Source organism: Vombatus ursinus, unplaced genomic scaffold (assembly GCF_900497805.2).
Source record: "Vombatus ursinus unplaced genomic scaffold, bare-nosed wombat genome assembly UNPS02014620.1, whole genome shotgun sequence".
NCBI classification, from domain to species: domain Eukaryota; kingdom Metazoa; phylum Chordata; class Mammalia; order Diprotodontia; family Vombatidae; genus Vombatus; species Vombatus ursinus.
In genome coordinates, this window is record NW_020954398.1 from 1 (window position 1) to 58,380 (window position 58,380).

The 58,380-nt window shown below is 38.9% G+C and overlaps 1 protein-coding gene across 1 annotated transcript; it reads right to left on the bottom strand.

The window, feature by feature from the left end:
- Window positions 1-17,121: 17,121 nt before the first annotated feature.
- Window positions 17,122-53,680, bottom strand: LOC114042596 (cytochrome P450 2C18-like). Its single transcript, XM_027861276.1, has 11 exons — window positions 53,558-53,680; window positions 52,815-52,920; window positions 50,629-50,819; window positions 47,356-47,518; window positions 45,715-45,864; window positions 39,453-39,613; window positions 38,957-39,133; window positions 29,568-29,709; window positions 25,907-26,094; window positions 22,550-22,691; window positions 17,122-18,109 (listed from the first exon to the last, which is right to left on the bottom strand). Exons 1-11 carry the CDS (start codon window positions 53,678-53,680, stop codon window positions 17,925-17,927), a joined length of 1,728 nt encoding a protein of 575 aa, XP_027717077.1. The 3' UTR covers window positions 17,122-17,924.
- Window positions 53,681-58,380: the final 4,700 nt, after the last annotated feature.

Below are 58,380 nucleotides of genomic sequence, written 5' to 3' on the forward strand. Positions count from 1 at the left end.
TTCCTATAAGTGACTTCAAATGAAGGAAAGTTATTTTCTGATGGGATCTGTTAAGGAAAAGTCTTCCTGACTCCAGGACCTGGACTCTATCCACTGTACTATCTAGCTGCCCAAGATAGCTATAAACTCTTGCAGTTCCTATAAGTGACTTCAAATGAAGGAAAGTTATTTTCTGATGGGATCTGTTAAGGAAAGGATGAGGGGCACCAGAACTGATGCTCTTATCTACTGGATTTTTAAGAATTTATAGGTAGTTTTGTTAGATCATGTGCCAATGTGCTTCAGTGAAAAGAGAGCTGGGGCAGCTAGGTGGCACAGTGGATAGAGCACCGGCCCTGGATTCAGAAGGACCTGAGTTCAAATCCGACCTCAAACACATAACACTTACTAGCTGTGTGACCCTGGGCAAGTCACTTAATCCCCATCGCCCAACCCCCCCCAAAAAAAAGAAAAAAAAGAAAAGAGAGCTGTACTTAGAGGAGGTCTGGACTGAAAATCTGGTTATTTACTACTTGTGTGATATTAGGTAGTTTTTCTGGTACTTAGTTCCTCATCTGCGAAGTGAGATTAGAGAAGATGACCACTGTGATCCTTTCCAATCTTAAATCTATAATCATAAAAACCAAACCATCCCTTCTCTGTACTGTACACCATTAAAGGGACCAATATTCATAGAATCATAGATGTTTTATCTAGAAGGGACCTTAAGACTGTGTGGCCCAACCCACTCATATTGCAGATGAGGTAACTGAGATTTAGAGAGGTTAAGTGATTTAAGATCACACAGGTCATAAGTAGCAGAGCCAGGATTTGAACCCTGGTCATTTGATTCCACACCCAATATTTTTCTACTTCATTACATTCCTAAGAAGGCACAGTAGAAACACATTGTTTCTTACTGGGGCAGGAGTAGGGAAGAGGGAAATGATCCATTATTAGAGAATGTCAAAGCTAGAAGGAAGCTTCTAATTACCTCATTGGACAGATGAAGCAACTGAGGCACAGAGATATTAGATGACCTTATACAAGGTTACACAATTCATGGCAGAGCTAGGACTAAAATTCAGGCAGGTCTCTTGATTGTCAGTTGAGTATTCACTGTATACTATCTCACTTTGGTGTTCTCATCAACTCTCATTGATTCACTTATGTCTATACAGATAATTCCTTGATCTATATAACCAGCCAAAGTCTTTCTGGGGAGCTTCAGTCATGCCTCTCTAACTGCCTCTTGGACATCTCTGAGTGGATGTCCCATAAGAATCTCAAACTCAACAGGAGCAAGACAGAATTCATTCTTTCCCCCAGAACTCTCCCCTCTACCAAGCTCACAGATTATTGTTGAGTACACCACCATCCTCTCGGTTACCAAGGTCCACAACCTTGGGATCATTCTCAACTCCTCATTCTCAATTCACATATCCAATCTCTTGCCAAATCTCATTATTTCTACCCTTACAACATCTCTCACATATGTTCTCTTTTCTTTGCTCATACAGCCATAACCTAGTTCAGGCTCTTATCACAACTTTCATGAGCTATTGCAGAAGCCTTCTAATTGGTACCCCTGCCTCAAGTCTCTCTCAATTCCAATCTACCTTCAATTCGGCAGCCAAGGGGATTTTTCTGAAGCATAGATCAGACCATGTCACTGCCCTGTTCATTGAGCTCTGATGGCTCTCTATTACCTCTAGGATCAAATATGAAATTTGTTTGGCATTTAGAGCTCTTCATCACCTGGCCCCTTCCTACCCTCCCATCTCCTTATACTTTGCTCTCTTCCCCTCACTTTATGATCCAAGGAAACTGGCCCACTTGCAGCTCTTCACATATATCAATCTATTTCCTGACCCCATGTCTTCATTGCTCTATCCCCTCATCTCTGCCTTTTAGTTTCCTTGGACTTCTTTAAGATTCACCCCAAATCCCATCTTCTTTGACCTTTCCTGGTCCCTGCAGCTTACAAATATCTTCCTAGATTTCACTGGGGACCAAAGAGAGGGAACTCATTTTTTATATTTTGTGGGTTACCAGATTTGCAGATCAAAGGAATATTTTTCACATACTATTCCTGTATTTTGGTAAATGTCTCATGATATCTTTGGAGGCAATATAAAAGTAGGAGACATAGGTCACATTGTCAGGAGATAAGTTGTTGGTAGACCCAGGGCATACAAGGTGAATATCCAGCTGGAAGAGACTGATCTGGATCCATATCCAATTTTCATTGTGTGAGTGTATTTCATGATTCTGTCCTAGGCCCTCTTCCCTTTTTTTTTCTCTCTCCTTTCTTTATCAATGATCTCCTTAGCTCCAATAAGCTCCATGATCTATGATTTTTATGTGGCTGCTTTCCAAAGCTACGTATCTAGCCCTCAATCTCTCTCCTGAGCTCCTAACCCACACCAACAAATATTTGCTGGACATCTCCATCTAGATGTCCCACAAACATTTCAAACTAAAAATGTTCAAAACAGAATTCAGAATTTTTTACTTCAAACCTACACATCCCTTATTTCCATTGGAGACATCACCGTCCTTCCATGCTATTTTCCCATGTTTACAATCCTGGAGTCAGTCCTTAATTCTTCACTCTCCACTCTTCTGGAAGCTAGGTGGCACTATGGATAGACCACTGGGCCTAGAGTCAAGAAGACAGATCCCAGCCTCAGATACTTAGTAGCTGTGTGATCTTGGTCAGATCACGTAAACTCAATTTGCCTCAGTTTCTTCAACTGTAAAATGAGGATGATAATGTCACTGATCTCTCAAGGTTGTTGTGAAGATGAAAGGAGATAACATTCTTGAAGCATTTTTGTCATAGTGCCTGGCACACAGGTGCCTAATAAAAGCTTGTTTCCTTTCCATTCACCTCCCCCATCTAGCCGCTATCAAGTCTTATCTAGTCTATCCTCACAACATATCTTGCATCTATCTTCCTTTCTCTTACAAAGCCAGCGCTTTAGTGTTTCAGGCCCTCACCACCTCTGGTCTGGAGTATTGCATTAAACTTTTTTTGGTTTTTTTTTTGTTCTTGTTTTTTAAATTAAGCATTAAACTCTTAATTGGCCTCCCTGCAGCCAGACTCTTTTCTGATCCGAACTCCACAGAGCCACCAAAATGACATTCCTAAAACATAGGTCTGACTAGGTCACTCCCCTCCTCCATAAGCTCCAGTGGCTCCCTATTGTCTTTGGGATCAAAATTTCTTCTACTTAGCATTTAAAGCCATTCATTACTTGCTTCCACCCTACTTTTCTAAGCTTACTGAAATTACTTACATTCACATACCCTAAGATCTAAGCAAAGTGGGCTTCTTGTTTCTTAAACATGACTTTCAATCTCTTATCTCCAGGGCTTTGCATAGGCTGCCTTCCGTGTCTAGGATGCTTTCTTTCTTATCAACCACTTCTTAGAACCCTTACATTTCTGTGAGACTTACTCTAAATGTCCCCTCCTGCAAGAAGTCTTCTCTGATTGCCTCAGTAGTTTGTGCTTTCCTCTAAAACCCAACTCTTTTGTATTTATTTTGTATAGGTTTTGTATTTATTTATCTGTATGCATTCTCGTCCCACACTTCCATCCTACATAGTAGAATGCACTTCTTGAAGAGGGCTGGGACTGTTTTATTTTTGGTTTTGTATCTTTTATCCTGGCACAGTGTCTGGCATACAGCAGGCATTTAATAAATAATCATTCAATTGAGCTGATATGTAAATTTTCTCAAATTTCTTATAATGCTACTTTTCTACATCCCTCATTTTATTTGGATTCTCTGCCCTACATCAAAGAGAAACATACCTAACCCCTTGCTAATGGTGTCAGACACTGGGAAACTTCCTCTGCCAGCAAATGTATCTCTGTGACTAATCAGAACTTCCTTAATTGCTTTATATCCATGTCACACAATAGCACACTCAGAACCCAAGCACAGAGTGAATACTGGGCCATAAGTTTTTGCCAGCTGTAAGAGGAAATGTAGAAGGCAATTTGATCAATTTGATAATAAACAGCTTGAACTGACATTGCTAATCTCATTGGAGAAATTTTCAGCTCGTTAATAACTCCATCATGATATCTTTGAGGTTTACATCAAAAAGAGTCCAAGGAAGACATGCACGTTGCCCAGAGTGCAAATGGTCAAAAAGCCTAAAGCTGTGGAGTAGCAACTAGCACAATGGCTGGCAAAGTGTAGTTTATGCCCCTAGAGCAGGGTCTTCACCTTCCTCCTTAACTCTGCCTCTCAGAATATCCAGTTTCCTTTAAAATGCAGCCCATGGGAAGCATTTCCTGATCTCCAAAGTGAGTAGCATTTTCTCCCTCTTTACCAAATTATAATGTATCTACTTAGTTCCTTATATGATACACTCTTTCATTAGAATCTAAGCTCCTTGAAGGCAGGGTAGGTTTTGTGTGTGTGTGTGTGTGTGTGTGTGTGTGTGTGTGTGTGCGTGTGTGCGTGTGTGTGTGTGTTTGCATCTTTATATCTACGGTACCTAGCATAGTACCTGGCATATTGTACGTGATTAATAAATGCTTATTGGATCAAATGGGAGCAACTGTTTTTCCTTGCAATGAAGCCTTGGGAGCATTAAGGTTGGGGAAGCAGACAGGTATTGGGGGAGAAGGCTCAGAGCAAGGCATGTATTACAGTCAGAGGAGTAAGTGAGAGGAGAGAAAGTGACGGCAATGAGGGTACACAACTTTTGCCAGCCGTTTGTCTGGGGAAAAGTTTCATCTATAGCTTGCAACATACCTCTAACACTCTGTCCTGGTCCCTCTTTCTACATTCTTTCTTGGTGAACTCATCAGTTCCCATGGGCTTGATTAGCATCTCTATGCTGATGACTTCCATATCTATATATCTAGACCTAGCCTCTCTCCAGAGCTCCAGTCCTACATCACCAACTAGTTGTCTATTGGATATTACAAAATCTATGTTCCAGAACCAACTGAAACTCAACAATACAGCCACCACCTCCTCATTGCTTCTCACTTGGACCATTGCAATGCCTACTAAGTAATCACTCTATCTTACACTTGGAGACATCAAGATTTATGGTGATGCTCTCTCAAATAGCCTAACTTCCCAATTCCTCAAGCTCCTCTAATACTATGACTTACCCCTCCATTCCACTTCAGCCACACACAGGGATAGTCACACCCTGCATCTCACCATGACCCACAAATTGAAAGCACTAACATTCCTCTAACAATAACCGACTATCATAACATTTTCCCCTTTGTCTTATCCCTACAAAACCTATCTTTTGTATGCACTGGAACACCTAAACCTCATTACTTTCTGAGGCCATTAGTGCTGTTCCAACTCATATCCTGTTGAATAGAACTAGAGGAAGTAGTAAAACTAAATAGACTTGGCAAATCATAAACTTATGTTATCTAACTTCAACTGGGCCTTCACTGTAGTAAGGTAATCCTTTTATTCCTCTTTAATTGATTCTCTACCCAATTCCTCACAGCAGGTAAGCCAAAACCTTCTCTTCTCTCCTCAAGTCTCTTGCATTTCCCTCTATCCATTTTCAGCTAGAGAAAGTAAAGGATCTTGCCTTTTATTTTACCAAGAAAATTGGTAAACATCTCATTTACCATGAGCTACCTCTTCTCCTCTTATTTTCATCTCAAAATTCAAAATGTCATCTCCCACTTTGTCCTCCTTTCTCCCAGTCTCTGAAAATCAGCTGGCTTTTCTTCTTGTCAAGGTCAAGCTCTATGTATGTGTCCTTGACTCCATTACTTTCTGTTTTCTGCAGCAGATTGCAATTTCCATTGGTCTCTCTTAGCCTCAAATCTTTCTTCTCCAATTCACCCTCCTCTCAGTGTCTAAAGAGATTTTTATTGAAGTGTAGGTCTAACCATATTAGCCCTTTACTCAATATACTTCAGTGGCTCACTGTTACCCATGGGATCAAATATGAAGTTATTATTTGACATTTAAAGCTCTTCACAACCTGGCCCCCTTCAACCTTTTGAGCCTTCTTGTACTTACTGCCCTGAAGTCACTCTACAATTCATTTTACACTGGCCTACCTGCCATTCCTCATAGTCCTTTTCCTGACATGATGCATTGACTAACTGTTCCCAGTGGAATGCTCTCCCTCCTTCCCTCTGCCTCCTGGCTTCCCTGGTGTCTTTCAAGACTCATTTCAAATCTCACCTTCTGCAAGAATCCTTTCCCATCCCTAGCCCCTTCTCATCAGCCACTGTTAGTACCTTCCCTCTGAAATTACTTTCCATTGATGATCTATATGTATATATGTACACCTCTCTCTGTCTCTGTCTCTCTGTCTCTCTCTGTCTATCTCTGTCCGTCTGTCTGTCTCTCTTTCTGTCCCTCCCTCCTTCCTTCCTCCTTCTCTTCCCTCCCTCCTTCATTATTTTCCTGTCTTTCCTATTAGATGTGAGCTCTTTGAGCTTAATTGAGGCTTTTGATCAATTGATTGACCTCTCCTCCTCAATAGGTATCCCAGCATCATAGGATCATAGGTTTAAAGCTGAAAGGACCTTAGAAATCATCTAATACAGATTTACTTTTAGATATTTAATTCAAATCAATAAATAGTTTTTAAGTTCATATTATGTACCAAGAGCTGTGCTAGGCACTAGCTCTCTTTAGATAGAGGTCTCTGGAAGGAAACACAGACTCTGGAAAGATGAAGACATGTAGAGGAACTGATACCTTGATCACGTTCTTTCTCAGCTTGCTTCCCAAAAGACTTCAAGGAATTTCCTCTTGGATGAGACTGGGGACTCTCTCACTCAGTTGAGCTGAAATCTCTTGCTCCCAGTGAGAGAACTAATTCACTGTCTATTGTGATGTTCTGGGATATTCTTATCTTATTCTCAAATTTCTGTTTGCTATTGGATTAGATAAATGAGTTGTTTGCTATTCACTCTGTGTGATGGTCTTTGTGTTACTGGTATTTGGTGAAAAGGGAGTCAAGACTTTGGATATAGCTTGGGGCACTCATTCTCTGTCATGGAATATCAGTCAGGAGAACAGCTTGAATCTAAAGTTTCCATAGAATAAAAATAATTAAGCGAGTAGATGGGTATAATTCTACCTCAGAACCTGCTCTCTGAATAGAGTAGAGCAGCTAGCCTTGTGGTACCAATCTGCCTGCCTTGGCAAGAATCAAATTCTCTCTGGGAGAAGGGTAAGTAAGGGTTATTCTAGAAGTATCTATTTATGTCTCCCTGTAAGCCACATTTAAACAAACTATGTGGACACACACAATCTACATACAGATATTTACCAGGCCAAAGGATTTATTGATATTCTTAGTATCTAACTGCAGCACATTTTCAATAATTGGAAGAGGAGTAGGCCCAGGCAGGAACTTTCCTTTCCCATAACCCCATCTCCGTACTGAAGTGAGAAGCAGACAGAGTACCAGGCCAAGAGCAGATGGATCCATGGGAGTTTTTCCTTACTGCTACAACACTGGAGAATTTAAAATCCAAAGCTTATGAGAAATGCACAGGAGCTCAGCAAGCAAACAACTCCTTGTTTTCTTGGGCAATTATGACTTTACTTCCAGTGGACTTTCACCTGCTGGTAAAGATAAAAATGTGAGACTCCTTTAACTTATTTTGAGTTTTTGATGAAGAGTACAGTGAATAACATGGTAACAAACTGTCTCTGAGAAATAGCCATTCATTCCCTCATCATTTTTGAATGATGTTATGAATGAAGTTATTTATTTGCAATAAATTATTGAAGCAGAGTACTAGCTACAGGTGGTAGACAACAGAAAGGTTTTTAAAAAAGAAAAACCTCTATTGATATCTTTTGTTTTTATATCTCACCTTCCTCCCCTCCCTGGAGAGTCATCCCTTAAAACAAAGACTATGAAGGGGGCGGGAGGAGAGTCCATTCAGCAAAACCAACAGTTCTGGCTATATATGCTGTGTTCCATATCTGTAGCCTGAACTCTGCAAAGAAGGGAAGGAAAATTTCTTTTTCCAGATCTAAGCTTGATCTTTATAATTACGCAGTGTTTGGTTTAGGCTTTACAGTTATTGTTCTTTCCCATTTACCCTGTGGTTTCGTTATGCATATTGTTTTTCTGGTTCTGCTTACTTCACTTTGCATCTGTTCAAGTTACCTCATGCTTCTCTGTATTCTTCATAGTTATCATTTCTTAAAGGGTATTGATAGTTTACTTCACCATATATCACAGCTTATTAGCTATTACCCAATTACTGACATCTACTTTGTCTCCATTTCTTTACTATAACAAAAAGTGCTGCTATAAAGATTTTTATGTAGTTGGCATAGAATTCTAATAGAAGAATGAATTCTCAGAACTGTTCCCAATGGCTATGGGCCATTATAAAATGTGACATTTATTTTTTAAATATGTTTTAAAAAGTGGTCTCCTGATCAGCTTCTTTTTAAAATAGATTTTTATTAATATCTTTTGTTTTTATATCACCTAGATTTCCCTCCTCCCAGAGAATAATCCCTTACAATAATAATTTTTAAGAAGGAAAAGAAGGGAAATATCCACAAAACTGATAAATACATGGAAAAAAATCTGAAGTTATATGCAATACTCCATATCCATGGATATTTCCCCAACTCTTGAAAGAAGGGGGCGCAAGGTTGCTCCTTATGATTTTGTAATATTCATCTTCTGATCTGTTTTATATTTGTCCTTTCCATTTACATTAATGATCTCTGTTTAAATGAATACTTCAGCGGGGGTGGGGTGGGGCACTCTGTTTGAGGAATATTGCCCACACTGTTACACCTAGAGAGATGAAATGATTCCAAAAGCAGTCCCACTTTAAACTTCATCTTCATCGAGTTGCCTTTACGTTAGCATTCTCGCATTTTTTTTATGCCATTGAGAAAAGTACTCTATGGCCATAGAAATGTTTTGTTATAAATCTAAGGCTGTTTTCTTCAGAAAGAAACTGGTGATCCGAGATTTGGAGCTATCTAGAAGTAGTATTAGAAGTCATCACTTACCATTTCTTCTTTAATCGGGACTTCGTCTAAGTCACAGAGCTAAGTGGGCAGGGAGAGATGCAGACGAAGGTCCCCTGAATCCAGATCCATAGAGTTTTACTTTATATCAAGGACCAGCCACTCCCTCTTAGCAAAGGGGCAGGGACCCTATGCACTGACCTGTCTACTTCTTTGCCAAGCCCTGCTGTCTGATCACTCTCCCTCAGTGTGGGACTTGCACCAACTTCCCGCTAATTCAGATGCTAAATAGAAGCTAATCCATTCTCCTCTCCAAGAACAGGCTTCACCATCTCTGCTTTTGCACTTTTCGTTTGAGTATCGCAGCTTCCTTCTCACGCATTCCGATTTCTGAACTCCTTCCACATCACGAAATCGCGACCAATAAGATCAATCTTGCCTTTGACCTTAATCCTGGGACTTTAACTGGTCATCTCCCGCAGTCTACCAGCTAGGTAGTAGAAAAAGAACAGGACAGAACGAAACAGCACAGCAAAGGGAGGGGAGAGGGATTAGGAGAGTGAAGGGAGGGGTGGTGTTCATTCGTTCGAGTCACAGTAGCCTCTACACTACATTAAACAAACTAACTTCCCAAACAACTAATGGGATTTTCAGGTGGAGAAACCTTGATCTAGTTCATCGTGGTGTCGTGGAAAGAACTCTGGACTCTAATTCATAAATCCTCAGACTTTGAAGGGACTTCAAAGGCTACTAGTTATGACATCCCTGGCAAGTATTCATCTATCTTCTGCTTGCAATCCCGTGATTATGAAGAGCCCACTACTCCCTTTACTCTTTTTTGGAGAGCTATAGTTATTAGGAAGTGTTGGCTATGCTGTATAGTTTCATGTCACTTTCAAATCTGATAGACATTTTATGCTTTCATCAGTCGCTGAAAAAAAAATTGTTGAACACCGCAGGACCAAGGACAGATCCCTAGGACCCTCTATTAGAGGTCTCCTTTCTAGCTGATATCTTCCTATTAATGATTACTCTTGGAGTATGGTCATTCGAGCAGTTCTGAATCTACTTAACTGTTGTATCACCTAGCCCAAATCTTTCCATCTTGTCTCCAAAGATAACCTAAGGGATTTTGTCAAAAGTGTGTGTGTGTGTGTGTGTGTGTGTGTGTGTGTGTGTGTGTGTGGACAGTATTCCCCCATCATCCTGGAGTAACTATGGAGTCATCTGTTATTCTTTTTCTTTTTTAATTTAGTTTAATTTTTATTCTACACTTAAACACCAAAAACAAATAAGCATTTCCATATACAAAGTAGATCAGGAAAATGTGATTGTATATGGTTACACAAATCTCGATTACATGCGGCTTGCTTTTTAAGATCATAAAATGTCTTACTTTTAAAACTGTACTGCTTTGTCCTCCTGAACTTCCTTTTGTTATCTTGTGTGCATTTTCTGCTAAATGACTCTTCTTTAGAGTAGAGCAACACTATCACTACAGGCCTGTCTCAGAGATATTCACTCTGGTTTAGTTCATGAAAAGTTTCCCAGGCTCCTATGAAATTGACATTTCTTACAAAACAAACATATGACATTATGTACGTATACTATGATTTGTTCAGCCATTCTTCTTGATAGGTACTTCCTTTGTTTCCAGTATTTTGGTAAAACAAAAAAAAAAATGCTATAAATATCTTTGACCTTCATTCTTCTTCATCATTTCATCTCTTTGGGATATTGGTCTGGTAGTAAAAGGATATGCTTAATTTGATAACTTTGGGGGTATAGTTCCAAGTTGCTTTCCAGAATGCAGAGGATCATTTGACAATTCTCCCAACACTGTGTTAGTGTTTACATGATGAGTTTAGAAACCAGATTGCAAAGGATTGAGAGTGAATGAAAAGATAAGGGGAAACAGTAAGGGGAAGTCAGTTCCAAACCACCACAATAAAGCAAACATTGTAATAAAGTGAGCCACACAATATTTTTTGTTTCCCTGTGCATATAAAACTTATGTTTATACAATACTGTAGTCTATTAAGTGTGAAATGATATTATGTCTAAAAACATACATACCTTAGCTTTAAAATACCTTATTGCTAACAACAACAACAAAAAAAAAACAATGTTAACCATCATCTGAGCCTTTAGTGAGTCATAATCATTTTTGCTGGTGGAGGGTCTTGCCTGGGTCTTGGTGGTTGCTGAAGGTTGGTGTGGCTGTAGATATTTCTTAAAATAAGACAACAATGAAGTTTGCCACATCTATGGACTCTTTCTTTCATGAAAGATTTCTCTCTATCATGTGATGCTATTTGATAGCATTTTATCCACAATAGAACTTCTTTCAAAATTGGAGTAAATCTACTGAAAATCTGCCCTTGCTTTATCAACTAAGTTTATGTGATATACTTTAATATTGTTGTGTCTCACAGAACAGGGAGGCCAATGGAAAAGGAGAGTGAGACGAGGGAATGGCCAGTCAGTGAAGAAGTCAGAACAAACACAACATTTATTGACTCAGTTCACTGTCCTATATGGGCACAGTTAGTGGTGCCTTAGAACAATTACAATAGTAACACCAAAGATCACTGACTACAGATTTGCATAACAGATATAATAGTAATGAAAAAATTTGAAATGGTATGATAATTACCAAAATGTGGCACTGAGATGTGATGTGAGCACATGCTGTTGGAAAAATGGTGCTGATAAACTTGTTCAATGCAGGGTTGCCACAAACCTTCAGTTTGTAAGAGAACAATAACAATATAAAGCAAAGTGCAATAAAGCGAGGTATGCCTGTACTGCCTTATCTCCTCAATTCCTTCCCACACCTCACTAAAAGAACAAAATCCTTGCAACTCATAGCATAGTCAAGCAAAATGAATCCACACATTGGCCACGTCCAAAAATGTGTTTCATTTTGCCCCTTGAGGCCACTAACTCTTGTCAAGAGGAAGGTTCATCACTGATCCTTTGGATTTGTGATTGATTATTGAATGGATCAGAATTCTTAGTCATTCAAAATTTCTTTTCTTTACAATCTTGTTACTGTACAATTTTTTTCCTTTAACTATGCTCAAAATGCTATAAAACCGTGCATACCCTTTGACCCAGCAATACCACTTCTAGGTCTGTATCCCAAAGAGATCATAAAAATGGGAAAAGGACCCAGATGTACAAAAATATTTATAGCAGCTGTTGGCCAAGAATTGGAAATTGAAGGGATGCCCATCAATTGGGGAATGACCAAACAAGATGTGGTATATGAATATAATGGAATACTATTGTGCTATAAGGAATGATGAGCAGGCAGACTTCAGAAAAACCTGGAAAGATTTGTATGGACTGATGCTGAATGAATTGAGCAGAACCAGGAGAATATTGAATATAGTAACAGCCACATTGTGCAATAAAGAACTTTCATAGACTTGACTCTTCTCAGCAATACAAGGATCTAAGACAACTCCAAAAGATTCATGATGGAAAATGCTGTCCACATTCAGAGAAAGATCTATGGAGTTTGAATGCAGATCAAAGCATACTATTTGCTCTCTTTTTTGTTATTGTTTTGTTTTGTTTCTTCTTTCTCGTGGTTCCTCCCATTGGTTCTAACTCTTCTTTAAAATATGACTAATGTGAAAATTTGTTTAATATACACATAAGGATTCAATATTTTCCAGTTGTCTAGATATGACTTTATTTGTGTAAAAAAAGTGTTGCAAATGTGTTCACATAGTTCCTGGATTTGTCTTGGCAGGTACACTCCCAAGCATTTTATACTGTCAGCAGTAATTTTTTTTTGATGAGGCAATTGGGGTTAAGTGACTTGCCCAGGGTCACACAGCTAGTAACTGTTACATGTCTGAGGCCAGATTTGAACTCAGGTCCTCCTGACTCCAGGGCCAGTGCTCTATCCATTGCACCACCTAGCTGCCCCATGTCAGCAGTAATTTTAAATGGAATTTCTCTATCTTTTCCTGCTGGACTTTAAGTATACCATAATACCATCTGCAAAGAGCGATAGTTTTGTTTCCTCATTCCCTATAGTAATTGCTTCAATTTATTTTTTCTTCTCTTGTTATAGCTAGCATTTCTAGCACAAAATTGAATAATAATGATGATAATGGGCATCCTTGCTTCACCCCAGATTTTAGATAGATATTACTTTTGATTTTAAGGAAAACTCCACTTATTCCGATGCTCTCTGGTGTTTTTAAGAAGAATGTCAAAAGCTTTTTCTGCACCTATCAAGATAATCATGATTTATGTTGTTTTTGCAATTGATATAGACAATTATGCTAATAGTCTTCCTAATATTGAACTAACTTTGCATTCCTGGTGTAAATCCCACCAGGCTACAGTGCATAATCTTTTTGATATATTGTTTTAATCTCATTAGTATTTTGTTTACAATTTCTGCATCAATATTCTTCAGGGAGCTTTTCTCTGTTTTTTGCTCTTCCTGGTTTAGGTATAAACACCATATTCATATCATAAAAGGAATTTGGTAGGACTCCTTCTATCTTTATTTTTCCGAATAGGTTGTATAGTATTAGGACACCTAGATGGCATAGTGGATAGAGCACCAGGCTTGGAATCAAGAAGACTCATCTTTATGAGTTCAAATCTGGCCTCAGACATTTACTAGCTGTGTGACCCTGGACAAGTCATTTAATCCTGTTTACCTCAGTTTCTCACCTGTAATGTAAGCTGGAGAAGGAAATGATAAACTACTCCACTATATTTGCCAAGAAAACCCCAAAATGGGGTCACAAAGAGTTTGACACAACTGAAAAATATATAATATTGGAATCAATTGTTCTTTAAATGCTTGGCGGAATTCACTTGTGAATCCATCTGGTCCTGGGAATTTTTTCTTAGAGAACTAGTTTATGGCTTTTAAAATTTATTTTTCTATGATATGGTTATTCAATTATTCCTCTACTGTTAATCTAGGCAAATTATATTTTTGTAAATATTCCTCCATTTCATTTAGATTGTTAGACATTGTCCTTTAATTAGGCAAAATAATTCTTAATAATTGCTTAAACTTCATCTTCATTGGAGGTGAATTCATTCTTTTCATTTTTAATATTGGTAATTTGGTTTTCTTCTTTTTTTAAAGTCAAATTAACCAATGGTTTATCTGTTTTATTTTTTCTTCACAAAACCAGCTCCTACTTTTATTTATTTGTTCAATGGTTTTCTCACTTTCAATTTTATTAATTTCTCCTTTGACTTTCAGAATTTCTAAATTTGGGGTTTAATTGGGGATTTTTAATTTTTTTTCTAGTTTTTTTTTTAGTTGCATGACAAATTCATTGATCTGGTCTTTATTTTTTGATAAAAGTGTTCAGAGACGTAAAATTTTCCCAAGTACTGCTTTGGCTATATCCCATAAATTCTGACATGTTCTCTCATTGTTTTCATTCTCTTTAATGAAATTTATTGTTTCCTTGGTTGGTTAATTGACCCACTCATTCTTTAAGATTAGATTATTTAGTTTCCAATTAATTTTTAGTCTGTTTCTATAGTTTTTTATTGCATGTAATTTTTATTGCATTATGATCTGAAAAAGATGCATTTAATATTTCTGCTTTTCTGAAGTTGGTTGTGAGTTTTTATGTCCTAAAACACAGTCAAATTTTGTGTAAATGCCATGAACCATTGAGAAAAGTTATACTTTTTATGCCCATTCAATTTTCTCCAAAAGTCTATCATATCTAACTGCTGATGATCCTCCTTGTCTTGGGACTGTGACCCAGAAGCATGTATGGGCAATATGACAGATGGCTGCTCTCAGTGCCAGAAAGGGGCCTCCTATAAAATCTTGATTAGTTTTCCAACCCTATTACTGCCTGTGGGCTGAGAACTCTGGAAGCTACCACTTCTAAGGCTTACTGCTGGCATATCAGGGCATAAACTGGACTAAACTGCACTCCACTCTCACTCCAGTGAGATAGATCTTTATTGCCAACCTCCTAAATTGTCTTAATCTGGAAAATTGTTCCACCCTGTCCTTCTGTGGATTCTGCAGCTCCAAAATGCACTGTTTTTGAAGCATTATTTTAATGATGTTTGAAAGGAAAATGGGAAGAGATCAGGCAAGTTCCTGCCTTTACTTTGTCAACTTAAGAAGACTTTGTTGATTCCTCCAGTTGATTAATGTTCCCCAACTTGAAGTCCCTTATAATTTAAGACATTGTTTTGTATGTTCATACCTTTCTTCATTTTGTTTCACTCTGTGGAATATAAGCTCCTTGAGAGAAATACTTTTTGGTTTTGGTTTTGTATTCCCAGAGACTAGCAGACTATTGGTACATGGTAGGTGCTTAATGTTTGTGGAATTAAATTGAATAAAAGACAGCCAGATACTCTCTCACTGTCTCTCTACTTACCTTGGGTATAAATTTCCTATTACTCACTTTTGTTCTATTCTTTCATGTCAAAAGATTATTCCCCTTCTCAGAGAAAACAAAATTTAAAAATCCTCTACAACAGCCGTCACTTGAAAACCTTAAGTGAGGAACAATAAACTATCTCAGAAAACTTATTCCAATGGATAGCTCTATTTGTTAACAAGTTTTTCCCTACGTCAAACTCTGTACCTCTCCAGTTGCTTTCCATTGCTACTGGTTCTGCCCTCTGGGGCTAAGCAGAATAAGCTTTAGTCCCTCTTCCAAATGACAACCTTTCAAATAGTTGGAGACCTCCATATTCAGTCTTATTCTTTTCCCCTTCAGCTTGAATATTGGCAGTTCTTTCAATCAATCCTCAAATGACATTGTCCAAAGGAAAAAAAACCCTGTCTATGGTCTCTTGCATCTGTACCCTCTTCTCTACCACCTCCCTAAGTACAGATTTTCATTACAACCTGCCCAGCTGAATATGACAGTTTGTCATACTAAGGTAACAAATCTTAAAGTTTAGAAACTGATTGAGATAGGTTAAGTCATGAACTTAAGCCAGAGATTGCCATACTGGTATCCCTGAATAGTCAGAAAGTGAATGGAATGGGAGGGAGGAAGGGAAGGGAATAAAATTTATGTAGCACCTACTATATGTCAACTCTTCAAGGTAAGTGCATTATTATTTCCACTTTACAGTTGGGGAAAATGAAGCAAACAGAGGTTAAGTGACTTGCCCAGGGTCACACAGCTAGTAAGATTCTGAAGCTAGATTTCAACTCAGGTCTTCTTTACTCCAGACCTAGCACTCTATCTATAGGGCCATCTAGCATATATGGATACAGATATAGATGCACACACAATTTGCCTTTTCTCCTTTCTCTTGTCTTTTAACAAGTGTTAGTTTCTATAACCTCTTTTGCTCATGCATATCTTGTTCTTCAGTAGGCTTATATATGCCTCTCTCTCTCCCCCCATATATATATATATATATATATGTATATACACACTCACAAATACACATACATGTATGTATATATGTATGTGTGTGTGTGTATATATATATACATACATGCCTGCAAATATATGTGTGTGTATATAAAAATAATTTTAAATGTAGTCCAGACTGGACTAATCTCTAACCTATAAATGGCTGTAGCCGAACAAAGCAAGCTAGAGACAGATGTGTCAGGAATCAAGTAGGAGTTTAATTAATTTCAGAGCTAGGAAGGCAGATTTGCAAACTGAAGGTCCTCTGAAAAGAGGGGCTTCTCAAGCTGGGGCAGGTGTAGAGCTTATATACATAAAAAACCACAAGGAGGGGTAGATCACAACACAATCATTCCTAGGTCTTAAGCAAACAGTTCCCACAGCAGGGCCACATGTGCAGGAAATTTTAGGACAATACAGGTGTTCTTGAGTCCCATGGGAACAGTCCTTAAGTTGATTGTCTCAAGTTTTAAGGGTCGTTGAACCTTGTGATTATTCAGCGGGGTAGAGAACCAGAGCTAGTGTGGTGGGTATAGGAATGCAGCAGTCTCTGATTCAGTTCACTTGGCAGTTATAAGCTCAGGAATTTGTGAATTATTAGCATGTCAGAAGATTCTTGATTTATTACTTTCTACTATGGAGGTCATCTCCAGTCATCCTGATTTATATCTTGCCACTGGACCCACATGGCTCCAGAGGAGAAAATGAGGCTGGTGACTTTGTACAGTCCTCTCTCATTTAAATCCAATTCACTTGCAAGTCATGGCATCACCTTCCTGATGCCACAGTCCTCTTCCAGAATGAAGGACAAGCAACAACAACTTTCTGTTGCAAGGTGTCAGCTGTAGCTCTGGCTTCAAAGCCCAAATCTCCTGGGAAATAGGGGAGTTTTGACAAATCTAGGTAGTTAGTATAATCATTACAGATATCATATCAATTAATATGAGAATCATAAATAGGGAAATAGGGGAAATAGGGGAGTTTTGATAAATCTAGGTAGTTAGTATAATCATTACAGATATCATATCAATTAATATGAGAATCATAAATCTCCTGACAATATGTACATAACATATTATGCATATAATATATGTGTGTATGTCTCCTCTCATTGTGGTCCTCTCACGTTCCAGAGTAATCTAGGAATTTATGAGTGCACCTGGTTGTCTAGAGAAAAAAATTGGAAGGAGTTCACCCAGTTCATTGCACTAGAGATTATTCTATGTACCAGAAGTAGACCAAATAAGAAGTGAAAATAATGTCATACACCTCCAGATTAGGACCCCATGGAGATTGAACAATCACCACTATAATAAGAGAGATGATGTTGTATTCATGGATGCTTTTTCCCTTTAGACTTTCCCTCCCATGAAAGACTGTCATAGCAAGTAATCTAGTATGACCAAAGACAAAAGGAATAGTCAGAAATTAGGTAAAAAAAGATTAAGAGAATAAGACCAAAACATGGAGGGCCTTGAATGCCAGGCAAGAGAAAATTACCATTGTTTACAGGATAATAAAACAAGACTAGAGTAGCTGAAGCCAAACATGGTCTTTTACCTACTTCACAGAGAAGGTAGAAAACACAGTTCATAAGGAGGAAGTACACAGACAAATCCAGTGGCAATTGGGGTGATATTAATATCTTTTGGGTCAATGAGAGGCTTCAAGGTGAAATTCTGTAAGATGGTGGTAAAAACCAGAAATAATTCCATCGGAGCCAGGCCCTCGCCAACACATACCCGTTTTCCTGAAAGAGGCAAATGCAAATACATGAAATTCATAGATTCCTACTTGATTCAGGCCACTACTACTAGTTTATGCTACCTCAACATCACCCATTACTACTAGGTCAAGAACTATAACCGTGCCTGTCCTCTCTGCTCTAGGGCACCTCATGTAATCTTTCTCCCTTAGTCCATGGGCCCTAATGTCTGGGGATTACATTTTCCACTTAACCCACAGGGTAGAACTAAGAATTTCTTGGTTCTTTTGAAGGGCCAAGCCCAGATATGTAAGTATGTGAGTCCCTCTCAGTTGCCTCTTTCTAAATCAGTCCTCCAGGGGCAAAACAAGTGCTGGGATTTTAATTTTGTGGAAGGTTATCAAAGCCCAGAAAGACTGCAAATTCATCCACACTCAAACTCACAAAGACCAAGTCATGGCTACCATTAGTGCCAATGGTGGAGGGGAATAACAAACAAATGATTTTCAGTTCCCATTTGGGAAGTCTGTTTTCTAGCCACTTCCTCTACAGTTTCCTTATCAACTGTCTTGCTGACTGACTATACCAGAGTCAATACCCTGGAGGAACTTCAACTACTGTGGAGGCAAGGAGGGGGAGAGAGAGAGAGAGAAGACAGAAGAAGAAGAAGAAGAAGAAGAAGAAGAAGAAGAAGAAGAAGAAGAAGAAGAAGAAGAAGAAAACAGCTAGTCATGGAAAGTGTGCCAAGAGTTGTATTATCTTCAGGAGAAAGCTGCAGTGAGACACAGAAGATGGAAGGAATTTGAGAAGAAGAGATAGAGGATTAAGATAACCAATATCAAGTTGTCAGTGACTTTAGTGGTCATCTAGTCTAACATCCTTCAATGAGAAAACTGAGGCCCAGAAAGATGAGATGACTTCCTAAGCTCACATGGCTAGCATAGCTGGAATTCAAGCTCACGGCTGCTGACTTTCCTCTGAAATAATAAAGGAAGGTGCCACAGAGTATAGTGGAAAGAGAGGACAGAGGGGGATAGGGAATAGGGAGGGCAAAGGGCAAGTTTGTCATGGTTGGCTGCCAGTGTATCTAGACATCCTGAATAGCATGGGTTCTCAGACCAGGTAGCATGTTGGTGGGCAGTCTAGTTAGCATAGTTGGGAGGCATGCACCCTCCTTTCCAATAAAGGGGTTTAGTGACTGCAGTACCCTGGTAGGATGGCAGCCCAAGCAATTAGCACTAGATAGGGGCTGGAGGGTGTGTGAAAAAGAAAGGAAGAGTTTGACATCCATAGAGGAAAAATCATCCTCCCCAGGATGCCAGCTACTGAGCAAAGATGCAGCCACACCATGTAGTTATGGCCCTTAGTTTATAAGCCAGGAAAAAGACTGTAGATTTAGTCTGAAGATCAGCCTATCCAAGTTCAAAAAAGTTCTTCACTAAAATGTAGACTACTAGATATGAATTGTTTTGGCCACAGCAACTCATGAAACTGTCTACTACGACGTATAAGAGCTGGACTCTATGTCGGTAAAGGGAATACTTCCACATATGAAATCAAAGATGCTTTGAAATGTTGAAGTACAACTGTTGTGATTGAAAAACATCAGGCAGGAAATAAAGTCTTTGTAAAGCAGAGGTTCTCATATCGAGGTCTACTCCAAGGAGTCTATGGTTAAACTCCAGGTTGGGGGAAAATTCATCTTTAGTGTGTGCTCTAGTATATTATTACCCCATGACCCCATTTACCTTTCCTGTAGATTGCTGGACCAACATTCTGACCACCACCCTACTGTGTGTTGTTTGCCCCACTAGAATGCAAGATTCTTGAGGTCAGGAACTATCTGAACTATTTTTGCTCTCACACGTATATCCTCAGTGCATAACACAGTGCTTGGCACATAATCGGTGTATGATATATGCTTGGTCATTAAGTCAGTCATTTACTCAGTTACTATTCTGGACAGGCAACATAGTTCCAGGACATGCTCCCTACTTCCTGCTTAGTGCCAATCCAGCCACCTGCCACTAACCATTCATCCTTACCCCCCTTGTCAGCCTCACCCCAGATGGGCAAGGCACTGCCATGGAGAGCACTGGGCAGACACACTGCAGCTGCCTGACAACCTCCAACACTGATATTGTTAACTTGATTTATCAGTGTTATTATTCATTTACATAAGTTTCCCCAGATTAGTGGTGAAAGTTTAAAGAGTGTAAGTATGGCCTTTGTGTAAGTATGGCCTTAGACAGTGAGGAATCTTGGGATTAACTGTTGGACATACTTGTCCTAGTCAGGGATCAAATTTCTGATACTGTAAAACTCTAAAGTAGGGCTTCAGATGATTGATCCATACTGGCATTGGAGTAACAGGTCATTGAGATAATATCACCCATTTCTTTATTTTAATGACTTCATTTACTTGACTTGTGGGGCAGAACTAAATTTCTTTGATCTTTTGAAGGGGCCATCTATGTAAGTAATGATATATAAAGTTGATTCTTGCTGCCACAAATAGTTAGAAAATTGTACCCAAGGAACAAATGAATGAGTACTTATCATGTGCAAAGCCCTGTGCTAAGTCCCTGGGATACAAATAGAAAAGCAAGATAGTCATTGCTCTCAAGGAGTTCATATTCTAATGGGGGGAGACAACACATAGGGAAAGTCTCAGCTGCAAGTCAGATGGAAAGGTGCTGCAGTTCTTAGGGGGCAGTGGCAAAGCACATTTCTTCTTTAATGTCACTTTCATGGATGAAATCATATCCATTTTTGATACTGAATCCTTTGATAGTGAAAAGGACTTTGGGGATAAGAACTTTCTTTTCTAGGGCTTCAGGAGCTGTGACTGTAGCTCCTGCAGGAGGACTTACCAGGCTGCATCTACACAGGGGATGCTCCCCATGATGATGGATAGGGGCATTGGGCAGGAAATATTACTATTCTAAAGGCTCTTGAGTTTAGAGTCCTGGGCTCTCCTCATCAGGGGTCTGAGGAGAGTTGGTGGTCAAGGTGGTGGTAATGGTTTCATTTGCCTGGCATATGCTGCCTCCTGTCTTTCTCTCAGGGTACCATGTTGCTTCAGTGAGGGTGTCTTGTCTGCCCTTTATGTGGCAGTTGGCTGGTCATTGGTAGGGAGGGCTGGCCCCTTCTCCATAGGAGCTGCGTCTCTAGATGATGGCTGTGAGGACTTGGCTAGAAGGTTCGGTGGTCTAGGTATTGGAGTCACTGAGATTCCCAGGGTTCTTGTGCTCATCTGTCTGTTGGTGGCACTTGGTAAGCGGTTGTTACTGGTGATAAGCCTCTTCTCAATGATGATTTCTCCCCTCAGTGATGGTTACAGGGGCTTGTGTGGAAACCAGCTTGGTGTTTTAGGGGCCACTACTATTCCTAAAGCTCTTAGGTGCAAGGATTTGGGCTGTCTAGGTCTTGGCTGAGGATACCTCAGAGAACAGCTTTTGCTAGTCCAGGGGTATTAGTGGTGAGTCTGGAGGCAGACTACAGTTATCGACTGTTTTCATACCACTTTTCTTGGGGGGATGGGGGAAATAAACATGCAAAAAAGGGAATTATTCAAAATTCCAGTCATCTAGGCATTATATCAAGTCTCATTGCTTAAGCAGTATTGGAAAGATAAAAAATTCTCTCCACCCTTTTAATATGATTCAGAGAAGACACTATATGCATTCAGAGAAAGAACTGATGAACAGAAATATACATAGAATGATTTTACATATATATATATACATATTTGTGTCCAATGGTAGCCATCTCTGGGAGGGGGTAGGAAAAAAAGGGAAGAAAGGAAAAAAAGAAATTTACATGATAACTTTAAAAGGAATTGCAATTTATACATAATAGATTTGCAATTTCATGTGCAATCTTTTTTTTTTTTAAAACTATACTATGTTATGGAAATGCTTGTTTTATCCCATAAATTAAAAACAAAATATATAAAAGTGTTTAAAATATATAAAACAATGTCCCCAAATTTTAAAATCTTAAAAATGTGTTAAAGGAACTGAGAGTGTTTATCCTGGAAAAGAGAGAATTGGGAGGTGGCAGAGCCAAGCGAAGACACACGACAGTTGTCTTCAGGTGTTAAAATGGCCATCACATGGAAGAGGAATTAAACTAGTCCTACCTGTTCTCAAACTACAGAATTAAAAGCAATTCACAGAATTTAAGTTGAGAAGTTGCCAAAAGGTAGATTTGGGGTGAATGTTATATCACCTCTCTATCAGTTTTAGCTTTCTCAAAGTGGAACGGGCTGTCTCATAAAGTGGTCGGCTTCCTATCACTGAATGTCCTTAAGTGAAATCTGGTTGACCACTTTTATAATATGCTGAAGAAGGGATTCTTTTTCAGACCCTTCCAACTCTGAAATTCTGTGATTCTGTGAAGTCACAGATCTGGGATTAGAACCTCAGTCCTCAAAGATCTCTAATCATCTTTGGTGTACAGATTTAGGGAGACTTATCTTACCTATTGAAAAAGGCATGAAATAGTTGCTCTTCTTAAAGTTGCCACTTTCATCCAGGAAGTGACCTGGATCAAACTGCTGTGCATTGGGGAACACTTTCTCATCATACAAAACAGAGGTCAATGATGTAAATATGATAGTGCCCTAGAAAGAAAAAACACAGAAAATTTCAATGATATAGTAATAATCCTAGAAGATTTGATCTGGAAGTGACCTTGTACTTGGACCAAACCCCCTCATTTTATCAACATAGAAACAAAGGACCAACACTATTAAATACCCGCTAGCAAGCTAGTGATGGAGTTAGCGCTAGAATTGAGGTCTTCTGGCTTCTAGTCCTGCCCTAGTTCTTTGCATCAGACCATGCTTCCTCTCTGCCCTTAAATCAGTCTTCCTCAGCTTCTCTCTGATCTGTGCGTTCGCAAGTGTCTTTGATGTTAAGGTCAGACGGCTGTGCACTGGGGAGCAATGCTGTTGACAATACAGGGGTGCAGGAACTGAGAGGAGGGCACAGAACAAGTTAAGTGGGAGCTGCCACCAAGCATTAAGCGGATTACTGAAACTGAAGCTCCCACTTTTTGGAATTGTAGCAGATGTTCAGGAGACTTCTGGCATTGCCTCCCTTTAGTTATCAAGATAAGAAGAATACCAGCTACAATGTATCTAACAGGGCATTACCCACCTTTTTAATGAAGACTTCCATTGAGGGAGAACTTAGTACTCCCCAAGGTAACCCATTCTCTTTCGGATAGCTCTAATTGTTAAAAATCTCAACTTACTTCTTTGCAACTTTATTCATTTCTCCTAATTCTGTTTTCTGGGACCAAGTGGCATAAATCTAATCATTCCTCCACATGATAACCCTTCAAAAACTTGAAGGCTGATGTTAAATCTTCCCTTCTCTGAGTTAACATCCCAAGTTCCTTCAAATGATCTTTATGCAGCAGGATCTCAAGGCCCTGAACCTTCCTGGTTGAATTCCACTGGACAGCTTCCATCACACATCAGTGTTCCATCTGGAATGCGGCAGTTTGAACTGAACAAAATGACCGCAGATGAAATCTGACAAGGGCAGAGTTTGGAGGGACCATCACTTTCCTAACCTGGACATTATGCTTCTCTTAAAGAGGGCTCAGAACCAAGAAGAACTAGGTTCAAGTCCCTCTCTGGCACATTTATTTTGTTTGTGCAATCCTGCAAAGTCTCCTAGCTCTTCATTGTCCCAGGAAACTCTCCAAGAGCAAAACTGCATACCAATCTGCACTGAAGTTCCTCTATGGGAGCTCCTCATATCAATAAAATCGCAGGTCCAGTCCCATATACATGCATATATACATACATACACATATGCATGCATATATGCTAGTGTATATATAGACCTATACGTATGTATTTACATGCATACGTATGTTCTGATATATCTAGATACATACATCGTAATACTTTTAGCTTTCACATTATGCAGCTGATTTAGTGTAGCCCCCTAAAACTCTCAAATCATTTTTTGGACACATTATTATGCAGCCATGCCTCTCTCATCCTAAACTTGTGAACCTAAATTTTTTAAACACAAATGTAAGACTTCATGTTATCTTTGTTTAGTGTGCTAGCTGGGCAATTGGATGGAGATTCTAATATTTTGGCTACCCAAATAAACAAACCCAGTCCGATCTAGAAAAATTTTGCACAAACTGACTCCGCAATGGCATTTTGAAACAACTACACCATTGATTGCCACCATGCTACAATGTAGCTAAAGGGAATTGTCATGAAATACTCCAGGCCAGCAAGGCACAAGCATAAATGAGGGAAGGGAAGAAAGAAGTTGTTTGTTTCCATGCCTAGGAGAAGATATAGCTATCAAGAGTATTCCCAAGTTCAAAGTCAGGGAGAATCAAGTCCACTGTATTTTAGGAAACAGACATATAGAAAAATAAAGATTGTTCAATTTATATATAGACAAAGGATTTGAACAGGCAGTTTTCAAAAGAAGAAATCCAAGTTAGTAATGGCCATATTTTAAAATATTTCAAAGCACTAATAATTAGGGAAATCTGAAGTAAAAAAAAAATTCTAAGATTCTACATTAGATCATCAGATAAGTAAAACTGACTGACAAGGAAAAAAACAAATGTTGGAGGGGCTGTGGGAAATCAGGCACATTGATACAATGTTAGTGAAACTGTGATGTGCTGTAGCCATTCAGGAAAGCAGTTTGAAACTATGCCCACAGTCACAAAACTGTATATATCCTTTGACATAGCAACCTCTTATCCTCCTCCCTCCTCCCACCCCACCCCCAAAAAAACAGAGAAAGGAGAAAAGGACTCATTTGTACCAAATATTTATGAAAGCTCTTCTTGTGGTAGCAAAGAACTGGAAACTAAGGGACTGCTTATCTATTGGTGAATGGTTGAATAAATTTTGGTGTGTGAATGTGATGGAATACAACGAGACTCTAAGAAATGATGAAGGGAATAGCTTCAGAGAAACCTTGGAAGACATATATGAACTGATACAGAATGAAGTGCACAGAGACAAGAGAAGACTTTATATAATAACAACAATATTGTAAAGACAAATAACTTTGAAAGACTTAAGAATGCTGATCATTACAATGAGCAACCATGATTCCAAAGGACCCATGATGAAGCAGGCTACCCACTTCCTGATACAGAGATGGTGGATTGAGGGCAAAGACTAAGACATTACCTTTCTGGAGACAGGCAACACTGCAATTATGCATATATATTACAAGGATTTTGTTTTTCTGTTTTTTTTCACTGAGAATAAGGGAAAGGTGGGAGGAAGAGAAAACATATTATTTGCTGAAACAAATAAAATAAAATAAATACTTGGCTTTCTTTGTATCCTAAACACAATGCTTGACACATAGTAAACACTTAATAAATGTTAATTGACTGATTTTTTTTAAAAAACCTAAGAAAAGAAAAAGAATTCATAGCTCTAGCCCTGACTTTCAGGCTTTATAAATTCCCATATGTCAAAATCTACATTAACTCTTGGACTCTGTGCCAGTAGTAAGTATTGACAATGTATATTATTTTGTAAGAAACAAAATGAAATCTTGCCCTTGGAGAGTAGAAATAGAACCAATGATTTGAAGTTACAAAAAAGCAGATTTCAAATGTATAAATGGAATAATTTTCTGCTGATTTTACATGTTAAAAAATGGAATGGGCTGCCTAGCTAGGTAGGATATATACTGTAAGTGAATATCTATAATCAGTTGTCAGGAGAAGGGGTTGGACTACAGAGCCTCTGAGTTCCCTTTTATCTCCAAGATTCAAGGATTCTATAATTTACTAAGAGGTAGCATAGATCAAAGGAACACTGACCTTGGGGATGGCATATTGTCTGAACTGAGTGTCTTGTTTTGCTGCATGGGGCAGGTTGGAGGGGATTAAATCAAGGTGTCTCTGTATCTCATGTACCACAGCATCAGTGTATGGCATACTTCTTCTGTCCTTCATGCAAGGACTTCGATTTTGGCCAATCACATGGTCAATTTCTTCACGTATTTTATCTTTAACATAGGAATAAAAATCATGTTAAAAGTGAGGAAGAAGGAAAAACACATTTCCCAAATTTTTCTGGTCAGTCATTCAGAGCTACCTCAAGAAAAACACATTCAATCCTCTCTTTACTAGAAAATACAGTTACATTTAGTCTCTTGGGGAAGCTGAGAGTCCCCGGGTCCTAATTCATGTAAGTCACATGCCCTCAGAGCACAGGTCTTTCTACAAAAGCAAGACAAGGGCTTTTGGTAGGATTACACACAGATATCAAATTGGATGGGTTCAAGTTATACATCTTCATAGTGTGTGGGAACAGCAGGGAATCCAGATTTGCCAGTTCTGCCTACTGGTAGGACAGGATACATTTGCTATGAGGAATGAAACCCAAGTTAAGAATGGACCTGGAATTCCTTGGCTAAATGGGCCTCCTTGCCTCACTAATTATTCAACACAAGACATAGACATTCTTTATGAATGTTATGAATATAAAATCCTAACTTTTCATTCAAAGTCTTTAACAAACTGACCCCTTCCTCCTTTTCTAGTCTTCTTAAACCTAACTCCCTCACAGATCCTCTATAATCCAGAGATACTAGTCTTCATGCTGTTCCTTGAACACAATTCTCTCTCTCTCTTGACTTCATACTTTTTCACTGTCAGTCCTCTATGCTTGGAGTGCTCTCCCTCCTGAAGCCTGCTCCTGGATCTCCCGACTTCCTTCAAGATTTGGCACAACTCCCATCTTATGCAAGAGACAGTTTCCATATTCCCGTATCCCCTACCCCAACTTCTTATGTCTCCCCTTTGAGATTGGCTGCAGTTATACTGTATTTATCTAGCATGTACATAGCTGTTTGCTGTGGCGACTATATTATAAAGTATCATCAACATATTAAAGCAATTCTTACTTTTGGCAATTGTTTTCAAAGTGGACAAGCAGACATTTCAAGTTCGTTATACTTTTAATATATTGGTGTCATTAATATATTGGTGTCATATATGTTGCTGTCATTGGTCATTTATTATTCTTCTCTTTGAGGGGAAGTAATATAGGGAGAAGACTGACTTTTCCTACAGTTGCAAAAACTGAGTTCTAGTCTCAATCCTACCATTAACTAGACATTTGGAAAGTTATTCTTTGAGATCTCAAGCTCCTCATCTGTAAAATGGAGCCGACATCTGCCTCATTGATCTCACAGGACTGACCAGATGTCCAAATGAATATTTAGGTGCATTCTTCATCAGTACCATCAAAACTCAACATAACATAAAAAGAAATCAAATTCAGAAAAAAAGAAATAGTATAAAACATGGAGTAGATCAACTCTTCCTACTGGTCCTATGTGTCAAGTGTACTAGGCAGCGAGGAGGTAATAGTGGAGAGAGAGAAAGGAGCAGATGGTCTTAGAAAGAGTACCAAGAGATGTGGTGTCTTCAGAAAAAAGCTACTCAGAAGATGGAAGGAATTTGACAAGAAGAGATAGAGGAGGATTAAGATAACCAAAATTGAGGGACAGTTAGGTGGTGCAGTGGATAGAGCTCCGGCCTTGGAGTCAGGAGGACCTGAGTTCAAATCTGACCTCAGACACTTGACCCTTACTAGCTGCGTGACCCTGGGCAAGTCACTTAACCCCAATTGCCTCACCAAAAAGCAAGAAAAAAAAGATAACCAACATTGAGCTGTCAGGGACTTTAGTGGTCATCCAATCTAATACCCCTCAGCATACAGATGAGGAAGCTGAGGCTCACAGAGGTGAGATGACTTCCTAAGGTTCACACAGGTAGCAGAGCTGGAATTCAAATACAAGTCTCTTTACTCTAAAGCCAGTGATCTTTCCACTGAGATAATAAAGGAAGGTGCCACAAAGTATAGTGGAAAGAGAGGGCAGAGGTCGATAGGGAATAGGGAGGGCTAAGGACAAGTTTATCATGGGTGGCTGCCAGCTGATTCTAGACATGCTGCATAGCATGGATTCTCAGACCAGACAGCATGTTGGTGAGCAGGCCACTTAACATAGATGGGAAAGCATGCACCACCCCCTTCCCAGAAAGGGGTTTGGTGACTGTCGGACCCTAGTAGGATGGCAGCGCAGGCAACTAGCATTAGAGAGGGGTTTGTGGTTAAATGTGAAGAAGAGAAGAGTCATTATCCCCAGGATGTCAGCAAAGGGACAAAAACAGCCAAACCTTGTAGTTCTGGCTTTGAACATAAACCTGTCAACAGACTATAGATCCAGACTCTGCAGAACAGTCTATCCAGATTTTTAAAATGCCATCACTAAAATGTAGACTATTAGAGATGATTTTTTAAAGCCACAGCAACTCATGAAACTGCCTACTAAGATGTGTAAGCTGAATTCTGCATTGATAAAGGGAATACCTCCACAAACCAAATCAAAGATGCTTTCAAATACTGACCGCTGTTATTGTGAACATAAGGTAGAAAGTAAAGTCTTCCTAAAGCAGGGATTCTTAGCCTGGGGTCCATCCCAAGGGGACTGTGGTTAGATTTCACAGTGGGAAAACATTTTTCATCTTTATTTTAATATAATTGGTTTCTTTAGTAATGTTACATATTTTGTTTGATGCATCTAAAAACTTTATTCTGAGAAAAGGCTTCACCAGACTGCCAAAGGAATTCACCAACACACACATAAAGGGTTAAGTATCTCTGTCCTACAGGAAGGTATGTAGCTTTTAGACCCTTCCTCAACTGAATTTAGGGTATTATTCCAAAGACTTCAAAAGATCTGTGATTTCACCGTTGTGAGAACCTTCTATCATTAATGTGGTCTCTCCATAAATATAGGACCATAGCTACTCCACATATTAGTAGACACTTTCATGAGTTCCTGTGAACAACAGCAACAAAAAAGTCACAGGATCACAGATTCAATCCTAAAAGGCACCTGAGAGGTCATCTAGCCCAATCCCTTCATTTTACAGTTGAGGAAATGAGGCCAAGAAAGGATAACTTGCTCAGGATTATATAGCTAATAAGTGAGATGGGATTTGAACCCAGGGCTTTCTGACTCCAAGGTAACCCACCTTCCAATTCTGAGAACCTCTCCAAACATAGCCAGAATGGTACTCAAGCAACAGAAACATGGTCTGTCACTGGATCTGTACTCAAAAGCCTTCCCAGCTCAATCAGACTTTCTGGAGCTTGCACTCTTCCTCATAACTTTGAGGTCCCAGGGTCATCTACATGCCAAATATTTTAACAAAATATTTTAAGATAATAATAATACTACTAAAAACATTGTACAGTTGCATGGTGATTTTTTTTTTTAAGTTCATGTAGTGCTCTCCCTGCAATACCCATGGAAGAAGGGAGCAAATTTGGATATGTGAGAGCTAATGTTAAAAACGTGAAAACAGCAACAGAAATTTTTCCAAGGTGAGTCTCAACAGAGCCACAAGTCCCTCTCTTGCTGACTTTCCTTCTGAGTTTCATTATCATTTTTATGGATCAGTATACCTGCTATTTCAGGATGTTTTAGCAGAAGCAGAAGTCCATATCTCAGAGTGATGCTGGTTGTCTCTGATCCCGCAATAAATAGGTCAGATACCGTTTGGGCCAAGTTTTCCATGGTAAATGCAGTCTCTTGGTTTTGTTTTTCCTAAGGATAATATTATATAGTTAATTTATAAATAACTTAATTGGATTAGGTTCACATATGAACCAAAAATGAAGAAAGAAGTTGGAAATAGATGTAAAATGTATCCAATGCAGATATTCCATGCCCCTTGAAAAAATTTTGGAAGAGTTTTGTGAAATAAACAGGATTTATTAACTTAGTAAATCAGAATGAAAAATAAAGAACAGGCACAGCTAAGTGGCACAGTGGATAGAGCACCAGCCCTGGAATCAAGAGGACTTGAGTTCAAATCTGCTTCAGACGTTTACTAGCTATGTGACCCTGGGCAAGTCACTTAATCCCCATTGCCTCAAAAAAAAAGTAAAGAAAAAATAACATATAATGATTTGTACAAAGCCCTTCTACATACATTATTTCATTTAGTCCTCATAAAAATTATGACTTTTAGGGGCAGCTAGGTGGCGCAGTGGATAGACCACCAGCCCTGGATTCAGGAGGACCTGAGTTCAAATCCAGCCTCAAACCCGTAACACTTACCAGCTGTGTGACCCTGGGCAAGTCACTTAACCCCATTGCCTAGCCCCCCCCCCAAAAAAATTATGACTTTTAGGTGGAACCTTACCACTCTCTTTTAATAAAGGCTAAGGAAATTCCCAAATGTCTCACAGATAGTGAGTGCTGGACCGAGTTCAAACCCAGCTTTTGCTGATTCCCATGTTCACTACCTTTTCTACCATATAAGGTAGTCTCTTTAAAATAGTCCTATTTCTCTTGTTTCCTGAGATGTTAATATGAAGGGAAATGATTTATTTAAGACCAGAATTGAAATAAAGCATAAATATGCCAAAGACTGAAGATGAGAATATGGAAATAGGAGGTAGGTGCTATAGAACCCATTTTAATTCAACAAGTACTTACTTTGTTAGGTTCAGGACAGAAGAAAAAAAGAGATGAAATTCTCCCTACTATCAAAGTGGTTATAATCCTGTAAGATAAATAGACTTCCATTCATAAAATAATTATATATGTGACTTCCACTCATGAAACCATCCTTCTGGGATTATGTGCCAGATTATGTTATAGAAGGAATTCAAAGAACAAAGAGGTCAACGTGTATGTATCTCTAGGAAGGCATAATTCAGGAAGAAGGATTTAAGTTGGACCTTGAAAGATGGGAAATATTTGTTAAGGGATAGAAATGGCATAGTGAATTCTGAGAAACTGGACTGGAAGATTCATTTGGGGGAGTAGCAAGAGGTAAGGTTGAATATGGAAGGTAGGGGTTAGGTTAAAAAAAACCCTAAATTAATAAGGTAGGGGTTTTGTATTTCTTTTTCTCTTTTCAAGGACCTAAAATGATTTCTTTTTACATGTATAATTGTGGTATGAGTGGTGTTATAGGGAGGCTAAACAAGCAGTGTTATATTATAAAGTCAGTTGATCAGAAAAGCCTGGAGATGGGAAGACCAACCAGGAGACGCCTCAAAAAGTCAGAAAAAAGAGGAAAATGGGCCATATATTCAAAGACATATTTTTTTACTTATGATGTCATTTATGTTTTTTTAATTTATTTATTTATTTTTAGTTTTATCATTAACTTCCATAAGCTTTTGAGTTTTAAATTTTCTCTTCCATTCTCACCTCCCCAACTCTCCAAGATGGCATGCAATCTGTTATAGCTTTACATATACATTCATATTAAACACATTTTTACATTAATTGTGTTGTAAAGAAGAATTAGAATCAATGGGAGGAACTATGAAAAAGAAGAAACAAAACGAAACAAAAGAACAACAAAAGAGAGCAAATAGTATGCTTCAATCCACATTCAGACTCCGTGGTTCTTTCTCTGAATGTGGACAGCATTTTCCATTATGTGTCTTTTGGAGCTGTCTTAGATCCTTGCATTACTGAAAAGAGTCAAGTCTATGAAAGTTAATCATCACACAATGTTGCTGTTACTGTTTACAATGTTCTGGTTCTGCTCACTTCACTCAGCAACAGTTCATATAAGTCGTTCCAGGTTTTTCTGAAGTCTGCCTGCTCATCATTTCTTACAGCACAATAGTACTCCATTACATTCATATACCGCAACTTATTAAGCCTTTCCTCAATTGATGGGCATCCTCTCAATTTCCATTTCTTGGGCACCACAAAATGAGTTGCTATAAAAATTTTTGTACATGTAGGTCCTTTTCCCATTTTTATGATCTCTTCAGGATACAGATCTAGAAATGGTATTGCTGGGTCAAAGGGTATGTGCCATTTTATAGCCCTTTGGGCATAGTTCCAAATTACTTTCCAGAATGGTTGGATCAGTTCACAACTCCACCAACAATGCACTAGTGTTCCAATTTTCCCATATCTTCTTTTTTTAATTTTTTATTAATTTATTTTGATTTATCAACAATCACTTCCATATGCTTTTGAGCTTAAAATTTTTCTCCCACTTCCTCCCCACCACCCTCCCCAAGATGGTGCACAATCTGATATAGGCTATATATATATACATATGTATATATATATATACACACATATATATACATATATACATATGTGTATATATATATACATTCCTATTAAACATATTTTCACATTAGTGATGTTATAAGTAAGAATTAGAACCAATAGCAGGAACCACCAGAAAAAGGAAACAAAACTCAACAGAAGAAAAAAATAGCAAATAGTATGCTTCAATCTGCATTCAAACTCCATAGTTCTTTCTTTGGATGTGGATAGCATTTTCCATCATGAGGCCTTTGGAGATGTCTTAGATCCTTGTATTATTGGGAAGGGTTAAGTTTATCATAATAGTCATCACACAACATGGCTGTTATTGTGTACAACATTCTATTGGTTCTTCTCACTTCACTCAGCATCAGACCATACAAGTCTTTCCAGGTTTTTCTGAAGTCAGCCTGTTCATTATTTCTTATAACACAATAGTATTCCATTACATTCATATACCACAACTTGTTCAGTCATTCCCCAATTGATGGGTATCCTCTCAATTTCCAATTCTTTGCCACAACAAAAAGCACTGCTATAAATATTTTTGTACATGTGGGTCCTTTTCCCATTTGTATGATCTCTTTGGGCTATAGCCCTAGAAGTGCTATTGATGGGTTAAAGGGTTATGCACATTTTTATAGCCCTTTGGGCATAGTTCCAAATTGCTCTCCAAAATGGTTGGATCATTTCACAACTCCACCAACAATGCACTAGTGTTCCAGTTTTGCCATATCTTCTCCAACATTTCTAATTTTCCTGTTTTGTCATGTTAGCCAATCTGACAGGTGTGATATGGTATGCCAGAGTTGTTTTAATTTGCATTTCTCTAATCAATAGTTATTTAGAGCATTTTTACATATGACTATATATAGCTTTGATTTCTTCCTCAGAAAACTGCCTGTTCATATCCTTTGACCATTTATCAATTGGGGAATGACTTGTATTCTTATAAATTTGACTCAGTTCTTTATATATTTTGGAAAAGAGGCCCTTATCACAGACACTGGTTGTAAAAATTCTTTCCCAGTTTTCTGATTTCCTCCTAATCTTGGATGTGTTGGTTTTGTTTGTGCAAAAATTTTTCAATTTAATGTGATCAAAATTATCCATTTTGCATTTCATAACATTCTCTATCTCTTGGTCGGTCATAAATTCTTCCCTTCTCCATAGATCTGAAAGGTAAACTATTCCTTGCTCTTCTAGTTTGCTTATAATATCAGTCTTTGTATCTAAATCCTGTACCCATTTTGACTTTATCTTGGTATAGGGTGTAAGATGTTGGTCTATGCTCAGTTTCTGCCATATATTTTTCCAGTTTTCTCAGCAGTTTTTGTTAAACAGTGATTTCTTATCCCAGACACTGGAATCTTTGGATTTATCAAATAGTAGATTAATATAGTCATTGACTGTTGTGTCTTGCATACCTAACCTACTCCATTGATCCACCACTCTATTTCTTAGCCAGTACCAAGTAGTTTTAATGATTGCTGCTTTATAATACAATTTAAGATCTCGTACAGCTAGGTCACCTTCCCTTGCATTTCTTTTCATTAGTGCCCTTGATATTCTGGACTTTTTGTTTGTCTAGATATATTTTTATTGGTTTTTTTTCTGATTCTATGAAATAATTTTTGGTAGTTTGATTGGTATGGTGCTGAATAAGTAAATTAATTTAGGTAAAAGTGTCACTTTCATTATATTAGCTCAGCCTATCCATGAACAACCGCTATTTTTCCAATTATTTAGATCTGACTTTATTTGTGTGAAAAGCATTTTGTAATTGTGTTCATATAGTTCCTGGGTTTGTTTTGGTAGGTAGACTCCAAAATATTTTATAATGTCTACAGTTGGGCTTTGTTAGTAATATATAGAAATGCCAATGATTTATGTAGGTTTATTTTATATCATGCAACTTTGCTAAAGTTTTATTCTTTCAAGTAATTTTTTACATGATTCTCTAGGATTCTCTAAGTATTCTGTCACATCATCTGCAAAGAGTGATAACTTTGTTTCCTATTTGCCTATTCTAATTCCTTCAATTTATTTTTCTTCTTTTATTGCTAAAGCTAACAGTTCTAGTACAATATTAAATAACAGTGGTGATAATGGACATCCTTTTTTCACCCCCGATCTTATTGGAAAAGCTTGTAGCTTATCCCCATTACATATAATGCTTGCTGATGGTTTTAAATAGGTGCTACTTATCATTTTAAGGAAGACTCTATTTATTCCTGTGCTCTCTAGTGTTTTTAATAGGAATGGGTTTGTATTTTGTCAAAAGCTTTTTCTTCATCTATTGAGATAATCATATGATTTCTGTAAATTTTGTTGTTCATATGGTCAATTATGCTGATAGTTTTCTTAAGAACCAGCCCTGCATTCCTAGTGTAAATCCTACCTGGTCATAGCGTATTATCCTCAAGATAAGTTGCTATAATCTCTTTGCTGGTATTTTATTTAAAATTGTTGCATCTATATTCACTAGGGAAATTGGTCTATAATTTTCTTTCTCTGTTTTGACTCTTCCCAGTTCAGGTATCAGCACCATATTTGTATTATAAAAAGAATTTGGTAGGACTTCTTCTTTGCCTATTTTCTCAAATAGTTTATATAGTATTGGAATTAATTATTCTTTAAATGTTTTATATAATTCACTTATAAATCCATTCGGCACTGGAGATTTCTTTCTTAGGGATTTCATTGATGACTTGTTCAATTTCTTTTTCTGAAATAAGGTTATTAAAGTATTTTATTTCCTCTTCCATTATTCTGAGCAATTTATATTATTATAAATCCATCTAACTAAGATTGTAAAATTTATTGGCATATGGTTAGGCAAAATAGCTCCTAATTACTATTTTAGTTTCCTCTTAATTAGTGGTATATTCACCCTTTTCATTTTTGATACTGGTAATTTGGTTTTCATCTTTCTTTTTTTTTAATCAAATTAACCAAAGATTTATATATTTTCTTGTTGTTGTTTTTTCATAAAACCAGCTCTTAGTTTTATTTATTAGTTCAATACTTTCCTTAGTTTCAATTTTATTAATCTCTCCTTTGGTTTTCCAAATTTCCATTTTAGTATTTAATTGGGGATTTTAGATTTGTTCTTTTTCTAGCTTTTTTAGTTCATGCCCAATACATTGATCTCCTCTTTCTCTATTTTATTCAGGTAAGCATTGAGAAATATAAAACTTCCCCTAAGAACCACTTTCACTGTATCCCATAAGTTTTGGAATGTTCTCTTGTATGAATTTATTGATTATTTCTATGACTTGTTGTTTGATCCACTCATTCTTTAGGATTAGATTATTTAGTTTCAAATTAATTTTTAGTCTATCTTTCCATGACTCTTCATTACTTGTAATTTTTATTGCATCATAATCTGAAAATGATGCATTTAATATTTCTGCCTTTCTGCATTGGATTATGAGGTTTTTATGCCCTAGTACATGGTCAATTTTTGTGTAGGTGCCATGTACCACCAAGAAAAAGGTATATTCCTTTCTATCCCCATTAAATTTTCTACAGAGGTCATCTATATCTCACTTTTATAAAATTCTATTCATCTCCTTAACCTCTTTCTTGTTTGTTTTGTGGTTAGATTTATCTAGTCCTGAGAAGGGGAGGTTGAGGTCCCCCACTAGCATAGTGTTGTTGTCTATTTCTTCCTGTAATTCCCTTAACTTCTCCTCTAAGAATTTAGATGCTATACCACTTGATTCATATATATTTACTAATGATATTACTTCATTGTCTATGGTACCTTTTAGTAGGATGTAGTTTCCTTCCTTATCTCTTTTAATTAGATCTATTTTTGCTTTTGCTTTGTCTGAGATCAGGATTGCTACTCATGGTTTTTTTTTACTTTAGTTGAAGCATAATATATTCTACTCGAGCCTTTTACCTTTACTCTGTATCCCTCTGCTTCTAATGTGTTTCTTGTAAACAACATATTGTAGGGTTGTGGTTTTTAACCCACTCTGCTATCTGCTTTGGTTTTATAAGAGAGTTCATCTCATTCACATTCACATTATGATTACCATCTGTGTCTTTCTCTCCATCTTATTTTCCTCCATTTATGCTTTTCTCTCCCTTTTCTTCCATTCCCTCCTCACTAGAGTTTTGCTTTTGACCATTGTCTCCCTCAAATTGCCCTGCCTTCTAACTGCCCCCTGCCTTTGCTTCCCTTTTCCCTTACTATTTCTTACCTCTCTTCTATCTACCCCCTCCCTCTTCTTTCCCCCTTCCCTTCCTACTTCCTATAGGGTAAGCCAGATTTCTACACCTAACTGATAATGTTATTCTCTCTTTGAGCCAAATCTGATGAGAGTAAGGTTCAAACAATGCTCATCTCCCTCTACTTCTTCTTGCCCAGTTAATGGACACTTCTTTCCCTCTACTGTAATAGGTCTTTGTGCCTCTTCGTGTGATGTAATTTATGCTTTTCTGCCTCCTCCTTTCCTCTTCTCCTAATACAATCTCTTTTCACCACTTAATTAGATTTTTTATCATCACATCAAAGTCAATTTATACCCATGCTCTCTGTCTATTTATACCCTTGCTAAATGTCATAATAAAGATACAGTTCTCAAGAGTTACAAGTGTCATCTGGTAGGGATGTAAACAATTTGTCCTTATTGAATAACAAGTAGGGTTTTTCCCTTTCCTGTTTTACCTTTTTATGCCTCTCTTGAGTCTGGTATTTGAAGATCAAATTTTCTTTTGAGCTCTTGTCTTTTCATCAGGAAGGTTTGGAAGTCCCCTATTTCATTTAATGTCCATCTCCTACCCTGAAAAATTATGCTCAGTTTCACTGGATAGTTGATCCTTGGTTGTAATCCAAGCTCCTTTGCCTTGTGGAATATCATATTTCAAGCCCTCCAATGTTCATCAATATTTATAGTAGCTCTTTTTGTATTGGCAAAGAATCGGAAACTAGGGGTGTCCATCAACTTGGCAATGAATGAACGAATGATGGAATAAGAATGCAATATAATTCTTATTTTACCATAAGAAATAAGAATGGTTTCAGAGAAACCTGGGAAGACTTCTATGAACTTATGCAGTGAAATGTGCAGAAGCAAGAGAATAATTTATACAGTAAACAACAATACCATAAAGACAAACAACTTTGAAAGCAGGTGCACCAAACTTTTCATTCTCTGTAATCTTGGACTTGAAATTCTACTCTCTGCTCAAAATTTCCCGTCCTTTCCTCCCTCCTGCTGAATCTATTGTTCATCCTCACTATATCTTCCAGTCACTCAATTCTTCTCTGTTTTCTTTGTCCACCACCCTGTGCTGGCCTCATTTTCTTCCTTTTACAGTACTAACTCTATGATTAGCCAGTTCAACAAAACATTGGCATCCACCCTTAAATCTGTTTCCCCCAACTTTATGCCATTATTCTTTAACATTCTTCCTCCTCGGAGCATAGACTGAGGCCTATCTTTTTGTTTTTGTTCTTGTTTTGGACGTGGCCAAGATGGGAATTTTTTTTTGCTTTGCTATACTTCTTCGTGACTGTTTGTTTCCTTGCTTTTTCAATGAGGGAGAAAGGGAGTAGGAAGAAGAAAATTCAGACACAAAAATAAAATTAAATTGAATTTTATAAAATAAAATTAAAATTAAGTAGACAAATAACAATAATATGAGGGTAAGAATAACACCTACCTCACAAGGTTGTTGTAAGGATAAAATTAAATAAATAAAATGCTTTGGAAACTGGAAAAATTAAACAGGCTGGGAAAAAGGTGATAAGTCTTGCACTTAGGGTAGAGAATGTGAGTGGAGGAAGCATATATGAAGATATGGGTAGAGGAAGTATGAATGAAAATACTCTTGGAATTATATACTGGGTGACCCTGTTATATAATTCATTCTTCTTAGAATTTAATGGGCACATATAAGCCCTCCAGAATCATCCACACAACCTAAGAAATGCAGCCAAACCTACTAATGACTCTAGTTACATCCAGTGTTCAGGCTTAGCTTTGGGGACAAGAAATAAAAGACTTAGGTCTTTAATGGCTTCCCACAAGTGACAAGACCCCACACTTCGCATAAGCTGCCCTATCAGGGTCTCAGCTATATGGGTTTCTATGGAAATAGAGACATGCTGGAAACTCTTCATCAGCCAGTTGCTGGGAAGTTCCCATGACCACTTCCATACATACACACTTATTCCAATTATGTATCTTTGCTTAAATGAATTTTATCATTGGAGAGAGAGAAAAAAAGTCAGTAGTGACTAATGCCTTACACTATCCCACGTGACTGCCAAAAGCAAGTAAAGCATAGCAGACAGAGTTCCCTTAGAATGCCTGATGCCCTTCTCCAATTGCACAGACATAGTCTCTAATGTCCCACTCCTTTCTACTACATTTTTCTCTAATCAGCAGCTGGAACTCCTCCTACAAGATACCATGCGTCATCTCTGGATTCACTCTTTGTCCAGATGTGCCTTATGTCTTCCTGTGGTTTCTTCTCCAAGTGAAAGGAAATAACAGTGTCACTTTAAGAGTCACTGTATTCCTATATGTCTCAGTACTTAAGGCCTATGTAAGCAGGTGCTGTAAATTGGTCTGTCCACTCTGGAAAGCAATTTGAAACTATGTCCAAAAAGTTGCCTGCTTTCCCCTGCTTTCTCAGATCTACTACATTCACTAATGCATGTGTCACTGAGAATGTGTCCCAATACAGGATCCAAATAATCCATGAAAAGTGAGCTGCCAACCTGCTTCTCTCATCGTACCTGCTCCATTTTCATCAGGAAGTAGTCAATAAAGTCCCAAGGATCGTTGGGGTCCAGGGTCTCCTGGTGTTTCTTCACTCTCTCCCAGATAAAAGTCTGCAGTTTTTTCCAGTTATTAAGGAATTTCCTGTGAGATCCTGGGAGATAATGTACTAGAGATGGTATAAAATTGTAGACCTAAGAAAAGAAAAAAATTACATATCTCTTTTTTAATGGATACAAATGATAATTCTTCACTCTAAGATTCAGATTGTACTCGTAAGAGAAGCCTGAATAGTAAGCAGTGGTTAACAGGGCAATTATAGGACAAATCCTCTGCTCTGTCTCCATTCAGTGGTTCCTTTCCAGGAGGAAGCAGGTATGGACACATTCCAGAATTCCACTGCTTTACCTCCCAATAGGGTGCATGATGAATCCTAGCCTAGTTTCTGGTAGTCATTTCTATCAAATAAAGAAAAATGTCTTGAGCCCGAGGAGGAGAAAACACTGGCCTCACCTGTATCCATGGGGAGTTCAAGATTTTGTTGTTTTCTTGTAAAAGCTCCACTAAATGTAGAAATTTCTGATCATCATATTCAAAACGTTTCTGGAAAATGACAGAGCAGATGACATTGCAGGGAGCACACTCCAGGATGAATCTGGGATCATAGGGTTGTCCTAAAGAATGAGAGGGGGAAAGAGAGACATGCATTTTAAATTAGATATCACTGACAACACAAGGTGAGATTTGCCTACCTCAAATGGCAGTGGCACCTGACTCTCCTACTGTCCCCCCGAACAGCTCTAGCAAGCTTACAAGTTGACACTTACATGGTACTGTTTAGGTTATAGTCAAACGCTTTGCTTTAGTGGTAGTAATCATAGTCATAATAGTGGTCTTTGTAGTTGGAGTAGTAGCAGCAGCAGCAACACCAATAGCAGGAGTAGTAATAGTCCATATTAGTAGTGGTGGTGGTGGTGGTGGTGGTGGTGGTGGTATAGCCTTTATCTGATTTGTTTCTTACAACTCAGTGCAAATATCAAATCCCCATTTTATAGCTAAGGAACACGGTCCCACAACTGGTGAAAGAGGTGAAATTCAACTCCAAATTCTGTGCTCTGACTGGCAAAGTCTGACTAGCAAAGTCCAAAGTACAGACTCCAAAGTCAATGTTCTTTCTACTGCACCACACTACTTGCCTCATCAAAATCTGTTCCCCCTAAGTGTGGCAGCCCACACCTGCAATCCCAGATACTGGGAAATCTGAAACTGGCAAGTTTCTTGAGCTTGGAAGTTCTAATCAATAGTGAGCTAAGTCAGTTGGGTTCAGAATTAATATTGTGAGTCTTCAGGAAGGAGAGAGGAGAGGAATGACCATTTTGCTTAAAGAGGGCGAACCAATCCAGATAGGAAATGGAACAAGTCAAAGCTCTCCTGCAAATAAGTAGTGGGTTCAGCCCACTGAGTGGCCTCTGCCTTTCTCCCCTATCTATGAGGTTCAAGCTCTTTTTTAAAAAAAATCTATTTCCATCATCTCCTCTACAAACCAGTCTTCACATTGAGACTTGCTCATTTCTATGAATGGGATTACCATTCACAGAGTTACCAATGCTCAACACCTCTATCACTCTTCTCTCACCCTCACTCCCCACATCTACTCCATTTCTAAGTGTTACTATTTCTTCATTGTCTCTCTTACATACCACCCCCCAAACCCTCTCCTCTTGCTAGCTTCCTTATTACTATTAAGGGGACTACTATTCTCCCAATGACCTAGTCTCACAACTTGAGCATTATCCTCAACTCCTTACCCTCTCACACTCCCCAAATCTAATATGTTGCAAAGGTCTGTCAATTTTACCTTCCCACCATCTCTTACATACACCCCTTCTCTCCTCTGACATTGGCACCACTTGGGAGCAGGCTCTTATTACCTCTCTCCTGAACTATTGCAGTAGACTTTTAATTCATTCAAATCAAATGGTCAGTCAATAACCATTGATTAGACAACTATTATGTGTTAGGCACTGATCTAGCACCAAAGACATGAAGAGGGCAATGGATAGTCCCTATTCTCAAGGAGCTCAGAGCGTGCAAACTACTATGTAGCAAGAAATTGTATAAAGAGACCATCTCAGAGGGAGGGCAGTAGAAGTAAGGGGAATCAGAAAAGGTTTCATGTAGAAAGGGCAGTAGACTTAGTACCTACTTTCAAACCCACCTGCCCCCCACAATACCCTGATAACAAGTACTCACTAAATACCTAAAAACACTATGAGGAGGGACAGGTGAAAGGAGAGAGAGAATGGAACAAACTGGGAGGGGAGAGGAATAGGATGGAGGGAAATACAGTTAGCGGTAGTGATTGTGAAAAAAAATTGTGAAGTAAGTTTCTCTGATAAAGGTCTCATTTCTCAAACATATAGAGAACTGAGTTAAATTTATAAAAATAAGCCATTCCCCAATTGATAAATGATCAAAAGATATGATCAGTTTTCAGATAAGGTAATCAAAGCATTAGAGAAATGCAAATTAAAACAATTCTAAGGTACTACCTCATACGTATTAGATTGGCTTATAGGACAGAAAAGGTTAATGACAAATGTTGGAGGGGATGTGGGAAAAATGAGACATTAATTCATTGTTGGTGGAGTAGTGAACTGATTCAACTATTCTGTAGAGCAATTTGGAACTATGCCCAAACGTCTATAAAACCATGCAAACCCTTTGACCCAGCAATACCACTAGTAGGTCTGTATCCCAAAAGAGATTAAAAAAAAGGAAAAGAAATTATATGTACAAAAATATTTATAGCAGTTCTTTTCTAGGGGCAAAGAATTAGAAATTGAGGGGATGCCCATCAATTGGGAAATGGCTGAACAAGTTGTGGTTATTATGTTATTATGATAGAATATCATTGTATTATAATAAAAAAAAAATAATGATCACGATGCCCTCGGAAAAAACCTGGAAAATCTTGCATGGGCTGATATGAAGCGAAATGTCCTGGGTGCAAAGTAACAGCAATATTGTAAGATGATCAGCTGTGAATAACCTAGCTATATTCAGGAGTACAATGATCCAAGACAACTCTGAAAAAAATTATGATGAAAAATGCTGTTAATTCCCAGAGAAAGAACTGATGGTGTCTGAATTCAGAATGAAGCATACTTTTTTACTTTATTTTTCTTGAGGGTTTTTTTTGGCCTATGTTATCTTCTACAACATATCTATTTAGATATGTTTTGCATGACTTCACATGTATAACCTATATCGAGTTGCTTACCTTCTCAATGAAGGGTGGTGGAGAGGAGAGAATTTGGAACTCAAAGTTTTAAAAACGAATGCTAAAAATTGTTTTCACATGTAACTGGGGAAAATAAAATACTAAATAATTTTTAAGAAACAAAGAAAAACAGACTAAAACAAAAAACAAAAAACCACTATCTTAAGAACTTAGGGGAATCCAGAGGTGATGATGACATCCTTCTGTTATCCAACAAATTAGCTGTCCCTTCTGGATGCAGATCATCTGTAAATTTGACAAGCATTTCATCTCTACCTTTATTCAACTCATTAATAAAAATGTTGAATAGTTTGTGATATAAGGAGATGTATTCAGGGAATGAGTAGTCCAATTCGGCACTATTCATTGTAGTGCAGAGGGCACTAAGGGAAATAATTTGAAATGAGACAGAAAGTTAGGCTGGAGCCAGATTATGATAATAGGGACACACTGGAGAGTTGAACAAAACAGTGACATGGACAAACCAGTTATACTAACAGCAGGTATGTAAACAATCTATCAGAGTGGGGCAATAAGGGCAGAGAGACCATAGAGAAACAACGTATGGTAGGTAGGGGTTCTGGTGATAAGGACCTGAATTAGAGTGGAAATCAGGTAACTGAAGAAAAAGTTATAGACGCCAGTGAGGTTGTAGAGGTAGAATGAACAGGACTTAGCAACTTATTACATATGAGGCAAGAGTGAAGGAAATGAAATTATGATTGGGAAGACACTGGTGTCCTCAACAAAAAGAGGGAAGTTTGCAGGAAGAACATATTGAAAGATAAAAATAATAAATTAGGTTTCAGAGATTTTGAATTTGAGATGCAAACAGGACATCCAGATAAACTTCCTATAGGCAGCTGGTGATTCAGGACTAAAACTGAGGAGAGACAAAAGCTAGAAGTATAGATTTGGAAGTTAGCTGTACCTCGAATCCATGGGTTCACATCATATACCCAAGAGAGAGAAGATGGAAAAAGAAGAAAATATCTTGGTATAGGATAGGGTTCAGGACACACACACACACACACACACACACACACACACAGGACTAGAGCACTGGCTATGGGGTGATCCAGTGAACCAATCCACTGACATTGGTCAATTAGATCCTGGAGTGTATAATGACATAGAAGTCAGAGCAGGACAGAGCCCCTCACAGGGAGGAATGACCACCAGGATCAATAACTACGCAAAGGTCATTGGAAAATGCGAATTTAGACAAAGCCAAAGATTTAGTAAACAAAAGATTGTTGGTAACATCAACAGAGTAAATCAATAAAATACTAAGGTCAACACAGAGATTTGCAAGTGATTAAAAAGTGACAGAAAGGGGATGAATTTATTTTAGATGATTCATTCTAGGAATATGGCAATAAAAGAGGAAAGATAGAAGAGGATGATAGCTTGAAAGGATGGTCAAGTGAAGAATTTTTTAAGGATGTGGGAGACCTGAGCATGTTTGTAAGCCATGGGGAAGGAGCCAGCAACTTGGAAGAGATTGAATAAGAGGAGAAAAGTAAAAAGGATAAGCTTAGAAAGGAGAAAAGCCTCCTGACACTGGAACAAGGGAATGGATAGGGGAGACAGTGGAAAGGTTTGTTCTAAATACTCTGAGGTTGAGATCATCTTCTGGGGTACCTGAAGCAGCCTCATTTTCATGTAGTAGCAGTTTTCTAAAGAGCTAGCGGTGTTCTCATGAGGAAATAATCACCCTTTACAAGCCAAACAAATCTGGGAATATTCAGCCATTGCAAAGATTTCATGTGTATGTGTTCCTGTTTCATGTTTACAGGGGTATGCTGGTATTGTTCTACTGTATTTGTTTGTTTGTTTGTTTGTTTTTCATTAGGAGGTTATCCCTGGTAAAAGATTCTGGTGTAGAAGAGTATGTAAAACTAGATTATGACCAAATCAAGACAGTATTCTATTACCCCCTACCGTCCATCCTCCCCTACATGTTCACACATATGCTAATTTTGTGTTTTAAAATTTTAAAAACAGCTATCACAAAGAAGTTGTGGCATTGGTTTATGTACCAGTTTATGGACTCCCCTGAAGTCCTGTGGCTTCATAGATTTAGGAATCCATAGAACAATAATAATTAACATTTATATAGCACTTACCTTACAGTTACTATTTCATTTGCTCATCACAACGACCCTGGGAGGAAGGTGCTGTTATTAAATGATTTGCTATGGGCCTCAGAACTGATAAGGATCTGAGGGTGGATTTGAACTCAAGTCTTCCTGACTTCAAGCATTGAGCTCTAATCCCTGTGCCACCTAGCTTTTGAAGAAGGAAGAACACCCTTCTACTGAACCTCTTAGAATAGAATAGGAGATGGAGGAGGTGGTCACACTGACCTTTACCCTCCTCAGCTTCCATTTGAATAACTGGAGGGGTAAAGCAAAGCTGTTTGTAGTCTCCTCAAATGTCCCCTGCCAGATCTTGCTCAGACTCATCCTGTCCTGCACTGTGTCATAGCTGGAAAGGATGATGATGATGTCCAGGTTCAGGATTCCAGCTGTAACTTTTCCACCAAAGCTCTTCTCTGGGATCATCTTCCTAGAGTAGGCCATCTCATCTCACTATTCTTGGAAATATGGCATGTAGACCTTGTATAGTCTGCTGTTCTCTATCAGTGTGACGATCCTTGTAAGCATTTAGTGACCTTCCTGGTCTTGGGATACAAGAAGGTAGTTTGTTCTTAAGCACAAAACAGAGACAGCTAGGCAGGGAAGTGCACAGATTGCTGGATGTGGAGTCAGGAAGACCTGAGTTCAAATCCCACCTCAGATACTTATTTGCTGTGTGACCATGGGCATTGCATTTGACTCCCCATGCCTCAGTTTCCTCATCTGTAAAAAGGGTGACTCTGGATTCTGCAAGGCTATGCTCCAAAAACCAAGGTCTTGACAGGTTCTACTATCCAAGAATCAGCCTAGTTAAGTACAAAGAGACTCATCTGGAGGTTAGCCACTGGGCGATGAAACATTTGCCATGGTAAACCATGAAATAAAGACAGAATGTCCCTAAGACTTGTGAATATATGCCTGTTTCTGCAGTGATGGTGGCCAGAGGTGGGACAGGGGGCAGTTGTCACAGATCTGGGACTAACACCCCAGGTTTCTGACTTCTTTCCACCACTGTCTTCCCCACAAGCCCAGTGTAAATCCATCAGGAGTGCTACATGATGTCCCTTGTCTTTTTTCTCTCAGTAGTTTCTAGCCTTCAGGGCTTCCAGGAATGATCACAGGGTTTTATAGTCTTGTACCAGAACCAGACTGAAAGACCAAACACATCCCATGTAGTTGGTGACTACAATACATTTCTTGAAACTGCCTCATTCTGTGAACTAACAACTTTAATGAGAGAATTAGCAATTTTTCCCAAGATTAATGGGGTAAATAACATAATAAATAAAATCTTTAAAGTAAATATAAAGTAAATGAATTTAACAAATAAATAAAATAAATAAGCACCAACCATTTGCTTTTTTAAATTCTTCCACCAGGAACTTTGCCTCTTCCTGGACTCGCTCCTCAATGTTCCTCTTCCCCATCCCCAAATTCTTCAGAGTCGTGAGAGAGAAGCGCCGCATTTGCTTCCATTTCTCTCCACTGCTGAAAACAATTCCTATGAGAAGGATCAGAGAAAGAAGAACAGGGAATTCCTCCATGTCTTGATTTCCAGCAGGAAGAGAAGTGGGGAAGAGAATGGGACCAACACTCCAGCAGGCATGGAAGTGAACAACCTCAGACTTAGAAGTTCCTTTGTGTCTCTTGCCCCAAAGAGTCCAGGCACAAGGATTCTCGGCCACCCCAACTCCTGTTAGGGGATGATGGGCACAAGTGTGGTAGTTCTCAATTTGCTTTCTCCTCTATCAGCACTGCTCTCTCTTCCGTCTCAAACTCCAATCCCCTCTCACCCACCACAATCACAAATACATCAGCTGATCAGGTATTCACATCACCCTTATTATACAGAAATAGCCATAAATCTGGCAGCCAGGCTGAATATATTTTTGAGACTTCAAATGACCATGGAATAAATTAACTTTATGTACATATCTCTGTATCTTTTGGTCCAGGAATTGAGATGCCTTTTGAGGAAAGTTGAAGTTCTAGGCTCTCTGCTCTATGAAAAGACCAGAATAGACAACTGTTCTTAATATTTTTGTGAGTTACTAAAGGTATATTCCGGCAAGTCACTATAAACAGAGGTGCCTTCTTTGTTATCTATTGGCCACTCCTACCCTCTATAATTAAAATACAAAATGCAACTGTATGTATCTGGAGAGAGAGAGAAACTTCCCATGATAAGGCACAGGTTGTAATGTCCTATAAACAAGGGGCCTTGTCTGAAGCATCCACCCTCTTAGTACTCTTTGAAAGAGATTGGTTTATAAGGACTTGGAACAGGTGGTCCCTAAGGATCAGAATGGATATCTTACTGGTACTAATCATTTTCTTTTTTAATGTGCTCACTAGGCTAGTAGATCCAGGAAATTTCTGGATTTCAGTAATGCATTTAAAAATGTTTTTCATAATATATTTAGGAAGGAGATGAAGGAGAAGACACTGGTCACATTGCCAGAAAGTCAATATCAAGATTATCAAGAGCAAGACACACAAGTTTAGAGTGAGTTTCCAGTAAAAAAAAAAACCAGTGTGTGTATGAGGCTATTGACCACCAGGCCCCTGGACAAAAAAAATTCTGACCAACTGGAGGATGAAATGGATGAATGGACCTTTGAGAAAGACAGTGATGACCAAGGGGTAGAAGGTTGTATCAAAATATATAACCTGGGTGGGTGAGAAAGTTTGTTTTCTTTTCCTCTGGGTCTGTGCCTTCCTTCCTCCTTCTGTATTGTCCATGGCCGCCATTTCCCTCTCATCCCACCCCTTTTGGTCTCTTTATCTTTCCCTCTATCTTTTTCTCTCTACTTCAACTGGAAATTATTTAGATAAGAGGTGGAGATAGAAAGATATTCTTTATACCACCCTATCCTCCCCAGTATGTCCCTGATTTAGGATATTTGGTTGGAAATGGGTATGTTTCTACCCATTTTTTTTTCCCTATTCTGTTTTATCTAGTTTTCCTGTTCTACACCAAGAGGAAACATACCCAATCCTTTGTTAACAGCATCAATAATTGGGAGACTTCCTCTGGCAGCAAACTCTTCTCCGTGATCAATCAGAGCTTCTTTCACTGCCTCATACCCATATAACACAACAACAGGCTCAGAACCAATGTACAAAGTAAACACTGGACCATAGCTTTTCGCCAGCTGTGGGAAGAGATGCAGACACATCGACAGAGTTATCACCAAACTGACTGATTAAACACCTTGGTTTACCACTGACGATGTCATTGGAGAAATTTTCAATTGAAGAGCAGCCCCTTCAAAACATTTTTGATGTTTTGGATATAACAGAAAGGATCCAAGCAAAACACATGCCTGACCCAGGACCCAGATGGGCCAAAAGCACAGAATCCCATTTCCTTCTGTGGGGTAGCAGCCAGTAGGATGGTTAATGAAAGACATCAAGATTCTATCCTTCCTATGAAAGGAAGGAGTTTTGTTTCTTTATTTTTTCTGAATCTTTAAAAACACCTGAGCTGAGGAGAAGAGAGAATGCCATTAGTGAAATCCTGAACCAGGGGAGGCAGGGCTAGCCAGGCCTTTTTCCCCACTGGAAATCCCACAAACCAATACAATAAGATCACTAGAGTTAGAGCCAGAAGGGTCCTTAGAGATCATACAATCCATACATTGAATGTTGGACATGCGGAAGCTCAAAGAACAGTTTGAAGGTTTACCAGGTCGTAATGATTATATTATATGGTTATAAAACACTTTAATTTATGTTAACTTCATTTGATCTTCACATACAACTCTTTGAGGCAGATAGGACCCTAATCCACAATTTCCCTCTAATACATCAAGAAGCTACAAAGGCTCGGAGAGATGAAATCACTTCCCAAAGACACAAGGCTAGTAAGTGTAAGAGCCTGGACTTGAACCCAGCTCTTTCTAATTCTGTGTCCAGTGCTCTTCCTATTACCCCAGGCTGCCCCTCAAAGGCTTTGAGAGCTACAGGGTCTAGATCTTGATCTAGGGATACTCAAGAGTTCAGAACTTGCTGGTGTTCCTGAGCCCAGGCTTGCTTTCAGCCAGGTACACTTAAGATTACACACAAGCATGGAGGCTGCACATAGAGGCTGTGCCAGTGCTCCTATGGAGGCTGGTGCAGGGAAAACATCTCCACTCTGATCCCTGAATGTTTGCAGAACCCTTTCTTTTCCCCCAGCAGCTAAGAATAATCAAACTCACGAAATACTCTCTTTTTTGCCTATGATGGTGATAAGCTCTCTCCAAAGTTAGTAATCCTCCCTTAATTGCCAAAAACCAGTGGCCTTTTCTCAATCCTCATTCTTCTCAATCTTTCCTCAGCCTTTGACACTGTTGATCATGGTATCTTCCTTGATATTCTCTTTTCTCTAGGTATTCAGAACAGCATTCTTTCCTGGTTCTTCTCCTACCTATTTGACCACTCCTCATTCTGCTTGGGGCAGCTAGGTGGCACAGTGGACAGAGTCCCAGGTCTGGAGCCAGGAAGACTTGAATTCAAATCCAGCCTTAGACAATTACTAGCTGTATGACCCTGGGCAAGTCACTTAACCTTTTTTACCTCAGTATCCTCATCTGTAAAATGAATGGGACAAAGAATGGCAAACTACTCCAGTATTTTGCCATGAAAACCCCAAATGGGGTCACAAAGAGTTGGACGTAACTGAAATGACTAAACAACAAGCTCATTCTGTTCTGCTGGATCCTCATCCAGGTCACCCCCTCTAACCATAGATGTCCCTCAGGGTTCAGTCCTGGGTCCTCTTCTCTTCTCCCCCCATATTACTTCACTTGGTGATCTTATCAGCTCCCATGGATTTAATTACCACCTCTGTGCTGATGATTCTCAAATCTACCTATCTTTCCCTAATTTCCATACTGACTTCAATGTCCAACTGCCTTTCAAGCATTTCAAACTGGATGTCCACTAGACATCTTAATTGCAACATGTCCAAGACATGTCATTATCTTTCTCCCTAAACCCTGCCTACTCCCAACTTCTTTATTACTGCAAAGACCAGCACCATCTTCCTAGCCCCTCAAGCTCGCTACCTAAGAGTCATTCGAGGAGTCCTTGTGTGTAATCCTAAGTGTGCCTGGCTGAAAGCCAGCCTGGGCTCAGGAATGATAGCAAATTCTGAACTCTTGAGTATCTCTAGATCATAGTCTCTCACCTCCCATATCCAAGCTGTTGCCAAAGCCTATTGATTTTACCTTTGCAACATCTCTCAAATAGGCCTTCCTCTCTTCTCTAATACAGCCACCACTCCAGTGGAGATATTCATCACTTCACATCTAGACCCCTGAAATAGCCTAGCCACCTGGGTCTACTAGATGCAAATCTATCCCACTCTAATCCATCCTCCATTCAACCAACAAAGTGATTTTCCAAAGGTACAGGTTCAACTATACCACTCTCCTACTCAATAAATTCTAATAAATTCTCTACTGCCTCCAGAATCAAATACAAAATCCTTAGTTTGGGATTCAAAGCTCTTCATAACATAGCGCCTGCCCCTTACCTTTCCAGTCTTCTTACTCCTCACCACACACTCTTTGATCCAATGACCCTGGCCTACTTACTCTTCCATGAAAAAGACACTCCATCTCTCAACTCCAGACATTTTCTCTGGCTGCCTGTCGTGCCTGGGATGCTCTCTCTTCTCATCTCTGCCCACTGACTTCTCTGATTTCCTTTAAGTCCCAACTAAAATCTTCTCATTGACAGGAAACCTCACCCAATCACTTTTAATTCTACCACCTTCCCTTTTTTAATTATTTCCTATTTATCTTTTGTATATCTTGTCTGTCCAAATTTGTTTACTTTTTATCTCCCCCATTAGATTCTGAGTTCCTTGAGGGCAGAGACTATCTTTCCCCTCTTTTTGTATTGCCTGGCACATAGTGAGCACTTAATAAATGTTTATTGACTTATTGTATTTATGATGATGGCTCCTTGAACTTTCAAGCCAAGAGGAAGCAATTGAAACATTCTTACACTCATGCCTTTGAGAATGTGTAGCAATTATCCTCAATTACTTGATATATACAGACTCCTATTAGAACCCAGAAACACCTAGCTAAAGCTGATTCACTAAATCCTTCTAGCCGCAGCATTGCTATGAATCAAAATATGGATCAGATAACACATAAATTAGCTTCTAAAATCCTTAGCATGATCTGTTTGAACACACAATCTCCAGAAACACAGGATGCTAAAAGCCAGGACTAGAACAGATTTTTTTTTTTAAATAATGCTAACTTACTGAGCCAAAGGATTTGGTGATGTCCTTAAAGTCTAACTGCAACATATTTCCAACAATTGGAAAGGGAACAGGGCCAGGTGGGAGCTGTCCTTTTCCATGACTCTTTCTCCACACTGAAATTAGAAGCAGACAGGAAATACAGAGCACCAGGCCAAGAGCAGTGACCACAGATGGTTCCACGAGAGCTCTTCCTTAATCCTAATGCGATGGAGGGCTGAGAATCCAAAGCCTGTGAAAACTGCAAATACAAGATCAATTAGCCAATAACGCCTCCTTCTTTAAGATAAAATATGGTTTCACTGCCAAAGACCTTTGGCTTGCTAGTCTCTTAATTGTCCCTTATGCCATTATTATTGGGTTTTTTGGCATTTTTTCAGAACAAAACTATGATTTCTTTTCTACATGACATGTCAGCAGCATCATCTGTAACTGAATAGTGCCAGAGACAATGGGCCATTGAAAGGTTGAAGTGACTTTCTTGTGGTTACCTAATATGTGTCCAAAGCGGGATCATTATCCAATACTTCACACTGCCTCCAGTTACATGATAGGAGGTGACATTTACATGATGTTCATGCAAGGTTAAGGGAACAACGCTGATGGCTTTTTAGCTTCCTATTTATTTTTTACAGGACTTAGGAGTTCATGGGTATTATGCAGAATCTCTGTCCACTAAAATAAAATTGCCTTGACCTCAAAGAGGGCAAATGATTGACCAAGGGTCACATGGCCAGTATAGGTCAAAGGCAGGGCTTAAAACTTGACCCCAAGGCCAATCTACTGTACACTCTGATAATCTACCTCCCTTCTCTTTAAATATGTCCCATTTGAATATATGCAGACCCATTGGGGATTTTGTATTTAGGTTTTTGTTTTGTCCCCCATGGGCAAAAATCATAAAAAATTTAAAAGCGGAAAGGAAGGCCAGCTGGACTTCTGATCTTTCGAGTATCGTAGAATTATTTTTTTCTGTATGTCTAGTCTGCATGAGTGGAGTTAACGAAGGCTGGGTCGGGGAAGATGAGCTGATGAACAAACAGCTCCCAGGCTTCTCCCCTCTCACCTGCACTCATAACCCTGACTCCCCCTGTGGAAGAGGGAGAGGGCAGAGTCTCCTATGACCTATGGAACAAAAGTCTCACTCACTTGGGCAAAGGCAAAAAGGCATTTTGGGCCAGTTTCTGGAAATCTAATATGGCAAAGTTCAACTGGGCTGAATGACTTCTAAAGTCCCTTTCAGCTCTCAATTTCCTTGATACTTTCTCTAATTCAGTCCATTGAGACTGCTGGAGAGGGAATGAGGAGGGCACCAGGTAGGAATGTGCACAGACAGACAGAGAAACAGAGCAGTAAGACATTGGTTTCAGACTGTTTGGCATCGTCAGGATCCCTAGGGAACCCAGAGCTGACAAGTGCTGCACTTTTCACTCCCATGAGACTGAGAGCTGAACCGTTAAGAATTGAATCGAAATAATCTTTTCTCTCAAGTTACTCTTTTACCTACTCAAGGAGCAGAAGGCAGTTTTCTTCCCTCTTCTTAACTGATTCAGGGTCCATTCTGAGTAAGAAGAGAGGAAATGGAATAAGGAGTACAGTGTGGAGAGGATAAGGTGAGCATAATTTAATGAAGTAAGACTCACAGAGGAGTCTGAAAGTGCTGGGGGAAGGGGTGGGAGTGTGTGAGAGGAGACTGAGTGAAAAGATGCTGGACTTGTAGTTAGAAGATCTGTGTGTTTAAATTCTGCTTGGCCAAAGACAAGTCACTGCTCCTATATGAACCTCTCTTTTCTCATCTTCAGAATGGGGGTTTGCACCATGGACCTCACAGGGTTGTCGAGAAGAAAGTACTTTGTTGCTTTAGTGATACATTATTACTGGTCTGAAGCTGTTTTTTGTTGTTGTTTGGGTTTTTTGTTTGTTTTTCGTCCAAGCAGGATCATAGGATCATGAATTTTAGACTCAGAGCTAGAAAGGACCACAAATGAGTCTTCAGTAGCGACAACCTCCTTTAAATTGAGACCCAACGAAGTTAAATGGGTTGGCCCTGGTACCATAATGAGTAGGTGGCATAGCCACAATCCTAACAAGGTTCTCTGATTTAAAACCCAACGCCCTTCCACCATAACCTCGGGAAAGGAGATCAGCCCCTCGGTGGAAGTAAGTTGCCACAGGCAGCCAGAACTAACCTGAGGTTCCCCGCGTCCTTCCCGGCTGATACCGGATGAGCCGCACTGGCTCCTGGGTCCCTCTCGGCAGCTGTCCAATTCTCCTCGCTCTGATAAGATTTCTCAGCTACAGCAGCGTGGCTTCACAGCTTATCTCCCTTCTGAAGTTTCTGGGTTCCTGGGCTACTTCTACTAGCTGGAATTTGGACCAACAGGACCGATCCTCACCCTAGACTGCCCCCAAGTCAGCTGCAATTAACCTATTATCTCCCAGAAAGGAACCTCGCAGCCCAGAGAGAAAGGGCAGAATGGAGAAAAGGGAGGAGATGGGAGGAGACAAGCCAGGCCAATTTCCCATCTTCCCAAACTTCTAACCTAAATGATTCCTGGGACAGGAACGTCCAGTCAGAGAGGAGGAATCACACAGAACTAGTTCGGGATGGTGAAGGAACCTCAGAGGACAAGTAGTGTATTTAACCGCTAATCCCTTCTACAATCTCACTGACTAGTCATGTCTCTTCTTGAAGACGTCAAACCATGAAGGAATCAGTCCCCGCCCTCCCTCCCCCCAAGAATCAGCCCATTTCACTTTTGGATAGTTCTAATTAGGAAGTGTTTAACCCTTACAGCTTCACGTCAGCAATCAATCATTTATTAGGCACCTAATATTGTGCTACGCACTGTGCTAGTTAAAAAGACAAAAGTGAAACAGCCTTTGGTCCCCAAGATCCTGCGTTCTATCAAAGAAAACAGCATGTTCATACCTGATATATAGATATGGGTGATGTCGAGTAGGAGGAGAGCAGGAAGCTGAGGGGCTTAGGAAAAACTTCATGGAGAAGGTGGTTCTTGAACTGAAGCTTAAATGAAATAATAACAGCTGGCATGTCTATAACATTGCAAGGTTTCCAGAGCACTTTTCATTATGGTGCTATTGTGATCTTCTTCATCCTAAAAGAGATTATGAACCAATGATCCCAGCTCTAACCAACTTGGGAAAATCTATTGTTAAATTTTCAGTGTGAGCATTTACAGAAATCTGCGATTTTACAAATCAGGGCTTGATTTATCGTTTTGTTGATTGCCTAGATTTAAGAAACTGTTAAACATGAGGGATAAATCTAAAAGTATGTGTGCATACTTCTTTTTTCCTGCAGTCTGGTTGTTAAATATTTACTATTTCACCCCCCATATTGCTCTATAAACACTGCTTGAGTTCTGGACTGCAGTAGAAGACTTACAGAATGATCATCACCAGACTGGCCCCAAAAGGCCCAGTGGGAGTGGAAAGTTCATGTCCTCCCATGTGCCAGGGGAGGGAGGAGATAAATGGCTATGAATTCACTACAAACTAAGCAGGAGAAAAAAAAGAGACCTGTTTGAATTGTCTGAGAATGAGGCATTCCTACAGCTACCTAAGGTGACCCTTTGTTTAGCAGATGGAACTGTGGGACTTGAGTTTCAATGTCCTTTCTACAATGTACCACCTAGAAATGAGCACAATAATCCTGTGCTTTGTTCACGATACAGTAAGATTTCAAGTCCTAAATATAATGACTCTCAAGGCAGATGAAGATCATCATATTACCTCTCTTGGCTACCATATTGGGCTGTTGGTTATTCAGTTTGCATTCCCCAACAGTCCACAGATTTGCTTCATATGCACTGCTTTGCAACCATGACTCCTCCATCTTACATTTGTAAATTTTATTTTTAACTGAAATATATTTTACCCTTAGCTCTATGAAATTTCTGCCTAGTTCCAACTCAATGGTCTAGTCTGTCAAGATCTTTCTACATCCTGACTCTATCATAGAATACGTTCATTATTCTTCCCAGCTTTGTGTCATCTGCAAACTTGATAAGCATGGCATTTATGCCTTTTTCCAAATCATTGATAAAAATGTTAAAGAGAAAGGGGTGAAACACAGATCCCTGAAGACCTCCACTAGAGCCATCTTCCAAGGTGACATTGACTGTACTCACTCACACTCTCTCTTTCCCAAACCCAGAGCTAGGCTGGTTCCCCACTTCTGAGGCTGACTGATGGCCCTCAGCTCCCCGTGTCTCATCATATTGGTGCCTGATAGTGAGGACACCCAATCAACTTTAACCTTACTGGGCCCTTTGTTGTTGTTCAGTCATGTCTAACTCTTCATGATCCTGTTTTTGTTTTTTCAATTTTTTTTGTTTTTTTTTTAATTTTTTATTAATTTATTTTGCTTTATCAACAATCACTTCCATAAACTTTTGAGTTTTAAATTTTTCTCCCCCTCTCTCCCCCCATCTCTCCCCAAGACAGCACACAATCTGATATAGGCTATACATATACATTCCTATTAAACATTTTCATGTTAGTGAAGTTGTAAGTAAGAATTAGAACCAATAGGAGGAACCACCAGAAAAAGGAAACAAAACACAACAGAAGAAAAAAATAGCAAATAGCTTGCTTTGATCTGCATTCCAACTCCGTAGTTCTTTCTTTGGATGTGGATAGCATGCTCCATCACAAGGCCTTTGGAGATGTCTTAGATCCTTGTGTTGCTGAGAAGGGTTAAGTCTATCAATACTAGTCATAGAATATGTTTATTTTAAAGAAGATTAATGTACCTTTTAGTGTTATCCAGGTGGTACAGTGGGTAGAGTGCCAGTCTTGAAGTCAGGAAAACTCCTTTTCCTGAGTTCAAATCTGGCCTCAGATACTTACTAGCTTTGTGACTCTGGGCAAGTCACTTAACCTTGTTTGCTTCAATTTCCTCATCTCTGTAGGAGGAAATGGCAAACCACTCTAGTATCTTGGCCAAAATCCCCAAAAAACCAAACCCTAAAACAAATGGGGTCATGAAGCATCAGACATGACAGAAAATGAATGAACAGCAACAATGTGCCCCTTAAGGAGGTTTGGTAGTGTGTCATCAGTTGCAATTGATCCAGATTTGACTATCCCTAAATATGACTTGTATTTCCATGATGTGGCTACATATTGTACTTACTAGACACTTGTGCAAACTCCCCCTATTGATCTGGTATTATGGTCATTGCCAGATTTGTTTTGTGCCTTTTGTCCAATCATACCATAAGGGCAGTAAGTTGTCACTTTTTTTGTTGTTGTTTTACTTCTCCAGCTCATTTTATTTTATTTTTTATGGTAATTTTTATTTACTTTTTTGTTTTCAACTTTTACTTCCACAAGACTTTGAGTCCCAAATTTTCACCCCATCTTGCCCCTCCCCCCACCCCAAGATGGCATGCATTCTAAATACCCCTTCCCCTAGTCTGCCTTCCCTTCTATCTCTCACCCCCTTCAATTATCCCCTTCCCCTTCAATTTTCCTGTAGGGCAGGATGAATTTCTGTACCCCATTTCCTGTATTTCTTATTTCCCAGTTGCATGTGAAAACATTTTTTTTAAACATGTGTTTTTAAAACTTTGGGTTCCAAATTTTCTCCCTTCCTCCCTCCCCACCCACACTCATTGATAAGGCAAGCAACTAAATATAGGTTACACATGTGCAGTTATGCAAAACACTTCCATAGTAGACATGCTGTGAAAACTAACTCTATTTCCCTTAATCCTATTCTGCCCACCCATTTATTCTATTCTTTCTTTTGACCCTGTCCCTCCTCAGAAGTATTTGCTTCTGATGTCCCAATCTGCCCTCCTCTCTTATCATTGCTCTACTTTCTTGTCCCCTTCCCCCCCCCCATTTTCCTGTAGGGTAAGACAGATTTCCACACCCAATTGAGTGTGTATGTTATTCCCTCCTTAAGTCAAATCCTATGAGAATAAGATTCACTCATTCCCTCTCACCTTCCCCCATTTCCCCTCCACTGTAAGAGCTTTTTCTTTTCTGGTTTTTTTTTTTTTTGTGGGATAATTTACTCCGTTCCACCTCTCCCTTTCTCCTTCTCTTAGTATATTCCTCTCTCATCCCTTAATTTTATTCTTCAGATATGACCCCTTCATTTTCAACTCACCCTGTGCCCTCTTTCTATCTATCTATATCTATATATACACATACATATAATTTTTTCCCCTCCAACTATCCTAATACTGACAAAGGTCCCATGAGTTATAAATTTCATTTTTCCATGCAGGAATGTAAACAGTTCAACCTTAATAAGTCTCTTATGATTTTCTCTTTCCTGTTTACCTCTTCATGCTTCTCTTGAGTCTTGTATTTGAAAATCAAATTTTCTATTCAACTCTGGTCTTTTCATCAAGAATGCTTGAAAGTCCTCTATTTCACTGAATGACCATTTTTTCCCCTGCAGGATTATACTCAGTTTTGCTGGGTAGGTGATTCTTGGTTGTAATCCTATCTCCTTTGCTCTCTGGAATATTATATTCCATGCCCTGCGGTCCCTTAATATAAAAGCAGCTAAATCTTGTGTTATTCTGATTGTGTTTCCAAAATACATGAATTGTTTCTTTTTGGCTGCTTGTAATATTTTCTCCTTGACCTGGGAACTCTGGAATTTAGCTACAATATTCCTAGGAGTTTTCCTTTGGGGATCTCTTTCAGGAGGAGATTGGTGGATTCTTTCCATTTCTATTTTGCCCTCTGGTTCTAAAATATCAGGACAGTTTTCCTTGATAATTTCTTGAAAGATGATGTCTAGGCTCTTTTTTTGATCATGGCTTTCTGATAGTCCAATAATTTTTAAATTCTCTCTCCTGGATCTATTGTCCAGGTCAGTTGTTTTTCCAATGAGATATTTCACATTGTTTTCTAATTTTTCATTCTTTTGGATATGTTTTACAGTGTCTTGATTTCTCATAAAGTCACTAGTTTCCAATTGCTCTATTCTAATTTTTAAGGAAGTATTTTCTTCAGTAAGCCTTTGGACTTCCTTTTCCATTTGGCTAATTTTGCTTTTTAGGGCAATCTTCTCCTCATTGGTTTTTTGAACCTCTTTTGCCATTTGGGTTAGGCTATTTTTTAAGGTGTTATTTTCTTCAGTATTTTTTGGGTCTCCTTCATGTTTTTTTCAATTTTTCATGGTCAAAGTTATTTATTTCAATATATTCTGTCCCCAAGAATTAAAAGAACTATTTTGCCATACATGCCTATGAAGTAAGATCCTGGGGGCATCCAAATGTTGAGTTTTGGAGGCCAGTCCATTTAATTATTCTGGCCAAAAGGCACACCATCAGGATTTCTCTTGTCCATTGATTGTTTCCAATCCAGATGTTCAAACAGTCTGTCACCCCCAAAGCAAGCTCAAAGCAATTGGTTCAGACATTCTCAGGTCTGTACCTCTCCTAAATCCTCTCTTTTTGTATCTCTAGCACCTGGCAAACAATTGGTGCCTAATAAATGCATATGGAGCTACTGGCTGCTTGCCCTAGACCAGAGGATTAGATCTCTTTGTGGAAGGGTCCTCCCAAATGTAACCAACATCAGCCTCTTTGCTGCAATGTTTCTGCCTCCTAGGTGAAAGAGAATTAGACTGATCACTTCACCTTACCACAGCCCTTCTCATAGTTTGAGGGAAGGGCATACTATTCATAGGGTTTTCTTTTCTACTTTTTTTCCCTGTTTCTTTTCTTTTTGCTAGGCAATGAGGTTAAGTGACTTGCCCAG

Excerpts from the sequence above, each read along its gene's own strand:
- LOC114042596 (XM_027861276.1), bottom strand. The coding sequence starts at position 53,680 with ATGCCAGCTGTTATTATTTCATTTAAGCTTCAGTTCAAGAACCACCTT. Across the intron at positions 52,921-53,557 it reads CACCCATATCTATATATCAG|CTGAGAAATCTTATCAGAGC; the intron begins GTATGAACATGC and ends ACGCTGCTGTAG. Across the intron at positions 50,820-52,814 it reads AAGGACGCGGGGAACCTCAG|GAAGAGCTCTCGTGGAACCA; the intron begins GTTAGTTCTGGC and ends ATTAGGATTAAG.